This window comes from Notechis scutatus, chromosome 1 (genome assembly GCF_049901735.1).
Source record: "Notechis scutatus isolate UNSWTSFEM ecotype Mainland chromosome 1, rNotScu1.2, whole genome shotgun sequence".
Taxonomy (NCBI): Eukaryota; Metazoa; Chordata; class Lepidosauria; order Squamata; family Elapidae; genus Notechis; species Notechis scutatus.
Genome location: NC_142009.1, coordinates 288,748,818 through 288,820,906, shown reverse-complemented (window position 1 = coordinate 288,820,906; position 72,089 = coordinate 288,748,818). Strand labels below are relative to the sequence as shown.

General features: G+C 37.5%; 1 protein-coding gene and 1 non-coding gene across 3 annotated transcripts; both read left to right on the top strand.

Moving 5' to 3' along the window:
* Positions 1 to 14,311: 14,311 nt before the first annotated feature.
* LOC113410172 (U5 spliceosomal RNA) lies at positions 14,312 to 14,422 on the top strand. Its single transcript, XR_003370637.2, has one exon. It is a non-coding gene; the product is annotated as a U5 spliceosomal RNA (small nuclear RNA).
* A 12,022-nt stretch (positions 14,423 to 26,444) lies between these two features.
* MBIP (MAP3K12 binding inhibitory protein 1) lies at positions 26,445 to 51,087 on the top strand. 2 transcript variants are annotated; one of them, XM_026664483.2, is made up of 10 exons: positions 26,445 to 26,610; positions 33,991 to 34,110; positions 35,935 to 36,156; positions 36,247 to 36,343; positions 42,197 to 42,262; positions 44,301 to 44,453; positions 45,650 to 45,747; positions 46,525 to 46,563; positions 47,976 to 48,062; positions 49,060 to 51,087. In XM_026664483.2, exons 1-10 carry the CDS (start codon positions 26,479 to 26,481, stop codon positions 49,111 to 49,113), a joined length of 1,068 nt encoding a protein of 355 aa, XP_026520268.1. In that variant the 5' UTR covers positions 26,445 to 26,478; the 3' UTR covers positions 49,114 to 51,087. The 2 variants fall into 2 exon arrangements, with proteins under 2 accessions (XP_026520268.1, XP_087807968.1); XM_087951842.1 differs by lacking the exon at positions 33,991 to 34,110.
* Positions 51,088 to 72,089: the final 21,002 nt, after the last annotated feature.

Sequence of the window (72,089 nt, the reverse complement as noted above, 5' to 3'; positions counted from 1 at the left end):
AGTCACCTAATTAGTTAATTGGAAAAGGACCTTTCTGCTTGCCTTTTGCTCAAGGTTTGTGACCAGGGCTGATTAATGAATAAATACAGATGAATACAATTATGGAAAGAGAACAGTCCAGAGTTTTTAAGGAGCTGGCAGAGGTCATATTAGAACCACTGCACCATATCTTTCAAAAATCCTGGAGCACCGGGGAACTACCAGAGGACTGGAAAAGAGCTGATGTGGTTCCCATCTTCAAAAAAGGAAGAAAAAAAAACAGACCCAGGAAACTATAGACCAATCAGCCTAGCATCAATACCCGGGAAGATACTGGAATAGATAATTAAAAAACAGATCTGCCAACATCTAGAAACGAGTAAAGTAATAACTAGCAGTCAGCACGGGTTTGTTAAAAACAGATCATGCCAAACCAATCTTATTTCATTCTTCAACATCGTGACTAAATTAGTAGACCAGCAAAATACTATGGACATAATATATTTAGATTTCAGCAAGGCATTTGACAAAGTAGACCACAACCTACTTCTTAGTAAGCTAGAAAAAAGTGGAATAGATAGCACCACCACAAGATGGATTTGCAACTGGCTGGCAAACTGTACTCAACAAGTAGTCCTTAATGGGTCTAAGTTTACATGGAGGGAAGTAAGCAGTGGGGTGCCACAAGGTTCCGTCTTAGGCCCAGTACTCTTCAACATCTTCATTAATGACTTAGATGAGGGAATAGAAGGGGAACTTACCAAATATGCAGATGATACTAAGCTGGCAGGAATAGCTAACACCCAAGAAGATAGGTTCAAGATCCAGATGGATCTTGACAGACTAGAACACTGGGCCATATCTAACAAAATGAAATTCAATGTAGAGAAAAGTAAAGTCCTACACTTAGGCAAGAAAAACCAGAGGTACACATATAGACTGGGTGAAACCAGGCTCAATAGCAGTAACTGTGAGAGGGATCTTGGAGTCTTAGTGGACAACCAGCTAAATATGAGCCAGCAGTGTGCAGCAGCAGCCAAAAAAGCTAATGCAATCCTAAATTGTATTAACAGAGGGATACAATCAAGATCAAGGGAAGTACTAATACCACTCTATAAAGCCTTAGTAAGACCACAGTTAGAGTACTGCATCCAGTTTTGGTCACCACATTATAAAAAAGATGTTGAGACTCTAGAAAAAGTACAGAGAAGAGCAACCAGGATGATTAGGAGACTGGAGGCTAAAACATTCAATGAATGGTTGCAGGAACTGGGCTTGGCTAGTCTAGTAAAGAGAAGGACCAGGGGAGACATGATAAAGGTCTTCCAATACTTGAGGGGCTGCCACAGGGAGGAAGGGGTCAAGCTATTTTCTAAAGCGCCTGTAGGCCAGACAAGGAATAATGGATGGAAACTGAACAAGGAGAGATTTAACCTGGAAATAAGGAGAAACTTTCTGACAGTGAGAACAATCAACCAATGGAACAGCTTGCCCTTGGAAGTTGTGGGAGCGCCATCAGTTGAGACTTTCAAGAAGAGATTGGACTGCCATTTGTCAGAAATGGTGTAGGGTCTCCCACTTGGGTGGGGGGTTGGACTAAATGACCTACAAGGTCCCTTCCAACTCTGATTATCTGTTTTCTGTTATCTGCTATTCTGTATGTTCAGTGGGTTTGCCAAATAGCCTTAAAATGTCCAGGCAGGCAATGTTTTATACTTGGAGAAAGCTGGCATAGAAACAAGGAAGCAATGTGGTGCTTTATTCTAACTTTCACCACTGTTCCCAAACTGTATAACTTCAGTGATAGAATTTTATCTTCCAGTCCATCAGAATCTATTACTTGTAATACTGTGTCTCAAAGGATTACGTTACGACATTCTATCCTCACCTATGGATTTTTGAAACTTGAGAATAAGATAAACCTATTACATAGCACGTTCTATGTAATATAATTCTAAGAAGAGCATTTTTATGACAAAGGAAACCTCAATTCTTGTATACAATCTGGAGTATTATACATTTTCAAAAAGAAACAATGTTTTTATTTTTATTTCTATACTGCCCATCACACTTGTATGCCTTTGGGTGGTTTACAGATAAAACAATAAAATGATATGTAAGTTGAAATAAGTTTAAAAACCAGATTAAAACAAAACTAAAGGGGACAATTGCAAAATTAAAAGGCAGAGGAAGTGCTTCAACCACCAATCATCTCAGGGTTTGCCTTTGGACCCTAAAGCAAGTTGATGTAACCAAATCTTAATGCTTTTCCAGAAGGTCAGGCGCATGTTGGCCTGCCTTGCCTCTAGGGGCAAGATGTTCCATTGGGCAGGAGTGACAGTAGAAGAGGCTCTCTTCCTAAAATTCTTCAGCTGATGGGGTCTGCCTGCCCAGGTGAGAGGGATTGATGAAATCAAGATGAGATAATCTGGTTCCATAACATTAAGGGCTTTAAAGGTAATATCCAACACCTTATATTGGACCCAGAAACAAAGTGGCATCCAATGAAACTCACGTAGCAGATTCTAATTCTAATTCATTTGAACTTTTTTCTTCAATTATATATACATAATAAATTTATCAGAAACCCAATGGAGCACACCTTGCCATAACTCTTTATTTTTCCTTTTGTTATTTGTTTCATTAATTTTTGATCATTACTTATATGATCAACTTTATTCTTCTAAGATAGATATTTTAGGTGAACCCTAAATGGAAAGGAACAGCAGTATCATGAACAAAAGTTAACATTCTATTCATTGCATATAATTTCCATCTGTAATATAGACACTTTCATTTGATGCCTAATCAATGTATAGTGTAGGCATGAAAATAAGATTTTTGCTGTCACAATACACTTGCCTTAGCTAACTTGCATATAGATGCATAAACATCTATATGTTGTGGTGGAAAAAATTAAATAAGGTGAATAATTGGAGAGGATCCCAAATAATCCTTTCTTTCCAAGCTAACATATTGAGATATCGAGAACCACTTTAGTCTAGTCGTTAAGGCACCAGGCTATAAATCAAGAAAACTTGAGTTCAAGTCCAGTTTTAGCCATGAAAGCCATCTTGGTGACCAGTCGTTCTCTTTCAGCCCAACCCACCTCATAGGGTTGTTTTTGTGGGAAAATAGGAAGAGGAAGCTATGTGGGATATGTTCGCCACTTTAAATTATTTGTAAAGATAATAAAGGTGGGAAAGAAATAAATAGCACCAGACATGTCACTGGAAGGGGGGGGAAAATCACTAAACTGCAACTCACTTATTTTGGCCATGTCATGCAGGAGAATTCACTGGAGAAAGCTATTATGTTTGGAAGAGTTAACAGTAAAAGGAAACCAGGTCACCAAAGAACATGATGGTTGGACTCATAAAAACTGACACCAGTCAGAGCATGGAAGAACTCAAAGAAGTAGTGCAAGATCAGCTTGTTCATATTTGTATTAGTTTATCAAAATATAATACAGAAATATAAAGAAAAATGAAAATAATGGGAAAATAGGGAGGAAAAGGGGAAGAGGAAAAAATGTAGGGTAAAGAGAAGAAGAAAAAGAAAAGCAGTGGTTTACGACTCCTTTTGGCCCAGTGGAAAGAAGGTAAATAACATACAACCTCATTTTTTTACTTTTACATAATAACATATACTAGCCATTTCTATAACAACCAACATATCTAAACAGCAAAACTTCAAATCAAAGTTTCATTTTCCCCCACCTCAACCACAAAGTCTGAAAGCAGTTTCCAAGAATCAAAATTAATGGTGTTCTTTTGAGCTTTAATCAAAGTGAACTCAATGTAGCCATCTCGTTAAAGGCTAACTCAATCAACTTTTTTCAGAAAAGTAGTGCAAGACTGCAAGGTTTGTGATTGGTGTATTTATGTAGAGATGGCTTTCCAAAGCTGGTGATCCTCATTTATGTTTGATTCCCACAGCCAAGGTCATGGAATGCTGATTTCAACAACCAACACCAACATCTCCACAATTATTTTCCCCTGCAACTTGTATTTATAAGCATCTTCTCTCTCAGCCCAACTCTCCTCACAGGGTTGTTGTTATGGGGAAAATAGGGAAGAAAGGAGTAGGAGGTGTATTAACTGCCTTGAATTAATAATTAAAATAATGAAGACAAGAAATGAATTACATGTATTATAAATTATATAATATTATATATTAACTCATTTATTCATTCGTTCATTTGTGTTGCATAACTGGGACAGGAGACTGAAATGGATGTTTGAACAAAGCAGGACACTTTAAAATAAAATCTATTTTTAGAAAACTCAAAGCATAAATCTTAACATATGGGAATGCTGGCTGAACAGAAACAGAAGACCACATAAAAAGGCCATAACAATTTAATTTCTCCCTCCCTTCCTCTCTCTCTTTTTTCCTCCTTCCTTCTCCCCCGTCCCTCCCTCCCACTCTCTTTCTCCCTCCCTCTCTCCCTGTCTCCCTGTCTCTCTCTCCGAGAGGCCTGGGCTTTGATGATGATCTTGCTGATGATTATTCACTCATATTTCCATTTGGAATAATTGTGCTGTAAATATAATGCATACAAAGCTGTATATGCTTTATATTAAACTTCATTATAAAAATAGATGCATGAACTGAAATGATTGGAAAACCTGTATGGAATAAAGAACAGTTACTGTTTTCCTACTAATAGTTCATGGTCATGCAATGATCTTGAAGTAGGAAAACATGCAATTCCCACTACTATAACAATTAGTTATTATCTTATCCCATTAAAGCAGAGGCAAACTTTATTTATCATACAATAATCTTCCTAATTGGGATCCCTAAGATGACCATGCTCATCTTCCGGGTGAAAAGACTTCCTACTGTGCTGCCCCATTCTATCTTAATAATGTCTGATAGGAGCAGATTGTGACTAAAAGAAATCCCAACAAGATAATTAATGTACAGAGTTCAACAATCAGTACAAGGGAGTCAATAATGTTCATTTATTATCAGAATGAGTCACCTAATTAGTTAATTGGAAAAGGACCTTTCTGCTTGCCTTTTGCTCAAGGTTTGTGACCAGGGCTGATTAATGAATAAATACAGATGAATACAATTATGGAAAGAGAACAGTCCAGAGTTTTTAAGGAGCTGGCAGAGGTCATATTAGAACCACTGCACCATATCTTTCAAAAATCCTGGAGCACCGGGAACTACCAGAGGACTGGAAAAGAGCTGATGTGGTTCCCATCTTCAAAAAAAGGAAGAAAAAAAACAGACCCAGGAAACTATAGACCAATCAGCCTAGCATCAATACCCGGGAAGATACTGGAATAGATAATTAAAAAACAGATCTGCCAACATCTAGAAACGAGTAAAGTAATAACTAGCAGTCAGCACGGGTTTGTTAAAAACAGATCATGCCAAACCAATCTTATTTCATTCTTCAACATCGTGACTAAATTAGTAGACCAGCAAAATACTATGGACATAATATATTTAGATTTCAGCAAGGCATTTGACAAAGTAGACCACAACCTACTTCTTAGTAAGCTAGAAAAAGTGGAATAGATAGCACCACCACAAGATGGATTTGCAACTGGCTGGCAAACTGTACTCAACAAGTAGTCCTTAATGGGTCTAAGTTTACATGGAGGGAAGTAAGCAGTGGGGTGCCACAAGGTTCCGTCTTAGGCCCAGTACTCTTCAACATCTTCATTAATGACTTAGATGAGGGAATAGAAGGGAACTTACCAAATATGCAGATGATACTAAGCTGGCAGGAATAGCTAACACCCAAGAAGATAGGTTCAAGATCCAGATGGATCTTGACAGACTAGAACACTGGGCCATATCTAACAAAATGAAATTCAATGTAGAGAAAAGTAAAGTCCTACACTTAGGCAAGAAAAACCAGAGGTACACATATAGACTGGGTGAAACCAGGCTCAATAGCAGTAACTGTGAGAGGGATCTTGGAGTCTTAGTGGACAACCAGCTAAATATGAGCCAGCAGTGTGCAGCAGCAGCCAAAAAGCTAATGCAATCCTAAATTGTATTAACAGAGGGATACAATCAAGATCAAGGGAAGTACTAATACCACTCTATAAAGCCTTAGTAAGACCACAGTTAGAGTACTGCATCCAGTTTTGGTCACCACATTATAAAAAAGATGTTGAGACTCTAGAAAAAGTACAGAGAAGAGCAACCAGGATGATTAGGAGACTGGAGGCTAAAACATTCAATGAATGGTTGCAGGAACTGGGCTTGGCTAGTCTAGTAAAGAGAAGGACCAGGGGAGACATGATAAAGGTCTTCCAATACTTGAGGGGCTGCCACAGGGAGGAAGGGGTCAAGCTATTTTCTAAAGCGCCTGTAGGCCAGACAAGGAATAATGGATGGAAACTGAACAAGGAGAGATTTAACCTGGAAATAAGGAGAAACTTTCTGACAGTGAGAACAATCAACCAATGGAACAGCTTGCCCTTGGAAGTTGTGGGAGCGCCATCAGTTGAGACTTTCAAGAAGAGATTGGACTGCCATTTGTCAGAAATGGTGTAGGGTCTCCCACTTGGGTGGGGGGTTGGACTAAATGACCTACAAGGTCCCTTCCAACTCTGATTATCTGTTTTCTGTTATCTGCTATTCTGTATGTTCAGTGGGTTTGCCAAATAGCCTTAAAATGTCCAGGCAGGCAATGTTTTATACTTGGAGAAAGCTGGCATAGAAACAAGGAAGCAATGTGGTGCTTTATTCTAACTTTCACCACTGTTCCCAAACTGTATAACTTCAGTGATAGAATTTTATCTTCCAGTCCATCAGAATCTATTACTTGTAATACTGTGTCTCAAAGGATTACGTTACGACATTCTATCCTCACCTATGGATTTTTGAAACTTGAGAATAAGATAAACCTATTACATAGCACGTTCTATGTAATATAATTCTAAGAAGAGCATTTTTATGACAAAGGAAACCTCAATTCTTGTATACAATCTGGAGTATTATACATTTTCAAAAAGAAACAATGTTTTTATTTTTATTTCTATACTGCCCATCACACTTGTATGCCTTTGGGTGGTTTACAGATAAAACAATAAAATGATATGTAAGTTGAAATAAGTTTAAAAACCAGATTAAAACAAAACTAAAGGGGACAATTGCAAAATTAAAAGGCAGAGGAAGTGCTTCAACCACCAATCATCTCAGGGTTTGCCTTTGGACCCTAAAGCAAGTTGATGTAACCAAATCTTAATGCTTTTCCAGAAGGTCAGGCGCATGTTGGCCTGCCTTGCCTCTAGGGGCAAGATGTTCCATTGGGCAGGAGTGACAGTAGAAGAGGCTCTCTTCCTAAAATTCTTCAGCTGATGGGGTCTGCCTGCCCAGGTGAGAGGGATTGATGAAATCAAGATGAGATAATCTGGTTCCATAACATTAAGGGCTTTAAAGGTAATATCCAACACCTTATATTGGACCCAGAAACAAAGTGGCATCCAATGAAACTCACGTAGCAGATTCTAATTCTAATTCATTTGAACTTTTTTCTTCAATTATATATACATAATAAATTTATCAGAAACCCAATGGAGCACACCTTGCCATAACTCTTTATTTTTCCTTTTGTTATTTGTTTCATTAATTTTTGATCATTACTTATATGATCAACTTTATTCTTCTACGATAGATATTTTAGGTGAACCCTAAATGGAAAGGAACAGCAGTATCATGAACAAAAGTTAACATTCTATTCATTGCATATAATTTCCATCTGTAATATAGACACTTTCATTTGATGCCTAATCAATGTATAGTGTAGGCATGAAAATAAGATTTTTGCTGTCACAATACACTTGCCTTAGTTAACTTGCATATAGATGCATAAACATCTATATGTTGTGGTGGAAAAAATTAAATAAGGTGAATAATTGGAGAGGATCCCAAATAATCCTTTCTTTCCAAGCTAACATATTGAGATATCGAGAACCACTTTAGTCTAGTCGTTAAGGCACCAGGCTATAAATCAAGAAAACTTGAGTTCAAGTCCAGTTTTAGCCATGAAAGCCATCTTGGTGACCAGTCGTTCTCTTTCAGCCCAACCCACCTCATAGGGTTGTTTTTGTGGGAAAATAGGAAGAGGAAGCTATGTGGGATATGTTCGCCACTTTAAATTATTTGTAAAGATAATAAAGGTGGGAAAGAAATAAATAGCACCAGACATGTCACTGGAAGGGGGGGGAAAATCACTAAACTGCAACTCACTTATTTTGGCCATGTCATGCAGGAGAATTCACTGGAGAAAGCTATTATGTTTGGAAGAGTTAACAGTAAAAGGAAACCAGGTCACCAAAGAACATGATGGTTGGACTCATAAAAACTGACACCAGTCAGAGCATGGAAGAACTCAAAGAAGTAGTGCAAGATCAGCTTGTTCATATTTGTATTAGTTTATCAAAATATAATACAGAAATATAAAGAAAAATGAAAATAATGGGAAAATAGGGAGGAAAAGGGGAAGAGGAAAAAATGTAGGGTAAAGAGAAGAAGAAAAAGAAAAGCAGTGGTTTACGACTCCTTTTGGCCCAGTGGAAGAAGGTAAATAACATACAACCTCATTCTTTTACTTTTACATAATAACATATACTAGCCATTTCTATAACAACCAACATATCTAAACAGCAAAACTTCAAATCAAAGTTTCATTTTCCCCCCCACCTCAACCACAAAGTCTGAAAGCAGTTTCCAAGAATCAAAATTAATGGTGTTCTTTTCTTTAATCAAAGTGGTCAATGTAGCCATCTCGGCTAACTCAATCAACTTTTGCAGAAAAGTAGTGCAAGACTGCAAGATGTAGACAACCTGGCCCATAAAATTGACAAGAGTCAGACACGACTAAATGGATAAAATCATCATCATCTAAAAATAAATACAAATGAATTACTGTGAGTCACTCATTTATTGCAGCCAGGATTGCTGGTAAGAAAAGGTGACAGTCTTATATCAACCTTATGTATAATGTTGATCTAAAACAGTTTGACATGCATATACATCAGCAGTCCTCAAAAACTGATAAAGGTATGCAGACTTCCGGTTTGAGCTCCTTCGGCAATGGACCGAAATCCGTGATTGTGCACAGTTTCGATCCATGCTCGCCACCGGAGCACCCTGAGCCGGCTGGTTTCAGGGCTAAGCCACCCTGTAGAGGTGGTGAAGAGAGGGTAGACTGCCAGCAGGGTCGAGGAGAGCTACATCTCTCCTCCCCAGCTGGCCATTACTCCCTTTCCCGAAGGCGGTTGTAGCGGTGGTCAGAAATGGCCACCTCAAAGAAGAACTCAACCAGAAAAGAATGTGCAGGAGGAAGAGAAAGTTTTGATCGACCGGAATAAACTGAAAAAGCAACAACGTAAGGTACTCTGGAATTTAAACTATAAAAAATAACATTGCTCCCAAAGAAGATTTTGAAGCAGCAAAGGAGAGAGGGAAGGGAAAGGATTTGTTTTTTTTTATCTTCCCTTCCTTATACTGACAGCTAAGAGACTTAAGCAAGAAATTGAAAAAAAATCCACTTTGACAGTAATAGGCATTTAAGCTGAAAATAAAATGTCAAAGGGATAATAAAGATTTCTGGATACTTAAAAGCTTTTAAAAGCAGGAAAGGAGAGAAAAAGAATAAAAGGGCAGGATCTGGAAAAATGGAGGAGACTGCCTGGAACTAAAAGGAATTTACAGTGAACCTTAACAAGATTCCTAAAAGATACATTTTAACTGAAACTTAGCAACAAAATAATAGAACCCCAGGAAGAGTAAGTGGAAAAAAGAAGCAAGAAGAAACAGCTTTGGATTATTTGGATTACTTGGTGATTTTTGGATTTTTGGCTATTGCATTTAAATGACTAAAATCAATTGGGTGGTTGTTTAAAGGTGTTTAAAATGTTATCACTCTTAGAAGAACTGAAAATGGAACTTAAAAAACAGAAAGAAGATGCACAAGAAGGGAGAGGTTCTTTTGGCTTCGTATTTCAACTTTTAGAAATGGAGATCTGGAAATATGAGAAACAACAAGAAACGCTTGCAGAACAAGAAGATCGGGACAAAGAAGAAGTCATCTTTAATGATCAAGTAATTTTATGTGGGGGGGAAAAGGAAAGGGGGGAAAGAGAGTGAAAAGTATAAGATTTGAAAAAACAACCAAAAAAAAGAATAGTTTGAAAAATAAGTATAATACTAGAAAGCAACAGAAGAGGGGATTACAGAAGACAGAATCAGAAGTAGAGAGACAAGGGGGTAAAAGGGGGAGGGAGAAGAAGAGGGGGAAGAAGGAAAGGAAAAGAAGTTATAAAAGACAGAAACAAGATATAGAGAAACAGGGAAAAGGTATAAGGAGTGAAAGTATAAACCTGTTTAGAGATAATGGGTGAAAATTTAATTGAAAAAGGGATTCTGCAAAGGTACATAAGATAGTATTGTTATATTACAAATAGAAATAACTTCAGAAAATATGACTAAAATGATGGATAAAATATTTATTGTAATGTAGTGGAATGTTTGTTAATAAATAAATGAAATAAAGTGAATGAGAGAATTAAATTAGGAAAGAATGGGAACATTTTAATTATTATTAATGATTTATGAAAATATAAGTGAAGAGAAATAAGGGGAAAAAAGAATTAATTATGGAAAGTTTATAAGTGTTTATAAGGAAGTATGATATTCAATTAAAAAGAAATGTTAAAGATGTTAAGATTTCAATGAATATTAATGATAGAATTGAATTGGAATGGAATGAGTGCTTTATCTATATCTATATCTATATATCTATATATCTATCTATATATCTATCTATATATCTATCTATATATCTATATCTATATCTATATCTATATCTATATCTATCTATCTATCTATCTATCTATCTATCTATCTATCTATATATATATATATATATAATTTTTTTAAAAAGAATATAGTGTGTATTTTAAGAATGTACCAAGCAGAATTCGATTGGAAGTTATGTATTATATTGAATGTTATAATCTTAAAAGTATAAATTGAAGCTTAAATAAGAGTTGAATGGATAAAATTAAAAGATATAAAGGTGTCATACTCCAATTAGTAACTACAGGGGAAAAATTGTTTAATGAGAAAAGATAATACGAAATTGAAACAGGACAGACAAAAGTACAAATACAACGATTTGAATTGAAATATGAGATAATTAAAAATAAAGTTGAGAAAATCAAAGGAGGGGAAAACTATGTAGAAAATGTTAAACAGTAATAAGATATGGAATAGAACACAAAGATGAATATGAAATTGAGTTTGTGTCTGTATGAAGAAGTGATAACCCAGGATCATGCTATTTTCAAAAAAAGATGTCTTATTTGTATTATGTTTTTTGTGAAAACCCAAATAAAATTTTTATTTAAAAAACAACTGATAAAGGAACAAGGTAGCAGAAAAGGAGATACAGGTATATTTCATATGGGAGAACATTTCCAACACTTTCCTTCAAAGAAGCACAGTTGCTTTAGTTATAGAAGTTATGTCAAGGATCTAATTGTTATGCTAACAGGCACAGATTGGCACGATAATAAAAATCCCGTTTTCAAAGTTTTGTAATGGATGTTACGTATCATGGATGCAGAAATTGAATTATATGGAGGTTGAAAGAAAAGTAGCACCTCTACCTCGGTAACTTTGTTTTAAACAAGGATATTTTAATAAATGAAACGAAAAAATTGTTGCTGTTACAGAATGTCTATTTATTGGCCACAAAAAACAGCTCTTCCCAGTTCATATCTGTAAATTTTAGGGCCCATAAACACATATTTCTCATGTCAGCACAGTCATCACCAGACAATCTGTAACTGATAGTGGATTCCAATTGGAGGGACTTCTTCAGAAAGTCAAAATTTCAGTCATAAATTGTTGGCTAGAGCAGACTGATAAGTATTCAGTGCAAATAGTCCTCAACTTACAACAATTCCTCTAGTGACCATTCAAAGTTACAATGCCACTGAAAAAAGTGACTTATGACTGTTTTACACAGCTCATGACCTTTGTGTGATCAAAATTCAGAAGCTTGGCAAGTGACTCATACTTATAACCATTGCTCTGTCCCAAGGTCATGTGATCCCCTTTTGCAACCTTTTGAGAGGAAAAGTCAATGGGAAAGCCAGATTCACTTAACAACTGTTTTACTAACTTATCAATTGCAGTGATTCACTTAACAACTATGGCAAGAAAGGTCATAAAATGGGCCCAACCTCACTTAACAAATATCTCACTTAACAACATAAATTTTGGGCTGAATTGTGGTCATAAGTCAAGGACTACTGTACAGCCTTCCATTTCACAAACACTATTAATATAACATTTTATCACATCAACTATCCATCAGTTAAAATGAAAGAACAAATACCAATGAACATGTCAGAGTTTCAAGCAGTTTGGTACTACCATCTGTTGGTAGCGATAACCTTGGTAGAATTACTTTTCACCCAATATTTTATGGTAGTATAAGCAGGAATATGATTTCTTTATTGGTTCACAAAATTAATTCAACTGAATTCTTATTCCAACACTCCACGCATAACTACCGTAAGTCCATAAATCACAATTATATTTTAGATGATATCATGTGAAAGTTAAAATAATAGGAATTTTATATTTATCTACAATATAATAGGAAAAATGCTTTAAAATCATGTTTAGATTTTATAAAACAATATCCAGATGGAATTTTGAAACTTTTGGAGGAACACTGAAAGGAATTGCTAGAGTGACTATAAAGGTGCTTATTTTTTTTTAAAAAAACTTAATTTCATGAACTTCATTCATATGCTGCAAAATTGTTGAAGCTATTGGTAGAAAAATAAAATTGGAATTAAAAAATATAAGAATATTTCATTAAAGAACACAGCAGAGTTAAGAGGGGGCATTCCATGGAATACATGTTGTCAATCAATCTTCATCTAGAATGTAAGAGACAGTGGGGTAGAGTTTATCCAAGATTCAGCAGAGGTTTTACAAAGTCACTGCATTCAGGAACAACCTGACGGCTGGAAAGTGGCCAACCTAATGTCATTATTTAAGATAGGATCTGGGAACACTTCAGGAAATTACAGACCATTTAGTTTTGATTCCTTTGTGGCAGGGGGGAGAGGTCTTAAAAAGCATTTTATGAGATTAAATGGAGACGTTTAGAAAAGCACAGCTTGATTAAGGATAGCCAGTGCAGCCTCAGGAATGAAGGGTCATGCTTCACTAACTTCTGGATTCTTTAAGGGTAAGAATAACAAGGAAAATGAAGTAGATGCCACAGACATTTAAAACACAAGTTTAGGGGAACATAAAAAAAAACAACCCAGAAATTTGTACATGTGAAAGTTATGTATATTGAATAGAGACATGTGAAGAGAATTTTTTTTAAAGAATAATGTAGATATTTTCACCCAGGCCCCTAAAACCACATTAATATATTTTAAAGTGGCAGGATAATAAAAAGAAGGTGAAGTAATAGAAAGTGATTTTGAGCAATAATAATTGCACTTTATATTAATGTTGAGATTAAAGATGTAAAGCATTTTATATTAAGTCCATATCTTGCTCAATCTTGCAATGGTTTTCTAAGTATATCACTGCTATATTATTTATCCAAGGCCACCAAACAGTCCTAGCTAAGATTTGAACTGATGTATAGTTTCATTCAATATAACAGACAACCCCTTCTGAAAGAATTAGGCCACATATGAGCCAACTAAATAAATTTTACAGCATTTTATATACATTTCAGAATCACTTTTCTAAAACTGTATTGGCTTCCTAAAACATTTCCCTGTCTTTCTGCACTCCTCATCAATATCTCTTGGCTTCAGGGCAATAATACACCAAGAAATAATAGTTTGGTCCTGTTTAAGGTCACTGGCATCTACTGCTGAGATGGCCTCCCCATGCTGGGTTCCTCAAAAGTCCCACATCTAGAAGCTGCATGAGGTACATATTATGAAAATTATACCTTTAGGAGCTGAGATAACATAATGGTAGTAGAAGAAGGAAGGAAGGAAGGAAGGAAGGAAGGAAGGAAGGAAGGAAGGAAGGAAGGGCAAAATAATGGTATAGATTGTGCTTGAGAGGGTCACTGTCATGGCCCTATTTCTTTTCTGAAATGTTGGCAACTGACAATTCTGGAAACACACATGGACACATGTTGTTTTAATGTTTGACTTTTAAACATAAGTTGCATGGATTAAAATATTTCTGGGTTATATTTTTCCTTATTTCACATGTAAATTTCAGCAATATTTACTCCTCTAAAAACAAAAGCTTCATTTTGGTTTCTCTCTGGTTTCTGGTTTCACGTTCTGTTTTCATCTGGTTGCTCTTTAAAGATTTATAAATCTTTTGCTTTTTACTAAAGATTTCCATGGAGAAGAACATTTATAAAGATGTGGTTTTGTCAGTGGGCCTGGGGACTACAAATGGAGATGGAGGCGATCAAGTGGTTGGTTTGATTAGGTTGCTGTTGCCATAAGGTAGGATAGATATTTTATATTATGGATTTTTAATGTGGTAAGCCACCCAAAGTCACCCATGTGTGAGTTGGATACTATATTAATTTGTTGAAAAATAAATAAACAAATGAATAAATGAATAAATAAATATTTTTACCTTTTGCTCATTACTAAGAAATTGTTGGGATTCCCTCTGAATCAGATTTATTAGTCTTTGAAAAATATATCCCTCGATGTGGTGAAAACCAAAATATTCATTCAAAAGCAATATATTAACCAACCACATCAAGGAGCTCCAAGTAGACCACATATTTTCACCTGCTGAAAGTAAAACTAAATGGAAATCAAAAAAGAAAAGAAACTAATGTCTGAAAATATACTGTAACTGAGCTTATTGTATATATGAGCTTTTAAAATGATCATAAGTCTGTACATGATTGTGCTCTTGATCAAAGCAAGTCTGAGTTTGTACTTTTACACTGCTCATTTAATGAAAATTATTATGTATTAGGCAGGCAGATATAATTTGTTCAGCAATATGTTCTGACTGATTCTTAAACATCCCTTCACCTAACACATGGAGGCAGTTTCAATATGAGTCGAATGAAGGAGAAAATACAAATACTTCCATGTTATCATAGAAACAGCCTTAAAATTATGGTTCAGTCAAGAATCATTTTGATATACATATATTATTATAAAATATTACAGTTATTGATTTTTAAGACCTTAATATGTAACATTATTTCAGTCTAAAAGTTATTCCCTGTCCTTAACTGGTGCTCATGTAGCACTGCCAGCAAAGTCTACATTTCTAAGACTTTAAGTTCTTTCCAAGGACTTAAAGTACCACAGCAAATACATGGAGAAACTATTGTGTTCTATATTAAGCATACAACATACCTAGAGACGTACATATCAGTATAATTATGCATATTATTATGCATAGGTAACTACACAGTAACTACATCTTGGAATTAAATATGAAGATTTTAATGATAACGGAGGAGAGGGAAATATATTTTAGGCTGGTATTTCAAGGCATCTGATAATATTAGAGATAGAAATTTTGCAGGCTTCCCATAGGTATGTTTAAAAATGGCTGTCATGGTGGTATGCATGCACATAACATTTATTTACTAAAGATAAATCGCTGGTGTCTTTCAATTCCTCCCCATCCCCCAATTCCAGGATTTGCCATATCACTTCAGCACGCCATTGACTTAACTTTTTTTTTTTTGACAAATAATCTTTTTTCTAGACAATATTTGGGGCTACAGCCATCTACTATATTTCTAAAGAATGCCAATTAAACCTTTATAGTGCCCCATAGAGTATTTTTTAATTTTGAAAATAAAAGATTATGTAGGGTATGCTTACTATTTAGCAGCATGCCACCTTCCCATTAAAAAAAGGTATTTTGTTTATTAGAGTTTTCAGTTTATAAGTAATTCAAACTGGCAAACATACCTAATATGTCATCCTCCTCCCATTTTCCCCACAACAACAATCCTGTGAGGCGAGTTGTACTGAGAAAGAGTGACTGGCCCAGTGTTATCCAGCTGACTTTTATGTCTATGGTAGGACTAGAATTCAACGGTTCCCTGGTTTCTAGGCCAGCAACTTAACCACTACACCAAACTGGGTCTCAATTACAGTAAAAATTAAATAACTTACCATCTTTTAAATTGTTCAGTGAGACAAGAAACCTATTGGGCATTAAGGGATGGGGCTCTCATGCACCGGGTTGCCTATCCTGGCCTGTTCTATGCAATGAGAACAGTTCTTTGCCTCCAGCTTAGAGATTTTATTCAAACTGCCTGACTGGTAGCTGGATGACTGGCTCATTCATATTGGTGGTATAGAAGAGAGAGAATCTGAGAACTGTAAAGGCCATGAAATTGCTCACTTTCATCAGGAAGTCACATATCCAGCAAATACATTTTCTTACAGGTCTGAAAGCCTATTGCTGCTGACTTTAATACCAGGAAAGTAGCAAATAGAAAGAAAGAGGCAGCATTCAGTAGTCCTGTCATTTGAGGGATGATGGATTGAATTGGGTGCAAAACCTTCAAACAGCAACAATCTAGGTAATTGAAGAACCTAATAGACTGCTTACAAAATACAACACTGCCTTGTAGACAGTTTGCCCTGGAATTGAACCTAAAATTGGTCTAGGAATGGCTGTATGCTCAATTTATTTTGGCTGTAGGTAGAAATGGCACAACAGAGTGGGAGATAGTATGACTCCCTTTCTTCTATGTCTTACTACATATACTTCTAGATAGTCCAGATTAAAAAAAAAACATTACAAAAGTGTATCACAGGGTATGCCCAAGTGCTTCCAATTCAGTTCCACATTTTAATCACACATTTTTTAAATGTCATCTGTTTAGGGCGAAAGAAATTCAACTTAAAAAAATACATCAAACTGTTATTCTAAGGCTAACATTTGTCTATATTATTTCTATAATCCTGAATAATTCTAATCATTAAATTCCAAAATCAATATTTCATTTCTTTCAATTTCTCTCAAAAAATCCAAAAGTGGTTTCCTAGTAGAAGTAAAATTATTAAAAGTCTGTTCTTTAATGAAAGTTGTCAATTTTGCCATCTCTTACAGTAAATACTGATGCATTTAGTCCAAATGCTCAAAATATTTTCTCAAACCTAAGGAATAGTTAGTTCTCTTTTTGTTTACAGAAACATACACTCACAATATCAAGATCTATATCTATCTCTATATTCAGAGAAAGAATATTACATTCACTTTTAATCTAACAAGACCAAATGGAGAAGGAACTACGATTATTATGTGCGCAATTGCTATATATCAAAACTTGTAAGGGGTATATAATGGGCATGTAATAGGTTGCACTTGGAAAAGGAAATGTGATCAAGACAAAAGTTAAATTTGATTTAATTTAGTTTAAACTCTTCTTCCCAGGTGTCTGAGAACAGGCTGAGAGGGTAAGCAGAGCAAATGTATTTAGTATTGCCCTAGATTGGAGACAACTGGAAATATGGAGGGTATTGGCTAGACTGGTAAGTTGAAAACCACCCGGAAAGAATGTAGTTGCAGATTAGAGGGATTCTGAATAGCATCAAATTACCAAGAATTAATAAATTTGACTTGAAAATGCTACTTTTTGATTTAAATATACTTCACTTTAATTTATATATATACGAACACAATACAGAAGCCTGATGATGGCAGATGAGATTCTGCCGAAACGTTGCTACAACTTTAAAAGCAGAACTATAATGACGTGGGAAAATACCTGAACAAAGCTGAATACCATATATATAAATATATATATGAATTTTATTAACATTATTCAATATTATGTATCAACTTTGGGGGGATAGGAAAGGGTGCATGAACTCATAGAGCTTCTCTATAGCAATACAGAGTAGAAGGCATATTTTTTAATACTCTGTAAAATGTAAATACATTTTCTCATTTTCTTTACTTTGATAGGAAATTCCTAGATCACTTCAAGATCTTCACTTGTATCCTGTTCAACACGTTTAAAGCTATTAGGTTAAGATTATGCTGCTGATATTTATAAGTATCTCCTCTCTTTCTCATTAAAACTTTAATGCATGGTTTGTATCTGACTAAAATCAAGAATAATTAGATGTTGATGATTAAAGCTGAAGTTTTTGGTTCATCTAAGATGTGCTGCTGCTTGACAGATCTTGGTAGTCAATGGTATGGCAGTGATTGGCAACCATCACGGACAGTTATCTTAATGTTCTCATTCACAATTTGAAATCTTGTTTAATGCATATAATTTGCACTCAAGCTACAGTTCCATCTCACTGGGTATTGAGACATTGATATTATTCTTTTTCTTTCTTTCACAAACAAAGACACATTTCTACCAGGGAAATGGTGCAGAAGAAGGGTTTTTAAAACTATTTTCTCACCAACATATTAGCTTCCTACAGCTGTTTTAAATAAAAGGATATTGGATGTTTTAAACTTATTTTTCCTACATCAGCTTTAACATGTCTCTTAAAACACTGCTTGGTTTGCTTTTTAATAATATTTTCTGCCAAAATACCTCATGCTAATTAAGAAAACTGACAACATTTCCCACATGGACCACTACCATTAACACCATAGCATCTTCACCAAGCCAGTTTTGAGTGAGACCAGTGCTTCCTTCCCCTCACTGACCTTCTAGGAAAATATATGAGTAAGTGCATTTTGGGGTATGTGGGCAGAGAGTAATATTTTCACATCAAAAATTTTTGTCATGCCAATGGATGAGTAAAGAAAACAAGGAGACTCAAGCCAGATATGATGCTGAAACCTAGGCAGTAGGTGCAATAGAGAGGTAGCATCAGGTCAGATGTCTCTATTTTATGTCATCATGGAGATTTGGTCCATGAGAATCTTGTTCACTTGATCTTTGTGTGGAAAGTCAAAGAGCAGTGAGATAGAAAAATGCTTGATTATGGATTGAAACAATACGATGGGATAGAAACTTTCAGTACAAAATATAATAACGATGGAATAGGATTACAAATTATAAGCCAAAGTTCCAAAAAGGGGTTTGGCTCATTGTTCTTTCTTGTATAGCATATGGCAGCATTGGGTTAGGCTTGACAGAGAGCTAAAATTCCCTGGGTGATATTTAGTTAAATTTATTTTATTAATTAAATTTATATATCAGCAGAGTCCTGGCAATGAAGTTGTAGTTGCAATTACTTACCCTGAATTAACTCTCAATGTGAGGAAAAATGATTAGGGAGAAGAACATGTCAATGAATGAATATATAATTTCTGGAGTCACTTTGGAAACAGTAGTTCTTAAGTTCAAATATGTGAAGATAGAAAAGAAAATGCTCTTTCCATAGACAATGAAATTATTTTATTTATTCAACTTTTTATCATGCCTTTATTATTTGATAAATAACTCAAGGTAGTAAATGTACATAATACTCCTTTCTCTGCTTATTTTCCTCACAACAACAAACCTAAGTTGGGATGAATAACAGACAGAATTGTGCTACCTAGATAGGGCTAAGCATCCAAGTTAAGATTCAAAGTCAATCCGCCAATTTACACTGTTTTTAGACCCTTTATCTTTTGCATAATCCTCTATCTCCAAACCCCTGTAAAACAAATTAAGTGAAAGTATGATAAGTCATAGCTTTGCATCTGAGCCAAACATATTTGCCAAGATGTTCTTTAGAGAGGCTGCCCCAAGACAGCTGCAATTGCAAAGCATAGCCAGCTGCTGTGCTTGCTTCTGCCAAGTGACAGCTAATATAGAAATCAGAAGATGTGCCCTAAGTTGTATAACAAGTATTTGCCAAGTCTCTCACAGTGCTCCTCAACATTTGCCCCAGCAGTGTGGAAGGTCTTCTGTAAATAGAGAAAAATATGAAGCAAATGAAGATCTTCTCTTTAGATTTTTTTTAATGAGCTGAAACAGCACTTGGATTTCTCTAAACCTGTCCATCATCTAAAAGTATTTATATAAGACTCTCTGCATTTTATTGTAACCTCTGCAATGCTGGCATTAACTACTGACATCTGCCAAGTCTGACTAGCAAGTGCTTTATAGCATTGATTCATCCTCCAGCAAAATGCATTTCTGAGTGCTGTAAAGTCCTTGTTATTGCTAAGGGGAAGTATCACTGCTCATATGACACCTAGCAGAAATTAGTATCCACATTTGAAGAAAAGCTTTTGTCATTTTCTTTCTTCCCTGAGGATTATGTAGACTTTATTGAGATGACTGCATCTGACACCTGCTGTAATATAAATGCGGCTATAATTAGCCAACTGATGCTCACTGCAGTTTAGGTCGAATCCCTTCTGTGGGAATTATGCTTTAAAATATTCAGAACTCCAAGTGGCTCTCATTACATTTAATTTTTACTTAGAATGAGGTGGTCCAGGAAAAAAAATAGCATTGTAATAGCCCCCTGCTGAATGCCACACAGCAAAGTGAAAACCCATAGATTCCTCCCCCCCAACACACACACACAGACACACAAATAAAAAAAATAAGAACAGCAGACTACACTACAGCCTTCCATTGAAGTCTGGTTTGGCTTAATTGTACTTTTTGCACTCATCAGTCTCTCCTCTTCAGAACAAGCTACAAAAATTGCCTGAATAGCCAAAGAAAAGTTTCCCACAGTCACTGGTCACAGAAAAACACCATTGTCCTTCCTCACAGTTTGATGGACAACATTTCTATAAATGGGTCGTCAGTCCATCAATGGCACCCTTGCTGAAAAGGCAAAAGAAGAGAACAGATTCTGCCAATATCTGACAAAGCATGTTAACACATAATCAGGCATTCAGTAGCCAGGCAGCTGCCCCTGAGACCTTCATAACACAGGTGCCTTTAAGCCATTTCCTATTCACTGATAAAAGAAACAAGCAGGCAATACCTGGGAAAGGAGCAGTCTATAATAGCCTGTCAGATGTCCATCTTTTTGCCTGCATGCATAAAACTTGAAAGGACATAAAAGAAACTTCAGATTGAACAGTGAAACTATAAAAGGAGGGTAGCATTCACAACTCCACCATACCTTCAACTTATTCTTCTTACAACACTAGGTTCTTATTGAGGGGTTAATTCACACACTTCTTAAATGTGAAGTGATAATATGATATCTGAAGATAATTCAGTGACTGAATTTGCATGACATGCTTACTCATGAGTACTTTTACTCAATCAATTTTCCTGGTCATACTGGATTGTGAACAAATCATACCAGGTGGATTCAGCATCATAGTGGATTATTAGTGTTTTTGACCAGCTAGTCAATTACATCCAATCACAACTTTTTCAGTCCTGCTCACTTTTCCTTCAACTGATTGTTTACAGGTGGTCCTCAACTTATGGCCACAACTGGCTCCTGAATTTCAATTGCTAAACAATTGGGTGAATTGTGAATTGTACAACTTTTTTTTGCCACAATTGTTAAATGAATCACATGATTGTCAAGCAAATCCAGACTCCCCGTTGACTTTGCTCCTCAAAAGCCAGCTGGGAAGGTTGCAATTGCCAATCACACATCCCTTAGATGCTACAACTGTTGTAAATACATGCCAGTTGCCAAGCACTCAGATTTTAATCATGTGACTTCAGGGACGTTGTGATGGGCATAAGTACAAGGATTAACTGTAAGCCATTTTTTTCAGTGCCATTGTAATTTCAAACTCACTAGATCTATGATTATAAATTGAGGATTACATGTATGTGCAATCAAGTTAATATCAATTTTTAGTGACTATATATACCTTCTCTCGGATGATTTCCCCCAATCCTTTCATGTCTTTCAATAGGGACTCATCACAACTGTAATCAAGTCCATCTACCTTGCTACTGGTCACTCTCTTTTTCTCTATTCTTCCACCTTTCCTAGTGTTATGAATTTCTCAAGAGAACAGGATCTTTGCATACTGTATCCAGAATATGATAATTTGTGGTTGGTCATTTATGCCTAGAGTGAAAACTTTGAATTGATGTTTTATTTTTGTTTGTTTTCTTGGCTTTCCATAGTATTCTCAGGAGTCTTCTTCAACACCAAAGTTCAAAAACACCAATAGTCTTTTCTCTCTTTCTCTTCTTGCACTATTTTGATCAGAATGTGCAAAATACAAACTACAGCTTTTGTGTTTCTTTTTCTAATCTTTGTCAAGTCCCACAGAGCTGGCCAAGATCAAGAAAGCAAGAAATATGCAGACTTCTATAAGATATTTTTAAAGTCAGTTTAGGGGTAAATGCAAAATAGTGAGATTATAATAAGGATTTCCATCTCTCATTTAGAGAGCCATTATTGATACAGAGTCTATGAATTATTTAAAATGCTTCTTCCCAGCTTCCTTACCACCAGGCTGACAATTGCTATATGTACAAGAACTTTCAATAGACTTGTTCTATCTCTTGACTGCTTACGTTCCATTCTTCTATTATCTTCCCACAATCTTACATCTTTGTTAAGTCAAAAAAAATAACAGTGTTCACACATACATTACATTCACATATACATTACATAACTGTACATTAACATGTCTACAATTTATACCATCTACACCTGCAGTCTTACTGATTTTTAATATTTCCCCATTTATAGCATTGATTTAAGTTCCACTCTTCAGCACTATAAATCTTTTAAGTACTCCTTGGTTCAGTTTTATCCCAATAATTTAATCATTTATTACATTCACTTTGATAGAAGCTTCTTATTCAGCCTGCTTCACCCCCCTTCTATAACAGTTTTTTTTTTAAATTTCCATCAAAATTGTCTGTGTTTTCTAGGTTTAATTTTAATTCTTGCTGAATTTTTGCAGATGTCTTTTTTCTCTTTAGATGGATATTGCATATTTCTGTCATTTTCATTTCTTGTTGCAATCATTTTCTTATATGCATTTTCCCCTCCCTCTTTCAGATTGTTATTCCAAGTGCTATATTGTTTTTCATACTTATTGTTTTTCATACTTATTATTTTTCATACCACAACTCCACATACTTCTGTCATTAAGTAAAAAAGAGTCATGTCCAAGCCACTTCCACATCCTCTTTCTTTATATCATTTTGCACTCCCACAATTTTGAAATACACCTGCTAATTAATTTTTCATATAGGTGAAATTGATTTCTCATAATGTAATTATTTTTATTTGTTTTCAATCCTTCCTTTCTTCTATAGCTTTTCCCCCCAAGATTTTTACTTTATCAAAAAGTAAAATTTAGAGTATTCATCATATTTAGAGTAATCATCACTCTTGTAGCCTTCACAATGTCTTCTATCATCAGACAAAAAAAAAATTAAACACTATTTTTAGATTTCTATTCATTCCTTTGCCATGTGTATATAAAAAAGAGCTATGTATTCAAAACAATCATTTTTCTAAGCAATCTCTTACCAGTCACCACTCTCCTTCACTGTTGATTCTCCAAATTCTTTTTTTAATAAATCTTGTTTCTATGCATTCATCTATTTTTAACCTAGCATAATATTTTTCCCCACTGAATCACATCATTCAAAACATTACAACTTTTCTCCAAAACTCATCTTTGGTTCTTTCCCTATACCATCTAGTAGAGTGCAAATGCAGCTATTGCAAACCTTTCATATGTATCCATGGCTTAGATTATAACAGTTTATAACTTTCTGATGTATATTTTTGGCCCTTTCATTTATAATTTACAATTAAATCTTTACTCCTCTGCATGCATTAGCTCCACTCAAATTAGTGTTTTTCTTTTCTTTTGGTTTCATAGACACACAACATACCATTATTTAATTCATGTTTTGTACCATTTAACTCTTTTTACATTGAATGCACCATCCCTCATATGCTATAGCTGTCCCTAGATAGACCCAAAGATGTTCTATTCAATATGCTACTCATGATGATTTTGGTTAATTAACACTACTTAAGAGAGAAAGAATGAGATTTCCAACCTTGGTAGTTCCTGTGTCATATGCATCATTTTTAAAGGATAAAAGCAGTACCAATCAGTTTTGCAGGCATGGCACTGTGAGAGAGCAGGTTGCCCAGAAAATTGCCACCATCTGTGCTGCTTTCATCCCTTCTCTTTAAGCCCTATCCCTAAAATATGGTTTACATCACTTTATCCAAGTACCATAGAAAGTAGTTATGCAGTGTACTAAAACTAGAATACCAGATTACTGTTGGAAGAAATTTTCCTGAGTTTGTTCCCAGCTGGGAAAAATCATGGACGCTGAAAAGAACTGAATTCCAAAGCAGCTGGCAGAAAGTGGGATTCAATAATGAAAGAAGGCAAAAAGCAGGTATGACACAGCTCAAATATTCCTGGGTTGCAAGCAGATTGGAAGTGTAAATCTGAGTCTTTTATGCTTGATTCCCCTTTGAGGCTCCTGCGGCTTGATGAGTTTATTTGTGTGCCTCTAGTTAAAGTGATTGCCTTGGATCCTGTCTTCCTGCCTTAATGGGTTAATCCTGTCCCAGGACCTTTGTCTTTCCTATCCTGGGGGGGTTAATCTTGTCAGGGGGCAGGAAAAAGGGAGTTTCGGTTTACCTTAGAGAGTTCGTTTTTTAGTCAATTCCCCTTATCTTAATGGCCCTACTTAAGTATTTCTGTGGTCAGCTTTTGTTACTTTTGTAATAGCCGTTAGCAGGCTGCTCTGAGTTTTTTCTTTCAGCTGGCGATTCTTGGTTTTCTTAAAGGGGGAAGGGCTGGCTTGAGTTCCTTGGCACTGTTTTCTGAAGTTTCTGGTGCTGTGAGGTTTCTGGCACTGTCCTTTTGGGATGTACTTCCCACATTACTAAAGATAGTTTTTGTTAATTGTTAAGAATGAAAATGTGCCAAAAAAAGAAGCTGTAGTCCCAGATTTTGAAAATAATTTTATTCATTTACTTAAAATACATATTACAATACAGAGTATTAAGAAAAAGGTAATGTAGGGACAAAAGTTCCCCTCTTTATTGATAAGGAGGACTTACTTGCAAGGGTACATCAGCCTGGGGACCTTGAAATAAATCCACAGTAGTCTCATGCTGAACAACTTTGGTGGATTGTTTCCATTACCAGCAGTTAACATTAAATCAAGGTGTTTCAGATTTGGCTTTTGACTTATTTCTGCAGAATTTATCCTTGTGTGTGCAATATACAATGCACCAGTGATCTAATAATGTATATAAGGTTCTTTCTGGACAGGAAGACTAAACATGAATATTTTTAAAAATATATTTCCCCTGGGTTTCCCAATGTTAAGCTTTTGAGCCCCTGCCCCAATAGCCACAGCATAGAGTTGGAAGGAAAATCCATCTGGTTCAGTTCCAAGCTGGGAGAAAGGCACTGGAAACAAAATGGAGACTGGAGGCTGATTGGAAAGAAAGGTTCTCTTTTTTGATGAAGCAGAACCACCAACCACATGTGATTCTGGGCAGCTGACAAAATGGAATTGAGAATTGGTGGGTTTTATACCTTTTTGGGCTTTGTATTTGAGCTTCTTGTTCCTGTGCAAGAACATGTCCTTTAATATTCTGTTGGCTGTTGTCAGATTCCTATGGGGTCATGGCTGGCTCTACAGGTAAAAGGGGAAATGCAAATCCTATGTGTTTATCTGAGCTAATTTTGTCAATCTTTAGTTTGTTGCTTATCTGAAGTTTCTATCTGACCCAGTCTTTCTGAATGGATTACCAAATCTGCATTTCTAAAAGCTGGCCTCCTCAGTTTTCTCCTTGGGGCAAGGAAACTGGGGCTGGTTTCTGCCTCCCTCAAGCTTATTATTTCTCCTTTAGAAGAAATATTTTATCCAGCCTTTTTAATATTTCCCAAAGTATTTCATTCTTCTAGGGGGGGGGGGGGCTTCCTAAGATAGCTTTTGATTTCACACTTGCTTAGCCCCATTAGGACAGGATATTCTCAACTCACGCATCACTTTTCAAGGCTCACATGCCCTCCATCGGCGTTGAAACCCTATTTTCCTCCCATCGCCTTCCTCCGTGGGCTTTTCTACAGCGAACTGAGATTTTAATTCCTAGGGACAAAGCAGGATGACTAAACTACCAAGCGCCATGCGCAGAGGAGTGACGCCGAACAACCATCAAATACTGTAGCCCAGCTGCAGGATTTGATCATTCGGTTCAAAATGCCATTTTCCAGAACAGCAGGACATTATTCGCATTCTTCGAATGCAATTTCCAGATCGCTGTTCCAACAAATCTGTTTTCCTACGCACACGGCTCGCAACATCGCAAAAGGCTAAGCGCCCGCTTCTCCAAAAAGAGAGGACGAGAATAGAGCAACGCCTGGGGGAGAAAGAGGCAGCATCGCAGAAGCGTCACAGCCCGGCCTTTTCCCTCCCTGGCAGATCGGCCGCGTCTCGCTCTCAGGCTGATTTAGGACTCCTAAAGTGGGAGCGTGGGGAGAGGGGGTGGGGTGGGTGAAAAGGAAGCCCATGCCGTCATCTCTGTGCGACACGAGGCAGGCGAAGAGTGGGAGACGCGCCATCCCCTACGCGACCAATAGCGTTTGTTTTCATGGGCTGTCATGGCCTCCGCGGAAGGAGAGGTACGCTTGAATCCGCCCCAGGATCCCGCTCCGCCGAGGGATTCCTTCGAAGAACCGGCCGGAGAGGTCTTGAGAGGTTCCCTGCGTTCGCTGCTTCGGTTGATTGGGCAGGTTAGTAAGGAGGGAGGAATGAAGCCATACCTCCAACTCGGCAAAGGGACGGGTATCTAGATGGCGGGTGTCTTCCCAATGCTCGGGCGGGTGGAAGACTCCGGGATAGCGAGGTTGAGACGAGGCTTGCTTGAACGGACGAGGCAAGAAAGGTTGTCCCGGGTTGCTATAGGAATCATCCGAGGCGAGCAAAGGATGACCTAGCAGAGCCTCTGATTTCGGCTTGGCTTCGAGGAGGAACCGCGCTAAACGTAGCGAGCGCGCTTCTTCCCACGTGTTTTCTCCGACACGCCTTGAGATGCTTGTAAGAGCCTTCTCTGTGCATCGCCAGGTTATTGCGACTACTCTGAATAGGCTACAAGGAAGGAATTCGCGTCGTCTTCTTTGGGGGGGAATTCATTGATTGAGATACAATTGGCAAGCATTCAAGATTTGGAGTATTTCCTAGAGGTTTCTTTCGTGTTTGATTTAGTTTTGAAATGATCTCTCTCTTTGATGTGGTGTCTGTTGCCTTGTTCGCTTTCACTGTGACAGAATTACCAATGGATAACGGAGGCTTTCGGAATGGTAAATATAGTCTTATCCCAAAGGTGCTTTTTTCAAGAGGCAACTGGACTTTCTAGTTTTTCTTTGAAGACCTTTCATTTCTCATCCAAGAAGCTTCTTCAACTCCTTTCTTTCCATTCCCCATCATCCAGTCAGAGCTGAAGAAGCTTCTTGGATGAGAAGTGAAAGGTCTTCAAAGAAAAAACAGAAAGTCCAGTTGCCTCTTGAAAAAAGCACTTTTGGAAACCTGGATGACTGAGAATCTCCATAGACATTTAAATATAGTCTACCTTCCACAGCAGAGAAAAACAGTTGTGTCTCCATGTATGAGGGGTTACATGACTTTCACATATATACACATATATACACATCCTTGGGGGTGGATTGTCTGTTTTATCTTTTCATTTGTTTGTTCTATTTTTAAACAATTTCCTTGCTTGCTGATTGTGTAGCTAATATAGTCTGTCAGCCATGAATAACCAACAGTTCTGATCTAAAATCGATCTAAAGAAGAGTAGGGGTAGGAAAGCACATGGATTTCAAAAAGTTTTCAATATGTTTACATATGGTTTTAACTAAATGAGTATCTATGCACATCTATCTGTAAGTTTGAAATATTACAGCCGTAAGACTTAGGGGGAAAAAAAGTCTGGTTTTAAACTTTAATTTGTGTTCTCAAAGAACATGTACTCTTGAGTTAGGTGAAGTGTAATAAATGCAGTCCCATTCTCAAAATCTTCTTTTGCATCCTTGAAGGCTTTTTGCCTATTTCAGTTAAAAATAAGCACCTATTTATTTAGATACCATAATTCTAGTTATATTGCTACCTTAGTAAATGATGTAGCATATTATTTTGATCATAAACTTTAAAAAGTATACTGAAAAGTTAAAGACTGTGAAGAGAGAAGCCATAAGAATCTATACTATAAGAATGCTAGAAGCATTTGGTATAATGAGGAAGAAGCAAGAGAACTGTCAGCTATAATTTCAAGACTTGTAATATGTCTTTGCCATAATCCATTTAGTGCAGGGGTGTCAAACTCACGTCACAATGGCGTCACATGATGTATTGGGACTTTTTCCCTCTTTGCTAAACTGGGTGTGAGCATGGCCAGCACATGATGCATCTAGCCCGCGGCCCTGAGAGTTTGACAGCCCTGTTCTTAGTGGATGGAAATGAGGAGAGTGGGAATTAGTTGACTCCCTACTTAAAATGACACTGGATTTTAATCTGGAAAACAAAAAATCTATTTTGTGGCCTTGGCTATATTTCAGACACTATTATACTTCCATGATCTGTTAACATTATTACAAATGTACTTCACTTGTAATGGTTGAAAACAGTTTTTACAACTGAATACCACAATGCTCTGAGTACTCAAAAATAAGCCACTGAACTAAATTTGAATTTCTTCATACAGAATTGCAACCCAAAAATTACATGAAATTTAAAACAAATAGAAATATTTTAGATTTCTTTTTCTAATTAAAAACCGATCTCTTGCATTCTGTATAACATATTAATTTTACAACTAAGTGAACTGGAAGTCAAAATCATTGGAGTATGAAATACAGAATTAATTATACCAAAATATAGGATTGAGACCATATGTATTTGTAATATCCAACAACATCATATATCTTTACTTTTCTTTTACTACAATTATGATTAAATGAAGATATATCCTAAAAGACTTAAAATGTATGTTTTGTAAACTGCACAAGAAAAAAAAATATCCTATGGACTCAGGAATACCTAAAATATTCTTGCTTCATAGGAACTTCTCATTCTGTGTTGCAGTTGCTGATGACATGAATAGGGGAAAGGCATTGGTAGCAACCAGAAATAGTATGATGATGATTGAGTTAAGCCAGAATATGTTATCATCTAGCTATATGTCCTCTATTTATTTAAACATTAGAAAATAGGAACTGTCCAAATCCTGTTGAGAAAGATGGACATATTTGCAAATCTATATATTTTGTCTGTGCCTAGCATCCCTGTCCTATTTCTTTTTTTCTTACTCGTATCCATTTCATGTATTTATAACCATGTTTCTACTTATACCTGTTATCTAATAATTGTTTGACAAAATAAAATAAATAAATTTTAACTGTCATGTTTAGAATGATGACATTTTGTTATGTCTAACTATCAGTCTGCCAACAGCATAAACATTAAAATGTTTTTATTATATTTTTAAATTGCTTGTTAGATTTATAATCTGTTGCTCTTTTAGAACAGGCATATCCTATGGGCCACAAGCAACCCTGGACAGTTAGCAATGCAGCTGCACAAGATGATAAACTTTTAATATTTTGTGATGTTTTCTTATAGTTACCATCATATATATTATATTAGTAAAAAGGCTTTATTTAAATCAACTTGATGTCAGGATTCTGGCAGTTACCCCAATTAAATCATGAGTCTCGAGCCAAACTCCCAAATTATGATTTAAATCATAATTTTAAAGAGCAACTGTCATCTCTCTTGCAGTGGGTCCTCCTCTGACCCGCTGTTGACTCATCAATAGTCCCATTCACTTTAATGGGACAGCTGGTGATGCGGCAGTGACACAACAAGGTGAGGGATGTGGCGGGCAGCAGGTGAATAGATGCCCGCTAACAAGCGCTGCCATGATGGATCTGAAATGACAAGTGCTCTTTAAATGTAAGGACTCATTCTTGCTGCTAGTTAGAATCTTTAATATTATTATTTGTAAACAAAATGAAGGTTTCCTATTTAGAATGCATGTTATCTCAGTTTGCAGAGCTTGAATTTATCAAAAATGTAAATATTGCAGAATATACAGCCTCATGCTACATAACTAAGCTCCATTTCATGCTGAATAAACTAAATTATTAATGTATCTTAAATAGAAAACTATCTTTAGATAGATTTTTACTCCAAAAGCATTTTATTAAAATAAATTTGATAAAAATAAAAAAATCTAATTTAATTTTTTTAAAAATCCAATTTAGATTTTTTAAAAATCCAGTTTTTTATTATTATTTTTAAAAAGATCAGTTTTTATTCACCTGTGCTTACTTAATATAACACACACATCACTTTCTTCAATTCAACAGTTCTAAACCTGTGAAGTAGATTGGGCTGAGGGTTGTAAGTGGCCTTAAATTTCCTATCAGTTTCCATGGTTAAATCTGGACTTCAATTTGTGTGGAAGTAAATCACTATACCACAATTTCCCCAAATATGTTGGGGATCATTTGAAGCAATTTTAGATGAATATAGACAGAAGAGATGAAAACATATTACATATTTTCACATCCTCTGCTTTTTACTCATACAGAAATCTGTTTATCGTAGATTAGGTATATTAATTTATTTCATTTGTATCTCATCACATTCCCATAAAATTCTCAGCAGTTTTACAAGAATGCAAACATTAAAACATTTTTAGTCCAGTAAAATCCAAAAGCTTAAGGCATAAACCAGAAAAACCTGAGTCCCAAAACAGGGAAACTTAGAAAATAATCTAGGGAAGACAGGTTTTTTAAGCCCAAAACATTGAGAGCAAGGCATATCTTTATATGTCCTGAAGCTTGTGATTATAAATATAAGTTCTAATCATTATGAATACCTCAATTTACCAACAAGCTGAAATTTGACAGCCACAGAATTCAGTGAGCCATGATTTCTGGAAAATGAGAAGAGTAATTTATTTTCAATAATCAAAACAAAGTTAATTGGTCTCCATTAAGATGTTGCTAACACCAAACCTGGCAAAGCTGAAATGAACTGTAATAGGATGTCTCCCCCCTCCCCCCCATTCACTCTACTGAATTACGTTTTGAGTGACAACTACAGGGTTTTCAGAAATACTAGTTTATAGAAATTCTCAGTCATCCAGGTCAGGGGTCGCCAACCTTTTGGACCTCAGGGACCACCAAGCTCATACTTTTAAATCCCGAGGACCAGTAATACGGTTTTTTTAAAAAAAGATAATATATTTAATATAATTTTTATATTAAATATAAATTTAATATTTTAAAAAATTGTTAATGTAAGAAATATATAAAATATTTTTTAAAAAAATATAAAAATGCATATTTAATTATAACAAAATCATAAATGCTTAATCATAACTGTGGGGCAGAGCGAAGGGAAAGGAGGGGCCTCTCTCATCCTTTGGGGGGGAAAGAGGATTTAACACTGCTGGGATTCAAAAGAAGCCACATGGTGCTTGGAGACTGGGAAGATCTGAATGGAGAGGAACCGGCTCTTCCTCAAATGGAAGAAAAGCTGAGCCCCCAAATCTAGTCTCCTGTTATCTCATATCTCCTCCAAGCCAGCTGAGCCCCCAAATCTAGTCTCCTGTTATCTCATATCTCCTCCAAGCTAGCTGAGCCCCCAAATCTAGTCTCCTGTTATCTCATATCTCCTCCAAGCCAGCTGAGCCCCCAAATCTAGTCTCCTGTTATCTCATATCTCCTCCAAGCCAGCTGAGCCCCCAAATCTAGTCTCCTGTTATCTCATATCTCCTCCAAGCCAGCTGAGCCCCCAAATCTAGTCTCCTGTTATCTCATATCTCCTCCAAGCCAGCTGAGCCCCCAAATCTAGTCTCCTGTTATCTCATATCTCCTCCAAGCCAGGTGTGGCTGCTTGGAGTTGGGAGAGGGAAGGAGGGCTGGGCTGGAAGGGCCGAGGAAGACAGGCGCCTAATAACCAGGCAACACCCCCCTTCAGTCTTCACATAGGAGAACACCCCTAGGCTAAGCTCTAGGTTTCTCCCGCCGCTTCCAAGCAGAGAATGGTCCCACCCTGTCTGGAGGCCGAAGGAGGGGGTGTCGAGCCCAGAAAAGCTGGAGCTCTCGCCTGCACAAAAGGCTGGTTATTAGGAGCCTATGTTCCTTGGCGCTCTTTTGGTCTGGGCATTTGGTCTTCCTCCCCCCACCCCATGCTAAAGGAAAGCCAGCCGGGCTTCTCCTTCCCTCCTACCCTTCCCCCTGCTCTCTTCCCCCCACTCAATCCTACTTCGGGATAGAGGAGAGTGCGATGGAAATGCCAACACACCTTTCTCTGACGCTCGCCCGCAATTCTTCGCATTCCTCCAGGCCTGGCTTGCTGAGGGGGGAGAGCAGCCCTGACGTCTCTGCTGCCCCCCCATCGGAAAAGAAAGCAAGCAGAAACATAGCTCTTGGTGGGGCCAAAGAGCAGAGATCGGAAGGCACCGGCAACAGAAAGCAGCGCTTTTCCAAGGCAGCGGCTTCCATCTTTTCTTGCCTGTACCTTCCTCGACCTCAGCTCTTTTGCCCCAGAGAAGGCTATGTTTCTGCTCACTTTTGCTGTGCTTTCCCCAGGAAGCTATGGCTGGGGCTGTGGGGAGGGACAGCTGAGCAGAGCGCCGAGAGGGACGAGAAAACTGACGCCATCCCTGCCACCCCATTCCGGACCTCTGAACTGGATGGTGAGCGCAGACTTGCCTACTCCGCCCCCTCCCCCCCACACCACCTGGTACTTTTCCTGCCCTGGGCCATCCCTACAGCTCGCAGCCATTGAGGAAGAATCCAGGCCAGAAGAGGCAAGCTGGAAGGGAAGGGAGTGCCGCACAAATGCAAGTGGCGTTGCGCTCCGGCACCTTCCGCCCATCTCCATCGCCGCTTCAGCCTGCCTGTGCTGCCAGTCCCCTCTTGCTGCAACAGCACTATTACCTCATCCTGGCCGGCGAGGGCTGTGCTGCTTTTTGCAGGTTTGCACTCGGCCGAAGGGTGGAGGCCAACGGGTGGGCAGGCCATGTGGGCAGCCCAGCCTTGTGTTCCTGCACAGCCTGGATTAATTGCTTTGGGGGGTGCTTTGGGGGGAATATTTCTCTGCGGCCCACCAAAATTTTCTCATGGACCATCAGTGGCCTGTGGCCCACCGGTTGGCTACCACTGATACAGGTCATGGTTGTCCCAAAGGTGGTTTTTAAAGAGGCAACTGAACTTTCTGGTATCTTCTTTGAAGATATTTTGTTTCTCATCCAAGAAGCAAAACGTCTTCAAAGAAAAATGAGAAAGTCCAGTTGCTTCTTGAAGAAGCACCTTAGGGACTAGGAAGATAGATAATAAAGCACAGATTTTTATCCATAAATAAATTGGAGCTTGAACAATATAAAATATATTAATCTGCAACTGCATGCAACATATTGCAATAAAAATCCAATGTTTACAATAAGTATATTATATAACAAGACACCTCCAAGTTTAATAATATTTTGCTTGATCAAGGTACAGATAGCTATCATCTATCTATATCTATCTCTTCTCTCTCTCTCTCTCTCTCTCTCTCTCTTTATCTTTATTTCATTTCAGCTTTTATCAATTTGTAATTTTTAAGGAAACTTCAAAAGGTTTTTTTCCCAATAACATGTTTTTACATCTTCCCTTATTTATTTTGTAAGCTGTTTTCTCTAAGACAATACATTTCAAACACACTTTTTAAAAACAAGACATATTTGCAAATTTTTACAAGTTTATTTGAAATAAACTTGTGGAGACATCCAGGAGAACTTTTCAAATCACTACTGCAAGCCTACCTGTTAAAAAAGTAAAATAGCTTTAATAGTTGGAAAGGAAGGGCTTTGTATTTAGTCAGATGGATTCTGAATATTTAATTTCAAAGAATTTGTGCAGCAATAATTATTGTCTTTAAAGTTTGTGATTGGGTCTTCTGATTGCCTGTATGGAAAGCAAGCGGCCAGACGAGGTGGGCCATTGATCTAATCTTGCATGGCAGTTCTTAGCTCACATTTTATTCAGATCTTACCTTCTAGTATAATTGCTAATGTTTTACATCATAACTTTTTGATGTTATGTGTTTGAATTTTAAAGTTTAACCTTGAGGAAGATGTGGTGAAAATTAACATAAACTGGGAGAAATTTCAAGGCATGTCACCACCCCAGCCTAAATTGCTCTTTACTGCTCTTCAGCAGCATATTTCCTCTTTACAGGTAAATGTTTCTTATTAAGCACTTTTCCAAAACCTAATTGCACAATTCAAACCTTAAATCCTGCACACTACTGTTAAAACTGATGTATTTGCAATAGTTGCAGCTAACTATGTGGAACACCAGAAATTCTTCACTTCCTAAAGGTCCTAACTGTTTTAAGATAACAGGTTTATTGGAAGTATTGTGGAAATAATATTGCAAGCTGTTCCGGTTAAGTAGATTGGGAAAATGCATTCCTGTTGATTTCTGCACTTCCACTGTAAATGCAGTACATTTGTATCTGGGGTGGTTATAATTAAGCAATAACACGGCAGGTGTAAGTCACGCTAGGATAATGATTCCATGCGTTGGGTGAGTTCTGCAGTTTGTGGAGTGCTTTCAGTGGATCAAGAAGGGGCATTATCCCAGCATGATGCATCCTGGTGTATGTGCGTATCAGCAATTAACCTTAGTGCCAGCACAGATCTTTTTAAAGTAACTTTTTTTTCCCTGTGCCTAATGTTTCAACTTATCAAGTAAATAGTTTCAGTGTTACATCATTTTCATTTGATGCCTTTTAAATCTTTATTAAAGTTAAGTTGCATTGTTTGAATCTTGGCTCAATTACTAGTGCAAATTTTACGGCCTCTGCCTCGTACTCAGTGAGAAAATATCCATAATTGGTTTACTTTCCTGTCAAATTAGAATGTAATCTGTCGGCAGCATCGCCTATGAATACTCCATTTGGGAAAAAATTACCACATTATTGGCACCATTTCAGTCAGTTCATGTGGCACCATAATAGTGGAAATTTTCAGCTGAATATTTCATCACTTTAAATGTACACATTAAAAGTAAATAAAATTGATTGATTGGAGATTGAGCAAAAACTAGTTCTTGTGAGTTTTTAGTTCACAAGAACTAAAAAAAATATGTTTACTTCTATAGAATCATCAATTTTATTATTTTCAAAATAAATAATGCTTACTAAAACTTATGTAGATTGGCATAGCGTAAAATCCTGTTTTCAGAATTTCCTGTCAATGGGAGCAGGAGAAATAATAATTGTTGTCAGTCAGAGCAGGAGAAATAATAATTGTTGCACAGCTCTTCCTTGTTTGTATTATTTGAAAGTACTCTTCAGGATTGTGCCATTATTCAGTCTTTTTAAAACACAGAGGCATTAAAGAATTGTGGAGCTTTCATTTTTCCTGTATTTTATGACATAGTTGTAAAAAAAAAATTAAAAAACAAATATGGTTTTTAAATTAAAGCAAGAGGAAATATAGAAATAAAGAGCATTTGTTTTTCAAATATTGGCTGCACTGGGATAGGTATGAGTCTGGAACAGGATATTTACTTTTTCTCCTGTGTTTTCGGTGGCTGCCCTTTCAAGTGGAGACGCTGTCAGTGATGTAATGCTAAAGCAAAACCTTTAACAGAATGAGAGTCTTGGCTCTCATATTAAGGAGGAAAATACTTAAGCCTTAATGTTCTGAGTAAGCATTTGAATGACATGTAAATTAAGTGGTATTGGTGCCAAAAGCTGCTGCTTTGATTTGGTACAAAATAGATGAGTAACAGACAGATTTGCTCTGATAGTCTGAGCTCTCTAGAGGTTTTTTTTTTTAATAATACACAGATTAGTAAAAGGCAGCGATCAAAAGGGCAGTGACACTTTGAGATGCGATAATATTTCAATCCTTATTTGATTAGATTATGTACACAATAATGAGAACATATGGTCTCTGAAATTATTTTAAGGAGTTTTAGAAATCTCAGCTTTTTTTTAAAAAAAAATGTTCTGTTGCTTTAAATCAATTCTTTTTCTCTCCTATTACCTAGCTTTTTGTGGAGAAACTCCAGCCTTTGATTAAAGAAGAAAATACTACGCCCATTTATAATTCTAGTAAGACAGAATATGGACATTTTGAAAGTAGTTCAGGTGTAATAGATAAAGATCTACAGAAGGAAATGAAACATACAGCCAGTGGCTCTGCATATCTGAAAGAAGGTCCTTTTGGTTTTGACCCAGAAATAGTTCAAATAAAAGCTGGGAAAGCTGAAGTAAGTGAATGTCGGACCATTTCTTCCTATCAAGTCAAAATCCTTTCAATCTGAATAATGAACACTAAATAAGTTGTTTCTTACCTACAGATTGAAAGACGAATATCCGCCTTCATTGAAAGGAAACAAGCTGAGATCAATGAAAACAATGTCAGAGAATTTTGCAACGTTATGGATTGTAATCAAGGTAGCTATGCAGCCAAATGTTTTCTTGCAACATCACCCTTTTTCTTCCCCTCTTCCTCAATAAAGACTCCTAAAAAGGGAACTAGATTGCCTGTTAACAATGAGAAAAATATTGATTGAACAAAAAATTAGATGTTTTTATTTCTCAGACATTTACCCTTATAATAGATCTGTACCATTTATAATAACATTCCACTGACCCCCAAATTATTTCTTTCCAAGTATATCTACGGAAAAAGCACCTTTGGGTTTTCCAAATATATATAGTCTTTTAGCCAGTTTCCTAGAATACAATGTAGCTGATATGTATTTTTATATAGGACTTGGATTGTAATTTATATGGGAGCAAACCCCACTCAGTTTAGAACCAAACCATGGAATAAAACAGAAAATAACGATCTATTCACATTTCAACAAATGTATTAATGCAGTGAATAGGAGTAAAATATTTCCAAATTGAAATTTTGTTTAAAATAGAAAAGCTTGTTAAAAATAAGAGAATTCCATTTAGCCTGTTTCTTAATAGCATTCCAAATTACTTTTGGTTAAATGTGGAATTTGCTAATTTGACCTTTTTTAATGACTACCATTTATTTAGACCAAATTTCTAGCAAGATGGTAGCTGTGGTCCTCTTGATGAATTTCCTAACCAAACATTGATATGATGGGTTGTCATTACACAAAAGTCTGTTTTTAGAATTACATTTCATTCATGCTACACCAGTGAGCTCAAATCATGTTACTAACCTGCCATCTTTCCAGATTAAGAGTCTTATTTGCTCGATATTAAAAGTTGGCTTGTTAAATAAAAGATAGAAATTTGATATCCACATTATGACTATTAAAATGGATTAAATAAAATCCAGTTATCAAGCACAATTTTCTAGTTATAAGTAAAACCAAAAACAAATCGTGACTCATGTATGATACAAGACATTTTCTTCTTAGAAGCAAAAAAGACTCTAGCTTTCACGAGATCATATATACCTGTTCCTATCATAAGTGATTTTCATTTCAGACAGTAAATATAGGGAACACAAAAATAAGACATCCTAGATCTGAATGAATGAAATATTCTTATTAAATACTTTGTTTATTACCTAGTTGAATGTGCTGACAACAAAATCACACAAAAATTATCAATGGAAATCAAATTTAGCAACCCATGGAGGTCTGGATTTGGAGGTACCCTCAAAATTAAAGTGGAAAAAAACACTACAGGTTGATCCAACTTTGATGTAATGTCCTTAAAACAAGTCAAAATGAGGCTCAGTAGTGTGTGTGGCCTCCACGTGCCTGTATGACCTCCCTACAATGCCTGGGCATGCTCCTGATGAGGTGGCGGATGGTCTCCTGAGGGATCTCCTCCCACCCCTGGACTAAAGCATCCCCAATTCCTGGACAGTCTGTGGTGCAACGTGGTGTTGGTGGATGGAGCGAGACATGTCCCAGATGTGCTGAATTGGATTCAGGTCTGGGGAACGGGTGAGCCAGTCCATAGCATCAATGCCTTCATCTTGCAGGAACTGCTGACACACTCCAGCCACATGAGGTCTAGCATTGTCTTGCATTAGGAGGAACCCAGGGCCAACCGCACCAGCATATGGTCTCACAAGGGGTCTGAGGATCTCATCTCGGTACCTAATGGCAGTCAGGCTACCTCTGGTGAGCACATGGAGGGTTGTGCGGCCCCCTAAAGAAATGCCACCCCACACCATTACTGACCCACTGCCAAACCGGTCATGCTGGAGGATGTTGCAGGCTGCAGAATATTCTCCATGGCGTCTCCAGACCCTGTCATGTCTGTCACATGTGCTCAGTGTGAACCTGCTTTCATCTGAAGAGCACAGGGCTCCAGTGGCGAATTTGCCAATCTTGGTGTTCTCTGGCAAATGCCAAACGTCCTGCACGGTGTTGGGCTGTAAGCACAACCCCCACCTGTGGACGTCGGGCCCTCATACCACCCACATGGAGTCTGTTTCTGGCCGTTTGAGCAGACATGCACGTTTGTGGCCCGCTGGAGGTCATTTTGCAGGGCTCTGGCAGTGCTCCTGTCCCTCCTTGCACAAAGGCGGAGGTAGCGGTCCTGATGCTGGGTTGTTGCCCTCCTACGGCCTCCTCCACGTCTCCTGATGTACTGGCCTGTCTCCTGGTAGTGCCTCCATGCTCTGGACACTACACTGACAGACACAGCAAACCTTGCCACAGCTCGCATTGATGTGCCATCCTGGATGAGCTGCACTACCTGAGCCACTTGTGTGGGTTGTAGACTCCGTCTCATGCTACCAGAGTGAAAGCACCGCCAGCATTCAAAAGTGACCAAACCATCAGCCAGAAAGCATAGGAACTGAGAAGTGGTCTGTGGTCACCACCTGAAGAACCACTCCTTTATTGGGGATGTCTTGCTAACTGCCTGTGCTTTCCACCTGTCGTCTGTTCCATTTGCACAACAGCATGTGAAATTGATTGTCAATCAGTGTTGCTACCTAAGTGGACAGTTTGATTTCACAGAAGTGTGATTGACTTGGAGTTACATTGTGTTGTTTAAGTGTTCCCTTTATTTTTTTTGAGCAGTGTATTTGTTTCCAAATGAAATAATTTATTTATTATACAAAGTATTTTATGTAATATATGATATAACTTAACAGAAATGAGCACTATGTTTCTTGCTAAAACCTTTATTTCTTTACTTAGAGAAAAATGGCTTGCTTCAAAATAAAATTTTGATCCAAATTATTGTGATAGTGATTTTCAGTTATGAAAATTATCAAAAAAATATCTCCATGTATTGTATATAAAATATATTTGTTTCAATTGAATTGATTTAATAATGCATATTTTATTGTATATTCTAATGTGTATTTTGTAATATTACATCTTAGAAATATGCACTTTTTATAAATATAAAAAAGTTTAAAAGTATAGGTTTTTTAAAATATATTTTCACTTTTTATAAAAGGTGAGGGAAAGGGTTTGACTGTTCTTCTGTCTTAACTGAAATTAGTATATATATATATATATATATATATATATAAAACAAGTTTTATTAATTTTTAAAAACAAACAAATCATCATTAACCATTACATACTTAAACCTTTTTCCATTATAAATTTAACAAGTCAAATAAAACCTTATTTTATACAATATGATTCTATTTTAAACCATTTCCATATGAGCATACAAATACCTCTTATCCAGTTTCTCTTCTCTTTACTCTTATTCAATTTCATTATTATTATTTCATCTATTTCTTTCTGACTTGGTTACCATTATTCTCATTCTATATTTCTGCAAGGTTTTATTAATTGTCCCGGAAACATAAACACACAACACACAAAACATAAAAAAAAATCTTTTAGGAAAGTAACTTGGCCCCAGCTATCTCTCTCTTCATGGTCTTCAATTATATTCATGCTCATCTTACATGTCATTACTTATTTTATTTACCATTCTAAATCTTATTAGCTTCTCCACACATTTCACTCTTAATTCTATCTTAATTAATCCATCTTAATTTGAGTCATTATATTTGTATCTTTTGTCCATTCTTTATTATCCCTTTGTCTCGTTCCTTATAATAAAAAAAAAGAATTTCTCCTGAAATCACTAATCAGAGTATGATGCCTTTCTATCTTCCCCTAAATTAATCAAATTAACATTTAAAATAACACCTAATACCCAATCTGATTCTGCTTGGTACATTCTATCTACTAATTATTTTTTTAAATAAACAAAAATAATAAATCCAAAATGATTAAATACATAGTTAAGCAGTAGATCTAAATATTGAATCTTATAACATTCCCATTGCCTTTTCCAAAAACAAATGCTACAATAAAAATTTTATAATAACATCAATACCATAATCTTATTAAACTCTTTAATTAAAACTCAATATTCTAAACCTTCCCTTTAATATTTTATTAAATTTTAAAATCAATCATTACTAAACATTTCAACATTTTAATCTCTTATTAACTCTTAAACCATTTTAATTTTCTATTTCTAATACAATGCTACAATACCATCTTATGTACCTTGCAAAATCTTTTTAAAGAAATTATACTTTACCCTTTGTCCCTAAAAAGATTCCTTTTTCCCATCTAATTTCAAAACTTTGTGGCTTTTCTCCACCTTTTTCCTTCCTTTCTTCCCCCACCAGACCTTTCTACCCCCTTCTTCTAGCCTCTGCCTTACTGGCTTCCCTTCTCTGTTGTGTTCCTTTTTCCTTTTGTTTACTATCATTATATTGATTTTGCACCTTATTTTTCCCTTTCTTAAGTGTTTTTTTAAATCTTAAGTCCTTCATTTTCCTTCCTTTCCCTCTTCCTTCTTTCTTAGTTAAATTCTGAAATTCATTAAAGATGGCTTCTTCTTCTCCTTCTTCTTCTTCTGCTGTATCCATCTGTTGTAATGTTTGTTGATAGTTAGCAGCGCCATTTCTAAAAAAGGAAGGCTTCTTTCACACCATCTTTACCATTTTTTTTGTTTGCTCATATTCTTTTCTCAGTTCCTCAGTAGGAAAAGCCATTATAAATCTTTTCTTTTCTTTTTTTTCCCCCTTCTTTCTTCTTGCAACAACCAAGATATTTCAAAAAAAATAGAACAGTCCCAAAGTCATCAATCAATCCAAGCCAAGGCAAAGTTCTCACTTTCTCTTCCTGGGGTAGTATCAATCAAAAAAAAAAAAAAAGTCCAAATCTGTATCTTAAAGCCTTATTGCAATATATTTCAGTCTTCAAATCCTTAAGGCATCTCCTCCAACAAAATCTTAACATATAAATATTTTTTAGTCCTCTCCCTTCCCACTTATCACTTAAAGCCAGTTTTTACCTGAAAAAGACAGGTTTCTTAATATCCACTTGTTAATTCCGTAGGGAAGGAGAGTAAACTTTCCTTTCAGCACCTCCAAATTGCCGCTTATTTTCTCTTCTGGAAGGTATCATTCAAAAAGCCATAATTTCCAGGAATTTTGTTAAATATGTCTTAGAGTCCTGGGAACCAAGAAAAACTTTCTCTTTTCAAAGGCTTTCTCCTCTTCCTCCTGCGCATTCTTACCCGGCTGCCAGCTTCTTTATGGCGGCCATTGCAGACCGCCGCTGCACCGTCTTGGGAAAAGGGGGTTCTGCCGGCCGGGAAGGGGGTCTGCAACACCCCAAACCCCTCTCCGGATCCCCCTATCTTCAGCCACCCCTGCAGGGCAGCCTTAGCTCCAAACCCATCCGAATCGGAGCACCAAAAACGGCTAGCGCAGCAGGGATCACGCAGTATCGCGAATCCCTGCCGCTTGCGAAGCCGACAAACCGGAAGTCCCTGGGCTGCCTCCTCGCGCTCGATGTCCAACCTCTTTCCGCAGAAAGTGCCGACAGTGAAATTAGTATATTTTTAAGATTGTTTACATTTTCACCAGTATACAATCCTGTGCCTATATATTTGGGCTAAACCTTACAGACTTCAGTATGATTTTCTTTGGGCAAATATATATTACAAGGCTCTGCAAAATTATTTCAATCCTGTGTATAAATGAAAAGTAGTAAAAAATATTTTTCAGATTAGAATCCTAGTAAAAACATAACTGTAGACATGCCAGAATTATTCTTGTTATCCTCTGTGTCTGACAAACTAAGAATGTAGTTAAAGTAAGGTAAGCTTGATCAGACAACATATCAAGCCATAATGATTTATATCCTTATAATTTTAGCAAATTTACTGAATTAAGCCATGATGTCTTGTAGTTTAGGCATAATTTCTGAATTCAATATTTTTTACTTTGTTGAACATTTGGAATGAATTCTGAGCTCCCTAAGTGGTTGAAATGATGATTTTTTTTTTTTTTGTTCAAAACATCTTTAGAAAACAGCTGTGCTAGAACTGACGCAGTGTTTACACCTTATCCAGGTTTCAAAAGTCATGTGAAGGGTAAGTACTATTATATCTTTCTCTGCCCACTTCTCTAAGAGCTAATTAATAAACGAAAGAGAAGCCTCTTCAGTTTCATTAAATATATTTTTGAACTATTTCACTGTATTCTGTAAATGTTCATGTTCCTTTCTTTATATATTTCAAAACAAATCACTGTTGCTAAGTGTTTATCTTAGATTCTGGTAATTTGATAAGCCAACAGCAAGCCATTTTTCAGCTTCAATAGACTTATATCTTTATATTAAATGTGTGCAGAAAGAAATACTGGAAAACCTCATGGAGGGAAGTGTTGAATAATCGAAGAGATTCTAAAACTGCAGATTTAAGTACACCAATTAACTTTTGCTGAATTTAAGTTCTTGCTTGGAACAAATTTTACAAATAAATCAAGTTGTGAGCATTTTAGTTAATGATCATGGGTCATTGTTTGGGAAAGAGTCAAAACTCTCTTCCATCTCTATTGGTTAGTTCAAATTTTCCATTTTGAGTATATATATATATATATGTATGTGTGTGTGTGTGTGTGTGTGTGTATGTATGTGTGTATGTATGTATGTATGTATATATATATATATATATATATATATATATATATATATATATATATATATATATATATATATAAAAAACGTTGCTACAACTTTAAAAGCACAACTACAATGACGTGGGAAAATACCCGAACAAAGCTGAATGCCATACATGTAAGTACCCGCGAAAACTTAAGAAAACAAAACTTAAGAAAACACACACACACACACACACACACACACATATATTTGTTTTAAAAAAATATTTTTCTCCCTCTGTATTATAACTGTTCTATTGTATTTGAGTTTTATTGTATATTGTGGTCATGATATTTGACTAGCTCATTTAATTACTATTAATGAACAATGACATTACATCAACCATCTTAGGCTCACAGAGGAAAAATGAGATAGAAAGTTTTAAGTAAAAGATTTAGTGGCTTGCAGCTTTAAATAAAGGACATGAAAAGTTCAGACAGTAATGTTTTTATTATTATTTTATCATGAAGAAATTGTCTAGACAGTGTCAAGTAAACTTGCCCTTTAATTTTTGTGAGCTATCTGCTGTAGCATTTGCTATTTATGTCCCAAAGGTGCTTTTTCAAAAGGCAACTGGACTTTCTTTGTTTTTCCTTGAAGACATTTTGCTTCTCATCCAAGAAGCTTCTTCAGTTCTGAAGCTTCTTGTTTGAGAAGTGAAATGTCTTCCAGGAAAAACAAAGTCCAGTTGCCTTTTGAAAAAGGACCTTTGGGACAACCATGACCTGAACAACCGAGAATCTCCATAGACATTTGTTATTCAGGTTAGAGATGGTATTCTTAGATATGAGAAACAGTTGAGTAACAATTATTAAATGGAATTCTGAAGTTTCTTTGATAGTTGACATGTAATTCAAAACACTTAGGTTGGATTCACATTGTGCTAAGCCATGGTGTATATCTATTTTATTTTGGTTTAGCATCTTGGTGAACCTAACTCCTGTCATGTATAAATGATAGCTTATTATTTAGCATGTTGAATATTGCTATTCAACTTGCTAAATGACGGCTTATTTTGTAAACTATGATAAAACAAAGCTTTCATTAGTTTTAGTCCTAAATAGTTGTGACTTTTATCATATTGAAAATATATTTCTACATACTGTCTATTATTGGCATATAGAAAAATGTATAGTATAACTGATATTTTGACAAACTCATTTTGATTTTGAAATGTAGCAATATTTTTGAGCCTGAATTATACAAGAAACAGGAATGTTTAGTTTTTTACAAAAGAAAATAAACAATCTAGATAAAATACCTCTCACTGGCCATTGTAAAAAAATAGTCACATATATTTTAAGCAGGAGATAGCTATGTCTGAGGTTGATAGCTTCTGTCAGGATATAGTATTGGAAATAAGTTCCATTTAATCCAGTGGGTCTTTCAGCTAAAAGGCTGTGAACAGATGGACTTACTCAGTCCTGTTATTTGGAATAATAGTAACCTTGTACATTTAAAAATCCCAGTTTCTCGAGTTATAAATACTTATGGACCTCAGACTAGAAATGAAGATGCCCAGGTTTCCAACCATAATGCCAACACTCATTCTCATGATTGTGGAAATCAAGCAATAGAAGAGAGACTACAGAACATCGAAGCACATTTAAGGTTACAAACAGGTGAGTAGAATGAGTTTATAGCTGAATTCTAAACTGTGATGTCTTTCAGCAACAGCCAGCAAAAGTGAAATTTCATCCTGTGTCTCTTACTTTTGTGCCATAGAATTTTTACTGAGACAAAGGTTGAAATGGATTAGAGTGGTAAAATCTGGATAGTAAATGTATTGATGTACAGCATCGTATGATACATTTCTTCTCTATTTTGATCCATTTTTTCCCACCATGAGTTTCAGGAATTATTTAGAGTTTTCATAGTAAACATATCATCCAATCCTTCACATTGCTTTCTGCTGGTGGCCTGATAGTGCACTGTAAATAGGTCAGTGGCTATTGAACTAAGTGACCTTTAAATTATTAAATATAAGAACTATCGTCTTGTTTTTTCTCCCCTATTTTAGATTATTTTCGGCTAGTTATTTGGAGTAATTATTCACTGTATGGAAACAAAGATTTGTGAGCCCTTGGGTTTTCCCCCCCCTTGTTTGACCTCCCATTATATTCTTCACTACTTTGCCAAGGGACAGCCTGGTCTAGTTATAATGCATGCAACTCTTGTGTTGTTGTTGTTGTTGTTGTTTTGGCTGAATGGATAACATTGTTATTAAGCTGTTTTCATGAAATATGAACATATTTAATTCATAAACTTATTACATAACTCTACACTGGATCTTGGTGATAATCTATAAAATTTAATTGATGCATTTTGGCAAATTATGACTATCAATACAGCATTTGTATAAAATATTAAGGTACTGTTGATATGCAAATACACAGTATAGCAATAAATATGTCATAAAGAAGATCATAATCAAAATAAAATAAAACTCCTGCATTTAGAGTCATTGTGCAAGAACCCCCAGTGATCTAGCCACTTTAATATTCCTGCTTTGTTGAACAGAAAGTGGAAAATAACATGAAGAAATTTGACCTTTTTAAATTTTCAGATTGGGTTCACAGCTATATTTGGAACCTCTAACCCATGTATATAAAGAATTGACAAGCAAGCTTTATGATATCCCAGCAATTTATTGCATTAAAATATAGTTTTGGGCCATGTCTTTCTCCTTTATTTACTCTTTTATCCTCACATCTTGGCTGAAATGTTAATCCTCCTCTGAAACTTTCCGATTTATTTTTAAAATTGTCCTAGTCATGATATATTTTTGATGCTTTTCCTTTTTAACACTTCACTGTAGGTGGACCGGTGCCCAAAGATATTTATCAGAGGATAAAAAAGCTTGAAGATAAAATTCTTGAATTGGAAGGGATGTCTCCTGAATATTTTCAGTCTGTGGTAAGTAGTGTTATTAAGTCTTTGGTACCATATTCTAAATGTCTTGAATGGGAATGTCTAAATGTCTTGAATGGGGATGTGTATATTTGGATCCAGAGTCTTCGAAACAGCCTTGTTCAGTTCATCTGAAGTGATAGCTCTGCATGGTGATTTCCATCAAGGTCAATTGAGCTATTAACAGACACAGGAATTCTGTGTACACACTGGGAAATTCATGGGGTGTTGTTTCAATAAGATTGATTAGCTTTTTTAAAGTGTCCAGAGTGTTTTCCACTTATATAACTGTGAAGATTTTGTCCTAAGAGCTGATCTATTAAACAGCTACACGTACCACACATGTACCACACAGTTCCTATTTGGGTCCTCTTTCTAGTTAAAAACCAACACTCCAGTTCAGTGAAAGGGAGGTAACAGTTAAAAAATTAACACATTATAAATAAAAATCTTTTTTCTCTAATTTGCTTTTTTTTTTACAGAGAAGTAGGGAAGGGGGGAGAGAAAGAAAGAGAGAGAAGACTGAGCAACATGCATTGAATCCTTTCAGAAAGATTAGAATAACAAAGATAATTTGTATAATAGCGCACTTTGTTCCTTATCTGATGGGAGATGAACATGCACTCCAGAAAAACTTAGAGAGGTTACATGAGAAAAAAAAATAACTGCTCAGTAATTCTCATTCATAAAAATATAGGTCTTCTAGAGGAAGAGAATAGTTACTTTTTATTAAAACTATAGTACCATTGCTAATGACATATTGCATATTTGAATTTTTAACAGAATTTGTCTATGAAAAAAAGAAAAATTCAACAAAATCAAGTGAGTCTATTTATTACATTAATATGTGCTTACAGTTACAAATTTAGAGATGCTTTCCTAATTCATGAAATGGGGAGGGGTGTATGTTTAATTTACTTAGAATGTTCTTTCTGTCTATCACCCAAAGGGTTACATGCATATTCTAGTTCATCTTCCTTCAATATTAATGTCAGAGTAAAATTTGCTTGACAGGCGTAGCAATTCTAAGCTTTGCACAGCAATGTAGCCAGAGTTAAAAACTTTCTTGTCAGGGATGTTTAAATTTGGTTCTTAGATTGCTGATTTAATTAAACAGCAGTTGTACCACAATTTTCAAGGTGTGAATAGTGCTGATAGGGACAGTTCTCATGCCAACTCACTTATGTAGCCAACTCACATAAAAAGCATCAGTTTGCAATTGCCTGTTTGTGCGAAAAACTTACCAGAAGGATTTGGTGCTTCAGGTTCAGTGAAGCTGAAAAGGTGCTTTAGATCATGCAGCATTACAAGAAAGGTGAAACTGCCCATATATCCTGAAGATTTTTTCCCCATGTTATTTCTGAAGCATTAATTAGCAGTTTCATGGATTCCACACAAATCTGAATCTGACTGAAGCAGTTTTTATTGAAATAATAATCTTCAATATTTTTCTAAGATTGGCTTTCAATGTATAAGGTCAGCATTTTGTTTAACAGTTCATAAATAATTTGAAAAAAATCAATGGACAAAGTCTTTTTTTCTGTGTGTTCTAATACTAAACATTTTAAATTGTCATAGAGATTTTCCTGCTATAGACATTGGTGTTTAAGTCAGGAATTAACTTTGTGTTCATAAGAGCTACACAATATTTCGAAAACAATTTGGAAAATTATTGAAACATGAGGAAGCATGGATGTAGTACCTGCACCTTTTAAAGTTGCTTCCCTGCCTCAGGATTTGTAGCTGCTTTCTTTAACTGCCATGTAATACTGACAAAAATGTGGCTGCTTTAAAAAGTTGCAGGTAGGTGCTACATTTCTATTCAGATGCACCTTTTTGTAATTGAATCCAAAGTTTTGACAGATTTGGTATCCATGTGACTCTCACACATATATCTAATGGTAGCTTTAGTGCTATTGTTACTTTGAATTGCAGCTCACTTTTTAAAAATTAGATTAAACGTTAGCCGAAGATCACTACATAAAATCAGGATTCATATCATGGTTTGAAATCTAAGTTTAAATTACTGTTGCCACCAAGTAATCTTGGATTCCAGACCATGATATTCTTTAAATTAAGGAAGCTTTGGAACTGGTGTGGAAGATTGTAAATATGTTGTTGTTCATCCTTTCTCCAGAATATTAACTCCATGCTTGCTCTCAAATTATTTCTTAATTTAAATGTTTTTGCTACTAATTCATGATACTAAGCTCCTATCTTTTTCTTAACGGCAGAACTATACTCTGACTGAACTTGATGAGAAGATCAATGCGCTCAAGCAAACACTGCTGAGAAAAACCAATGAAGGGAGGCCCAAAGTGGTAAATCAGTTTCTTTGATTTTGGCAATGAGACTTCATTGTACTTTCATGCATATTTAACCTTTTTAAACTGAGTATTCTTTATCTAGATTTTATGCTGGAAACTAAATATGCACATGAATTTATCTAATTCTTATTGGAAACTTGGATTAAGTAAACTATTGACTGAAAAAAAAATGAAGATTGTTTTGGAAGTAGAATTATAAATATCTCTTTTCCATTAATGGGAAGGTGGCTCTGTGGAATTTTTAGTAGAACAAAATATATATTGTTTTTATGATTCATGTGCTATGCTGATGGAACAAACAAATTTCTATTGAAATATAATTCTGGCAAGGAATGTTACTGAAAATATGACTGTGTAGTTCACATGGTACCTTTAAAGAGGTAAAGATTCTCCTGGTGGAGAGGAAGAGACCATCTGTAAGAAATTTCTTCATTTCTTCATTCACTAATAGCCTGTTCTGTATGAAATTCATACATCATGTTAAGAGAAGCAGTACTCACCAAGGCATACTCATCCTTGTCCAATCAAATGATGGCAATAGTCATCCCAGCCAATGATTGCTCACACTGACTGGTTTTTTGAAATCTTAAGACTGAGTGTTCTTAGTTTGTTCTGAGTAGGGTTTCTACAGGTAAGATTTCTACACGGGTGTGGGGGGAGGGGAGGCAGCATTGAAAGAAAGAAAAAGGGCAGTTACATTCTGAGGTCTTCATAAAGAGCCAGAGTATACATGTTGAAATTACCTACTTCATCCCTTACTTTCCTGCCAGTAGAATTTGTGTTCAATCTCTGGCCTATTTTCGTATCACATTTCTCAATAGATAATGGAACAATATTCCTTTCCCTCTCTCCAAAATGCTTTGATTGGTATAATACTAAACTTAGAGTAAGTAAATAAAAAAACGTTGAGTGCTTTTATTTAAAAAAAAATCATTTATCCCAAAGCGCTGGAGGATTTTGAGTAAATATTTTTTCCCTGTCTTTCCTGAAGGTGGACCTGATTGAGGGAAATGAGTTTGATCCTAAAACATCTTTGAAGGACTAATGTTGCAGTTACCACATTCAAACGTCTATGAAAACTACCGTACTTTCATTAGGATCTGCCATGTAAAATGTGTTCTTTTCTTCAACAATTGATTTACAGTGAGGGGCACCGACACATCTCGCCATCTCCAAAATGTGCCTTTTATTCTTCTTGCAGATTTCAGTAAAATGAAGCAGGCCATATATCAGTGGCCTGTAACTAATACGTTCAGGTATGTCACAATTTGTAAGTGTAAAAAATGGTTGTAAGTCACTTTTCAGTGCCATTGTAACTTTGAATGGTAACTAAATGAACTGTTGTAAGTTGAGGACTAGCTGTATATGGTTGTAGTTGAAGAGAATTTTAAAATTCCAATTAATTTGAAATACAAGCAAATGGTTTAAATAAGCCTGGGTTTTAGGATAATGTTAAATCTCTGTTTTTCAAGCATACTGATGCATGTTATCAGTTAGTATCAAAATATCAAAAGGAATACTGAATTCTGCTTATCTGGCCAGTAAACTAAAATCTGTAAAACAGCTGCTACTTTGGGTACTATAACCTTTGGAGGAATAGTCCATTTTTGTAAAGGAGCTAATTTACACATAGGGCTACCCCAGTCATGGAATGTTGTCCCGAAGGAGCTATGAAAGCTTCCATTGGCTTGTATTCTCTCTCAATTAAATAATGCTACTGTTTCTTTGGAAGTTTTGATATTGTCTAATGCAGTTCAGTGTAACTGAAATACATTATAAAGCACTAAATAAAAATATTGAAGAACAAAACTGAAGAGAAAAAAAAAAGAGAAAGCAAAATATTACACAGATGTGACAGGTTTTAATGGAATTCAGAGAAAGCACACAGTGATAGTGATTAATCATAGTTGACTCTGAGCCAATCAGCTAATGTATTTCAAATTTTAAGTGCTAATTTGGATAATAAATTTGGAAGAAAGAAGAAAGTGAAATGTGCAGTCTGCGAGGGGATGGGAGTGAAAGATGTCTCAACTCATCAGATTTTTTTTAATGTCTTTTGCTTGACCTTCTAGGTGGTCATGAGTGACTAACATATTTGTGGCTCCGTTAATATATAGAAAATATGTCGAATTTTATATTTGGATCAAAAACTCCCATATCATCCATGCTCGTTTCCTGAAGATGATGGATATATATGAAAATTACATTTCTCAAAACGTAATTGAATTCTCAGTAGTAGATCCACCTATATACATTGCCATTAAAGCTTTTGTCTAGTAGCAAGAGATCCTACAAAGAGCCATCTAAAAGGTTTAGCATTACTCTTTTTATTCTTCTGTGTAAATTCAAGCAATTGTAACATATATTGAGCAATAATTTTTTAACACAAAGGGATTCTGCCTGGCATGATTTAAGAAATACACCTCCTCCACACTTCATATTTCAAACCATAGAACTGCAGTTTTGTCTATGTCATAATCTCACGGGCCTGTGAATTAGATCCTGTGAATTATAACTGGAGTGTATTAGAATGTTCTTCATTTTACACACAATAGTAGCACCCTTTATTTGAATCTATACAAGTGATTCAATGCTTGTAAAATCAGTATCCAAGGGAAGAGGATAATTATTCTTGCCCCTCTTCAAGTGTGTGTGCTTTGATGCCTGAGAATGGAAGGGGTGATTCTCATCTATATTAACAGAATAGGAAGAACACTAGAATTTCACAGCCTGAACTACAGGATAGAACATTTTACAAAGGAGTAAAGTCTGCTTTCTTCCATGTATTTCAGTTATCTGTGTGTACAGCTTCAAAGAGCCACTAGTACTGGTTTGGTTATTATTATGTCTATTTTTATAATGTCTTTCATTCCGAATAGAATAACTGTCAATAACCCTATATAAAGCTGTCTGGTTTGTATTCTTGTTCTTTATTTTGTAAATTGCCCACAGTAATGGTAGATCGGGATTTCATATGCAAATAAATAAATGACCACATTGTCTCATTTTGTAAAAGCCATTTGAAATCATAACAATTTGTGCTGTTTAAAAATAGTATTTTTTAAAATCCTATTTGAATACTGAAGTATTCCCAATGGGTAATCTAACATATTGATTGGTCTTAGTGTTGTTGTCTAATTCTGGAATATCTGCTTTGCAGTCAGTTCTTCAGGGAAAGGAGTGGTTCATCTCTAGGAGACTAATTTTCTATAGCTGAGTGCAGGATTTTAATAAATAAACCCAAAAGTGAAGTGCCTATTTGAACAGCCCTCATATCAGCAGGAAATATGAGTGGCTTGGGAAATTTGAACCATTCAGTATTCTGTCTAACATTGTTAAGAACAGTAATAGATTTTTTTTCCTCAATAAACATAAGTGATCTCTTTGTTTGATTTTAATTAAGGAACTGTACTACCACTGAGTAGTTTTCACTCCTAAATGCTAAGCAAATAATTTAGAATAAAAACCTAAGAGGTAAGCAGATTTTTAAATGAATAAATAAAATTATGCTTGTCAAAGAGAGAACACACAGACACAAAGCTCCCACTGAACCAACCCTACCATTAGTCAGAGGGAGCCAATTCTTAAGCAGCACATGCAGCACGAAGGGGTCATATAATAAAAAGCTTTTTATTGGGTAGAATTAGGGTTGCTAGATGTGGGCTGCAAAAATCTAGACAACCAGTAGATGGCAGCAAACACCTCTGCTCCCATCTAGAGATCATGTGGAATATTAGAGTCCAGGTGTAGTTAGGCCTAAAGAATGGTAAGTGTGACTGAGCCTGACCTAAACAATTCTAAGTATATGCATCTTCAAGTATGGGACAAGTTGATTTTTCTCTTTTGTTGATTTTAATTAAAATGACGTTTCTGAATAAGGGAGATTTCAAATTGTTATACATCATCACTATGGGTATAAACATGTCAGTTTTGAGGGAAGATGCAGTCAACACATTTCTAAAAAATGATGTGTTCATATAGCAGATGATAATATAAAACAAAAGAAACAAGAGTTTGTTATTTTTAGTGCTGTATAGAAAGTTGGGAGGGGTATGGTGGCCTAGTGGCAAATATACTCGCCTCTCACTCAGAAGCTTGAGAGTTCAATCCTAGGTAGCAGTAGATGTTTTTCTCCTAGGGTGGAAAGAAAAAAAAAATCATCTGTGAATTCTGCATGGTGTCAGGAAGGGCATCCAGCTAGTAAATGCTCAGCTCCATCCAATCATCCCAACTTTACCCCAAACTAAGGGATTAAAGGGTTGTAAAAAAAAGGGGGGGGGGTTTAAAAGTTAGGAGAGGATATAAACTGACACGTAGAATGTGCTTTGTTGAACTGATACTGTGATCATATCAGTTGGGTCATTAGCCCAGCCCAGAATTCAGACATTACTTGAGTGGGGGGGGAGTTTCTCATAATTTCCCAGCCAAATGTATACATATACAGAGTTTACACACATATAGTATATCACATTAAGTGCATAATAGGTGAAGATCTTAGAAAATCTCCTTTGGTGGTAGGATGAACAGTAAGTGAAAAAGAAACTATTGATTTGCATACGTATCTGGGCAGGTGCTGAGAATGGTGTGCCAATGGCTTTAGCAAGAATCAAGTCGCTCAGAGTCAGTATTGACAAACTCACCATCAGTCAATTGCAAAAGGCAGCTTTACCCAGAACAGCTTATATCCTGCCACAATATATTTAACATTTCATCATTGGCCTATCCTAGTGCTTGGGAAGACTCGATAAATGGACAAAATGCTAAATCCAGCCTGAACATCTGGCTGACTGCGCGATGAACAATTATAAATGACACGAGGGACCAATGTGTTTTTATTTGATTTATTACGTGCACAACACCATACTTCAGAAATTCCAGATTCTATTGGTACAAGTTCTGTATAATAACATATACTGTGAGCTGCCTACTAAGCAGTATTTTGGGACATGTAGATGAAAATGTTATAAAATGGTGGCAGGTACTAATGGAAATGAATACATACACCAACAAATGATTAATTGTAATATTTTGCAGAATTGCAAAATTAAATCTTGAATTAGACTCGTGCACATCTATGTTAATACTGTGGAGTTCTTGGTGCTCTCTGAGGTTGGTGGTTTATTTGCAGATATTTCATTATCCACCCAGGTAACATTAGCTAATGCTATTAATGCTATTAGAAGCTATTAAGTTAAAACTTGTAACCTGATTACATTTACTTGTGAACGGTGGTTTCAAGTGATCCTGGAAAAATGGAACCATAACTAACTGATACATGTCTCTGGCTTGCACTGCATCACCTAATCCAATTGGCTATCTTCAGACATGACAAACATTTGGGAGGATCATTCAGCTGTGGGTTTTGAGCTTCTGAGGGATGTCTACAAGGTATGGTCAAAAGATCAAGAAGGTATCTGTAACAGTGCTATGGAAACTTCTGTTCTTTACGCATATCATGTCTGCAGCACACATAAGCAGGTGGGTTTTAATTGCACTGTTTTGGTTGCCATCTAGATTTGTTTTTTCTTTTTGGCTATATTTCGTAGACCATGGGTGTCAAACTTACCGCGTCACATTGCCATCACGTGATGTTTTGTGACATTTCACCATTTGTGGAGCTGGGGTGGGCGTGGCCTGCATGTGACGCATCCAGCCCGCCACCAGTTTGATACCCCTGGTGTAGACAATTCTGTCAGCCTTCAAACCTTGGCTTGGAGATCTTATTCTTCACTTCAGTAGCAAAACCTTTAGCCAGACCTGGGTGTCCATTACTGTACAGACCTACAAATTGCAAACTTCATAGTTCTGAGTTTTTAGAATATTTTTAATATTTACAAGTTGATTCTTGAATTCTTCAAAGCCACAAAAACAGTGCTATGCATTGTCATATGATTTGGGGAAATTATATGATTTATAATACTAATATATAACACTTGTACTTATAATTAATTACTTAGGGCTGAACAAGGCTCAAAGACAGGCTTTGCTTCAACCAAAGCTTTGATCGAAATGCCATTTGCAATTGTTTCATAAAATGGCATCCGATACTTAGAGAAACGACATAGGCATGATAGGTATGAACTTGCTCTAAAGAGAATCCCATCTTAACACTTGACTGCAGGCATTGAGGCAGAATGCTGTGGGTTCACAAGCTCAGCCGCTGCCTTGCGCTGAATCTCTCCTTAGTCTAAGTGGAAATAGAGAAATACCATGTTATACAAGGATGATCTGCTTAAACACATTACAAATTGAGATATGTTCAATGCACAGCCATTACACACAAAAAGCTTTGACAACAAAGCTTCCATTTTATAAGGCTTTCAGTTTGGAATTGTTGCAATAGTTCACCTCTGTGCTTCCTAAGAGCAACCTACTACCCTCTGCCAGTAAGATTGGTATATTCCAACAGTGGGAAAATAGCATTGCCTGCATACAGAAAATACTCTATTGTTCCCAGTATAAGAATAGTTTATTTGAACCCTACTGTTCTGTCTCACCTTTCTTCTTTCCAAAAGATGAAAGAGTACAAACACACAAACACAGGCAGGCAAGCTGGCTCGGACTTCACAGAGTTAATTCTTTGGAACTGATAACGTCCTTGGCATTCCAACACGCTCTGCCTGCCAAGTCCGAACTGATAACAAGTAAAAAGCTCCTTACAGAAAATTACAAGGCAGACCACAAAAATCATTCACAAAGAAAACCTGAAGTAAGATTAAACTTTGTCCTGTACAAAGTTCCAGCCGACAACACACCCTCTTTTATCCCCTGTGGGGTGTGGCTCAATGACTCAGCTCACTCTCTGACCCTCCCACACCTACGTTGCTGCTCACGTTTCTCCCTACGACGCTGCCTGGGATCAAGCCAACATTCTTCCTCTTGACTCCCTGTCAGGGGCTGCTCCGATATGCCTTCCTCCTGATTAATCTCAGGCTGTTCCTCTCAGTTGTCTGATGAAAACTGAGGCATTATCAGGGAGGAAGGCATTGCCAGAGAGGAAGGTCCTGGGGAGGAAGGCATTCCCAGTTCCTCCTCATCTTCCAAGTCCTCTTCCTCTGACAGCACAGGCTTGGGAATCGGAGCCACAACACTAACCCTCACCGCAGGGACCTTCCCCCGAATCTGACGGTCAGGATGTGGTCTGAAGGGGAAATGGTCATGGAGCATCTGCATAAGGTCCGGGGTGTGGACCGTGGAAGCATCCACCCAGGAAAGGGCCTCTGGCCCATCCCCCTGCCTCTCGATCAAATACTGGAACCGCCCTTTCAGCCAGCGGGAATCCCTAATGCTGGCTACGTTGCCGTCTACTGCGTCATCTTCACCGGGCACAGGCGGTGGATTATCAGCTGTGGGATGTCAGAGATCACACGAAGAGGCGTCAGGGACCAAAAGGGAATGGTGGAAGGCTGGATGAATTCGCATGGAGCGCGGTAGAGTCAGTCGATAGGCTACGGGGTTGATGACTGCCTCGATGGGAAATGGGCCGATGAACCGATGGTCCAGCTTCTTTATTGGGCGTTTGACCTGAAGATGTTTTGTGGACAACCACACACGGTCTCCTACAGCCAGTGGAGGCATTGCCCGTCGAGAGCGATCTGCGAACCACTTGTAATCTTCCTTAGCCCGTATCAGTTGCTACCAAACTAACTGTTGAACTGAGTGTAGTTCCGAAAGGAATTTCTGAGTCTCGGTAACAGGGGAATCTAATAGTGTCAATGGAAAGAACCGCGGATGGTACCCCACATTAGCATAAAATGGTGTCATTTGGGTGGAGGTGTGCTGGGAGTTGTTGAATGCAAACTCCGCCAGAGGGAGATAATCAACCCAGTTCTGCCGTTGGTTTACAAAACAACGCAAATATTGCTCGAGAATGCCAATGACCTACTCCGTCCCCCCATCAGTCTCTGGATGCTGCGCCGACGACAAACACACCTGCACCTGTAATGTGGTCATCAGGCTTTTCCAAAATTGGGCTGTAAATTGTACACCGCGTCAGAAACTACCCTGTCTGGCAGACCATGGAGACGAAAAACATGCTGCAAGAACAAACGGGCAGTTGTACGGGCCGATGGCAATTTACAACACGGAATGAAGTGGGCCATTTTTGTCAACATGTCGACCACTACAAGCACAGTCGTAAATCCCGAGAATGATGGTAAATTAGTCAAGAAGTCCATGGAAATCGCTCTCCATGGTCTTTCTGGAGTCGGCAGAGGTTGGAGGAGACCAGGAGGCGCACCCGTTGCGGCTTTCACTTGCCTGCACGGTATACAGGACGTGACATAGGCGTGGACATCATGCCGTACTCAAGGCCATCAAAAAGTCCGCGTTACAAGATGGAGGGTCTTAAAAAACCCAAAATGGCCGGCTGCAGGGTTGTTGTGACACTGAGTCATAATAAGGGCTCGAAGTGGCCCCATGGGTACATACAACCGGCCCCGATGCTTGAGTAAGCCCTCCTCCAAAGTCCATGGGGATTTGGGTCCAATCTCCTCCATCCTCTGCTGCGACCAAGCGTCTAGGCGCTGCGCCTCTCGCACCTGAGTCCGCAAGTCCACCGGTTCCTGGACTGCGGCCAAGAATTCTGCTGGCAGCACTATCCGAGGAGGAAGGGGGTCCTCGGGGCAAAGGTACTCAGGTTTGCGGGACGGGGCATCTGCCCTCCGATTGTGACCACTGGGGATATAGGTCACAGAAAAATTGAACCGGGCAAAAAACAACGACCACCAGATCTGCCGCTGGTTCAACTTTCTCGCCGTTGACAAATGTTCTAAATTCCGATGGTCCGTCCGGACCTCCACCTTGTGTCGGGCCCCCTCGAGATGATGTCGTCAAGCCTCAAACGCAGCCTTGATAGCCAGCAACTCTTTTTCCCAGATGGTGTAATTGCGTTCAGAAGGAGTGAGTTTCCGGGAATAATAAGCACAGGGAAAAAGAGTGACGCTATCCACCGGGGCTTGCAACAGCACCACCCCAATAGCCACGTTGGACGCATCCGTCTCCACCACAAAAGGACGATGTGGATCATGGTGCCTCAGGACTGGTTCTGCGATAAAGACATTCTTGAGGGCCTTAAAAACCCGTTGCTGCAGGGGGCCTCACTGGAACGGGACCTTCTTTCGAAGGAACTGGTTTATTGGACCTGTCAGCTTGGCAAAACCAGGGATGAAGGTCCAGTAATAGTTAGCGAACCCCAATAGGCATTGAATGTCCTTCATGCCACGAGGGGGTTCCCAACTACATAAGGCCTCCACCTTACGCAGGTCCATGGCGATACCTTTGGGAGAGATAATGTGCCCAAGGAACTCAATGGAAGTCTGGAAGAAGAAACATTTCTCCAGCTTCGCATAGTTGGTGCTCCTGAAAGCGTTGCAAGACCAGACGAACGTGTTGAAGGTGGCAGTCCCTGGACCCGGAATAGATCAGAATATCATCTAGGTACACCACCACGAACTGATCTAACATATCCCGAAACACGTCATTCATCAGGTTCTGGAAGACTGCGGGGGCATTGGTCAACCCACACGGCATCACAGTGTACTCAAAATGGCCGTATCGGGTGCCAAATGCTGTCTTCCATTCATCCCCCTTCCGCATCCACACCAGGTAATAGGCACCTCGAAGATCGAGCTTGGTGAAGATAGTGGCCTCCCTCAACCTCTCCAACAACTCCGGAATGAGCGGCAAAGGGTAGCTATTCTGCACCGTGATGGCGTTTAGTCGACGGTAATCACAGCACAAACGTAAGTCTCCCATTTTTTTCTTGACAAAGAGGACTGGGGCTGAAAGAGGGGACGACGAAGGCCGGATGAACCCTCGAGCCACGTTTTTGTCCAAAAAGTCCCGTATGTGGCCAGCTCGGGCTCAGACATGGAGTACAAACGTCCCTTTGGCAGGGGTACATTGGGCAGAAGGTCCACTGGGCAATCATAGGGCCGATGCGGGGGTAACTGGTCCGCCTCCTTCTCACTGAACACATCCGTGAAGTCCGTCAGTTCAGGAGGTGTGGAGACGGCAGAGGTGGTGATGTCCTGGCCAGCACAGTTATGGCGGAAGTGGTCCACGCATTGCAGACTCGGAAAAGAAATGGCGTTCCGCGACCATGCCACCTGAGGATCATGAATCCTAAGCCAAGCCATGCCGAGGACTAATGGGAAATGGAGGTCCGCGGTGACATAAAAGCAGATCGCCTCCTCATGTTCTCCAATGACTAGGTGCAAAGGCTGGGTGGCGAATTTAATGGGTCCTGCAATAAGTTCCCGCCCATCAATAGTCTCGACCCTCATCGGAGGTTCTACCGGAACCAAGGGGACATCAAAATGGTCTGCAAAGGCCTGGTCCATAAAGTTAGTCGTGGCCCCTGAGTCCACCAGCGCATTCGCTGGAATCCCTTCCGACTGGTTAGCCAAGAAAACCCGAGTGTCCAAAATCAGATGCCGAGGGGGTCCAGAGTCAACCTCTGCTAATTCAGGCGGGTGTTTGATATGTGCCCGGCCTAGGGTTTCCCCTAGGTCAGGCCTGCCCCATTTCCTGACTGATCACGCCGAGATTCAGGCACAGGCTTGAGCGACCCACCTCGCTTTCGAGGAAAAAAATTAGCGAAATGTCCTGCCCCCCCCCCCCCCAAATACAAGCACAAAACCCCCTGGCGTCTCCGCGTTCGCTCCTGGGCTGTCAGAGGAGGTCTGACCGCTCCTAACTCCATTGGCTCCTCAGCCATTGCCACGACACGTTGGGTGACCCGGGGCGCTTTTAGCACAGGGCGCTGCGGTATAGATGCAGACGGCTACTCCTGGACGATATGATGGTTCTTTCACTGTTGAAGATGTGCATCGATGCGCAAGCATTGCATGACCAGAGCGTCGAGGGTCAGGGCCGGTTCTGCTCGAACTAACTTGTCCTGCAGCTCATCTGACAGGCCATCCTGGAAGGCATCCATTAACGCTGCATCATTCCAGTTGGAGTCCAGGCATAAAAGCCGAAATTCAGAAATAAATTCTTGCAGGGGGCGCTTCCCTTGTCGAAGATCCTTAAGACGCCTGGCTGCCTTCTGCACTCGTATGGGGTCTTCATACATGTGGCACATGTGTTGCCAAAAACCCTGGTAATTAGTTAATAACGGGCTGTTCTTGAGCAACAAAGGTGTGGCCCATCTGGCGGCCGAGCCAGAAAGGAGGCTTATCACAAACCCCACCCGAGCCTGGTCATCTGGGAAATCCTCTGGCCTCATAGCCATAAATAACTGGCACTGTCCCATGAAAGCCGGGTACATCTCAGGCTGCCCAGAAAACTTATTTAGCACAGCCACCGGGCATTTCCGATGGGGAGGGGGAGGAGGAGCTGCATGAGCCTGCAGCAAAGCAAGTTGGGCTGTTAATTGAGCCACTTGCTGTTGTAGAGTTTGATTTTCATCTTGCAGCTGTTGTTGAAACTGCTGCTGGTGGTCCATCTTAGGTAAAAGATGGTTTAAGTCTGGTACGGGACAAAAATGTTCTGTCTCACCTTTCTTCTTTCCAAAAAATGAAAGAGTACAAACTCACACAAACACAGGCAGGCAAGCTGGCTCGGACTTCACAGAGTTAATTCTTTGGAACTGATAAGGTCCTTGGCATTCCAACACGCTCTGCCTGCCAAGTCCAAACTGATAACAAGTAAAAAGCTACTTACAGAAAATTACAAGGTAGACCACAAAAATCATTCACAAAGAAAACCTGAAGTAAGATTAAACTTTCTCCCATACAAAGTTCCAGCTGACAACACACCCACTTTTATCCCCTGTGGGGTGTGGCTCAATGACTCAGCTCACTCTCTGACCCTCCCACGCCTCCTACGTTGCTGCTCACGTTTCTCCCTATGACGCTGCCTAGAATCAAGCCAAAATTCTTCCTCTTGACTCCCTGTCAGGGGCTGCTCCGATATGCCTTCCTCCTGATTAATCTCAGGCTGTTCCTCTTGGTTGTCTGATGAAACCTGAGGCATTATCAGGGAAGAAGGCGTTGCCAGAGAGGAAGGTCCTGGGGAGGAAGGCATTCCCAGTTCCTCCTCCCCATCTTCCAAGTCCTCTTCCTCTTGACAGCACAGGCTCAGGAATCGGAGCCACAACACCTACCTCTTTATGATTATTTCTAGATTTGTCCTTCCCAGACAGGTGAGTGTAAATATAGTATAAAATAATTGGCAAAGGAACAGAGCAAGAGTTGGGTAATCACCTTTATGAATCTTGAAATGAAAAACTGCTTTGTCATGAACAAAACACTTAGAGCAGAAATGAAAAGAATGGGCATTGTTTGAAACCTATTATTTAGAAATATCTAATTTTTAAAGGTTAATTAGTGTAATTTACCCATCTTGAGTTATTGAAAAGGTCCGTACATGAACCGCAAACATCAGTGTTCAGGCTGTATCACTTTTTTCCCCTGCTGATTCATCCACATCTGTTTTTTTCTTTTTATGACTACCTAATTGAGGCGCAGTTTTCTGTCCAATACAGATGGTCTACTATTGATAACTATTTGCATGCTGCTTATACTATTATTGTACTGAGGTTTATTCAGTGGCAAATAAAGGGGAACATAATAATGGCATGCACGATTAAAATAAATTTGTGAAGAAAATCCACAATAAAGGGAAGTAAATTATTTATCAATATAGGTGACTGATAATTGTCATTTATAGCTTCATTCCAAAATAAAATTTCATTATTATGGAATCTTACACTACAACAAGTTTAAATCAGCTATTATAAACTAATCTTTCCTATAAAATTAGTTTATAACAGTAAAATAACTCTTACCTGGCATCAAGTGGTCATCCAGATTTTTGCAGCTCTCCTTTTATTCCTGTTTTAGATTTGGGTTTACTTAAGGGCCCCTCATCTACTGTTTCCCACCATCATCTTCTGAATCTGCGATAATTATCCTGCGATAATTCATCTGAGGAGCCCCTTACAACTTACATTGCTGCTTTATCCCAAAACATCTTTTAGAGTTTCAAGAATGTATTATACCCCAAGTACAGGAACTGGCTATGTCTAGTCTAATGAAAAGAAGGACTAGGGGAGACATAGCAGTGTTCCAATATCTCAGGGGCTGCCACAAAGAAGAGGGAGTCAAGCTATTCTCCAAAGCACTTGAAGGCAGGACAAGAAGCAGTGGATGGAAACTAATCAAGGAGATAAGCAATTTTGAATTAAGGAGAAATTTCCTGACAGTGAGAACAATTAATCAGTGAAACAACTTGCCTCCAGAAATTGTGAATGTTCCAACACTGGAAGTTTTTAAGAAGATGTTGAATAATCATTTGTCTGAAGTGGTGTAGGGTTTCCTGCCTAGGCAGAGGGTTGGACTAGAAGACTTCCAAGGTTCCTTCCAATTCTGTTATTCTATTCTATGTTGTGTTTTTTTAATTTTATTTGGATACCTATTGAAAGATATAATTTCTCTTGAGCCTTAGAAGACTAAAAAAATTGACTACATTTTAAATATATTTAATCATTGTTTGCATTCTATGGCAAAATATATCTGATTGTCTAAATGTGGTTATACTAAATACAGGGGTTTGATTTCACAGGGAAGAAATACAAGCAATTGTTCTATTAGAGCATGGGTGTCAAACTCACGGCACCACATTGCCACCACCTGATGTTTCGTGATATTTTCCTCATTTGCTGAGCTGGGATGGGCATGGCCTATGCATGATGCATCCAGCTCAGGAGCCGCCAGTTTGACACCTATTGAGGTAATTTCCCGTTAGGAAAATGAGTGCACACAGGGAAACATAGTGAGAGTGATGTTGAATAACACACAACCAGCACGCAGATACACTGAATAGTAAAATGTAGGTTTTACTTCCAGTAAACGGTTAAGCAAAGTCCAACAAACAGTCCAAGTCATACACAGTTAAAGCAGTCAGTATTTCAGTCCAGGGATAATCCAAATAACAAAGTCCAGTATCATAAACAGTTCAGTAAATAGACTCACAGTAATCCAAGAAGAACGACAATCAGCAAAAGTCAATAGGGAAAATGCAGGAACCAAAAACATCAAACAACTGAACATCTAGCAACTAGCAACTAACAACAGAACTAACAACCCGGGTTTCTGGCTCCATCTTATGGCCATTTGAGGAACCACACCCAATTACAATTTTAGCATTCCCTTAAAGAGACAGTATTAAATGCCTATCCTGGTTTATATATTTCCAACCCAACTGTTAAGTGATTATCAATTCCTAACATTCTCCCCTTTGGGTAGGACAATATATAACACCTTACAGTTTAAGTCCATATCCTTCACAGCAAGCCTTATGCTTTACAGAGCCTTGGGCTTTTGTAAAATGATCCACAATGTTATTCTCTGACATGCAGTACTCCAGTTTAATCATTTTACTTTGTACACATTGTCTCACATTTAAATATCTTAAATCTGTGTGTTTTGATCTTGTCTTTATAGCAAGTTTTGAAGCCATCTGTATTGCTGATTGGTTGTCTTCATAAACAACAATAGAATCTGTTACATCAATTCCCATATCAATCAATAGTTGCTTATAACAAACTATTTTAGTACATAATAAACAAACAGATTTAGTACATAATAAAGACAAACATGAGAATTCAGCCTCCATTGTTGATAGACTTAGATGTTTCTGTCGAATAGACCTCCATCCAATCAACACCTTTCCCAATAATACTACAATACCTGACATAGATTTACGTGTATTTACGTCTGTAGCGAAGCTTGCATCAGCATATGCAGTTAAACTTAGTTCATCCTTAGGCTCCAAATATAACGCATAATGCATTGTTTGTTTCAGATATCTTAACACATGCTTAGCAGCTCGCCAGTGCCTTTCAGTTGGCTCAGTATTAAACCTGGCTAATTGGTTAACAGAGTATGCTATATCTGGCCTCGACCAATTACTGAGATAAGATAAGTTACCAATCAAGGACTGATAAATATCTTTATCAAAAACAGGACTTTGTACATCACTGTGGCTAAACTCCTGGCTCATCAGTGTTTTAGCCAGTTTACAAAGTTCCATTTTAAAATTCTTTAGTAACTGGTTAATTTTATCTGCCTGTGAGATTTTGTATCCTCCCCTAGTTTTATCTATCTTTAAACCAAGATGTTGTTTTATTTCACCTGTTTTATTTTAAATTTCTTTTCTAATAGTGAAATTATTTCAGTAGTTTCTTGCTCAGTTTTGGTGATTAATGCTATGTCATCAGTAAACAATAGCAACAATGAAATTACACCATCATTTTCCCTTTTGAACAAACATGGATCAGCTATGCCAGCTACAAAACCTATCTTATTTAATCCCTTAACTATACACTGGTTCCACTCATATCCTGATTGCTTTAAGCCATAAAGACTCTTTTTCAATCTCCAGCAATCAGTTGTATTATCAGTTTTTATACCTAAAGGTTTCCTTAAATAAATAGTGTGTTGCAACGGTGCATGCAGATATGCTGTCTCTACATCTAGATGATTTATAATGTATTTCTCCTTAGCTGCCCACACTAATGCTGCTCGTAATGTAGTAGCCTTCAGACTAGGTGCAAACACCTCATCGTAGTCATTTGCTGTCTGATTGAACCCTTGTGCTACTAACCTGGCTTTATGGGTAACAGTCCCATCCACACCTACCTTAAGTTTATAAATCCATTTACACCCTATGGCATGTTTCCCTGGTGGTAACCTGACATTTTCATATACCTCCAGTCTTTTTAAGGATTTCAGTTCCTTATCCATTGCTTCCTGCCAAGCAGCCTGATCCTTAGCAGGATACAGTTTCAGTTCATTATAGTTACCAGGAACTGTATTCACTTGGCATATAACACTAGCCTGATATCTATCAGGTGGTCATGTTACTCAGGTTGAACGTCTTGGTAATACAGGGCTTACTGGTGGATTCTCCTGTTCCACCTGCTCCTGTTCTTCTCCTTCTTCCTGTGCCTGTTCTTCTATCTCCTCCTGTGCCTGTTCTTCCTCTTTAATGGCTATAGATGGTTTAATTATTTCATCTTTAGGGACTACTTGGGTGTCAGTAATAACATCATTGTTGGATTTCTGTTCCAGTTTATTCCACCTAACATGCTCAAGAAATTTAGCACTAGTGGTACAGTAAATATTAGCTGTGCCTTGATCCCAAAATCTAAACGATCTATGGTTGGCTTTGTAACCTACAAAAAATAATTTCTTAGCTCTATGTTTCCCTTTCAGTCTTACTTGTGAGGGAATATGCACCCACGCTGGAGCTCCAAATGTATGTAGATAGCTTAAATTTGGTTTTCTGCCATGCCAACGAGTGAATGGCAATTCACCAGTTGTTGTGTTAACCACATTGTTTAACACATGGTTACTACACATTATGGCTTCACCCCACAGTGTTTCCGGCAAAGCTGAATCAGATAACATAGTGCTAGCCATGGCTTGTAACGTTTGCCCTCTTCATTCTACAAACGAGTCATGTTGTGGCCTGTAAGGTGCAGAACATTTATGCTCAACACCAGCCAATTTTAACATAGTTTGGAATCTTTTGTTAACAAATTCAGTCCCGTTATCAGTAACTAAAGTAATTACCCTATGTTTCATTTTTCTCTCTGCAAACCTTAGCCAAGTAAAGAAATGTTGGAATGTTTCTGTTTTGTTTTTCATTAGATAGCAGAAACCATACCGTGGTTTGAGTATAATGGTCCATTATACTCAAAACATAGCAGGCACCTCCCAAACTGGGTTTTTTAGGACCAATTACGTCAGCAAAAATAACCTCTAAAGGTTGTTTGGTCTTAAAACCGTTAAGTCTGTTTGCTGGAGTAACCTTGCTCTTCTCTTGATTATAGGCATTACAGTTTAAATACTTGCTACAGGGTTTTAATTTTACTCCCTCTGACAATTTAACAGTTTGTTTCAACATTTTGAAATTAATTTCCCCCAGACGTCTATGCAGTAAATGTATACATTCGTCATGTGGCTTAACATTGTTATAAACCAAGTTAGCCATCTTCAACTGGTCATCATGTATCACATACAAATCATTCTCTAAAGTAGCAGTAACACTTTTACCCTCTTTCTCTATTATACAGTTATCTCCCCTAAAGGTTACTACATAACCAATATTAACTAAAGCCCTTACTGATAACAAATTAAATTTCAGTTTAGGTACATATAACATAGATAAATGCTCATTTACACATGAACAATATGCAATACCTTCACCAGATCTTTCATCTTCCATCCATTTGCCAATGATACATGTTGCTTACTCGTGGACATCGTTACAAACCTCTCTCTATTTCTAGTAATGCATTGCGATGCTCCACTATCAACTACCCACAAATCATGGTTTACAGTTGAATTGCTAGACATAGCTAAACTAACATTCTTCTTAGCCTTCTGGTGATTTCCAGTATTCTGTCATTTTCCCTTCTTACAGAATCTAGCTATATGTCCCCTAGCCCCACAAGAAAAACATTTCCTAACAGTATAGGCAGTTGAACACAAATCCTGGTTCTTTCTCAGTTAGTCCCTATCCAGCCATCTTCTTGCCTCTTCTAACAACCTTCTGGTTATGTCAGTCAATGTCAGTTTATCTCTGGTCAGGACTTCCAGTGAAGATACGTAATCATCATAACTTTCATCCAATGAGGAAAGAATGATATAAACTTGATGCAGCTCTGAAAATATCAGTTCCTGTTCATGTAAGTCATGAAAAGTTCTTTTCATGAAGTTCAAATGAGCTAACATATCTCCACCTTTCAGAAGACATGCTCTGAACAGTTTACGTGTAAGATGCATGTGTGCACCTACACTGTCACAATCATAAATCCTCTTCAAATTCTCCCAACACTTAGCAGCAGATTCTTTTCCATGAATATGGACTATCTGCTGGTCACTCAGCGTTAGTCCAATTATACAAAGAGCTAGTTCATTGTTCTGTTTAAAGTCAGCTAACTTCTTGGCATTGTCCTCATCATCTGGATCCCAAGTATTTAATCCGGTGGATCTTGAACTGTATTCCATAACCCTTCTCTATGCAGAGGTAGACTGCACTTCATAGACCAGGAAACATAGTTTGTTCCATCCAACCAGATTATCAGTGATAGACTTGTTGACGGATCTTGAACCATCTTTACTTAACCCACAATTAAACAGTAAACAGCTGTCTGTTTATGGTACTGTGTATTCACACTAACTCTCAGTTATCTGAGCCTGGTATGGCCTGGGCCCATAACCAGTGTTGAGGTAAATCCCCAGTAGGACAATGAGTGCACACAGGGAAACGTAGTGAGAGTGATGTTGAATAACACACGACCAGCACACAGATACACTGAATAGTAAAATGTAGGTTTTACTTCCAGTAAACGGTTAAGCGAAGTCCAACACAGTCATACATGGTTAAAGCAGTCAGTATTTCAGTCCAGGGATAATCCAAATAACAAAGTCCAGTATCATAAACAGTTCAGTAAATAGACTCACAGTAATCCAAGAAGAATGACGATCAGCAACAGTCAAAAGGGAAAATGTAGGAACCAAAAACATAAAACAACAGAACATCTAGCAACTAGCAATTAACAACAACAGAACTAACAACCCAGGTTTCTGGCTCCATCTTATGGCCGTTTGAGGAACCACACCCAATTACAATTTTAGCATTCCCTTAAAGAGACAGTATTAAATGCCTATCCTGGTTTATATATTTCCTAACAATACCCCTGTAGTAGAGCCTAGTTGTGGAGTGATTCATGGTTAGTGCAAGCAGTGTTCCAAGTTATCTTTGCTACTCAGTCATGAGTAGACACTTTTAGTAGTGTCTTTGAAGCTTTAGAACAGCGCTAGCTAGTTCTCTGAATTAATTCTCTTACACACAGTTGAACCTTGTCAACTGTATGTGTTTTGCCAAATTTCTGAAATTGCTTTATTCAAGCAGTAAGCTAAATATTGCTGTATTTGTCACTCACACCGCTGCCTGCCTCATGAAATTGTCTATTTGAAGGGAAGGCTGTTCTTTTTTAATAAAATGGGCAAATGATTTGCCCAATTCAAAAAACAGAAGCATACTCTCCATATGAATTGAATAAAGTCTCTGCCTAATTCATGAAATCAGTGATGTCTTTGCATAATTCATGAAATAAGGAAAGCTTTTCATAAATCTGGCAAAGGCTTTTCCCTTCATTTCCTGACATAGGCAACAACATTTCCAATTTCATTAGGCAAAAAAAAGTGGTTTTGAAAGGAATATTTTTTGCTTTCTTTTTAATCATCTCTTTCTTTACAATTAATACAATTATAATAACTTTTTTTTCCATTAGAGAAAGGTAAGTTTAATTAATGGTTTGGGAAGTTTACCATAAATGATATTTCATATCAATTATTGCATGATTAATGCAATATTGTATACTATATACAGTACTATCCTAGTATATTCTACAAGGGATATTTTCCAGACACGCCAATAATTTATTGTTGTATACCTACTAATAAATCTACAAGCTCTTCTTTCCAAGATGCCTTTAAGTATTCCCATTAGCTGAAAACCTCGCCTCCTACTCTTTTTCTCTTCAGAGACTGTTTACAGCCTTATGCTTACTTGGCAGAAATTTCAGATAGCTCCATTTAGCATTTGATACCCTCAGGCTATCGCAATGGGGTTTCTATGACCTGAAGAAAAATATTGATCTTAAGATCTGCCCTAGAACCATCACCATCCAGTCAAATGGGGCTGCAACATTCTTTTTTAAATTCCCTAGAATTGCTCCATTCCACTGTGAGAATTTAAGGGAAGATGCTTTTTAAATTTTTCCATAGTGTAAATTTAACTGGTAGCTAACTACAATGACTGTCAGGTGCTCAATAGGTTCAGAAGAAGTCGTTCAGCCAAGTGGGAGTTGGTTCTGCACTTGATGGTGCAGGATAAAGACAGATTAGCGAAGGAGTAGCACCACTATCTTAATAGAATTATTAATGGGAAGGATCTTTTAAGTTATCCAGCCCAATTCCCTGCCCTGCCTTTAGGAATCCACTAAGCCAGGGGTGTCAAACTCAAGATCCGGTCTGCGGGGTGTTTAGATCTGGCCTGCCCTGGAAACAGTGTAGGTGTGGCCAGCGATATCTCTGCCAACAAAAACAGAGCTCACAGGAGCCATATGCAGCTCTCCTGCATTCCATTTTCACCGGCAGAGGGTTGTAGAAAGCTATCATGGCCAGTAACAGACCTTGGGAACCTGTTTTCTGTCGGGCCCCCACAAGGCAAGAGTGACATCGAGCTGGCCACACCCACCCCAGCCACACCCACCTGGCCTCCTGAGGTCAAACTAAACCCTGATGTGGCCCTCAATGAAATTGAGTTTCACACCCCTGCACTAAGCGGTCCCATCTAGTGCCCATCTGGTAACTGCCAATAAAAGGAAGAAGGATCTACATACCCTAATGGTCTACCACCTGAACATCAGCAAACAATATGGTGTAGCAACTAAAAAAGTAAATATAATGCTTAACTGCATTACTGAGGTACTAAGATAAGGTTTAATCAGCACCCATTCTTGCTTGTTTTAATGGCAGGGTATGGCAGGAACCAGGTCAGCATGCCTGATCTGGGGTTCCAATGCTGGAGGAAAGCGATTATGGCATCATTTTAGTTTGAACATGCGTAGCTTTGCTCTGAAAAAGTGGACGCTGGAAGTGGAAGGGTTGAAGCTGACAGTGAACACCCAGATGTCCAATGGCTGCATTAATTAATAGTAAAGGAAATATTACAGACAGATATTCCAAAAGCTCTGTAATAGAAAGAAACATACTGGAAGTAATAATCTAAAATTTTGGGTAGTAAAAGATGGTATGGATCAATAAGAAAATTGGAGACTCTGCTGTGCTAAGATCACAAATGGATCTGTCAGGATTGAGTTTGTAATTAGATAATAGATCTCAGAGTTGATACAGCAGGCCTAAATACACAGAAATGAAAACAAAAAACAAAAAAACACCACTTTAGCACAATGCTAACTAGGCATTTACCTTTGTCTACTGAGGTAAAAGTTGCTGTCCAAACCACCTTTCAGATTCAGTTTTACCGGTATTTACTTTTGGTTTTCTGGAAATTCCCCACTTTAATCTGAGACTGAAAGGATAATAGTGTTTACTTTTCTCTTCTCGTGACTACAGCTCACAGGACAATTTATTTTTTTTCTTCTCCCAGTCCTAACAGGACAAAGGCTTTTTAAAAATCTATACATAAATGAATTGAGTACAATCTTGTTTTTCTTTGTGAACAGAAACATTGTAAAAGAAAATATTGATTCTTTGCCTGGGAAGTCTGATTGAAAGAGGCTGGAAGAATGTTTTCCTCACAATAACCACATTGTTCTGGTTATTGTTAGGTTAGGTTATTTCCCTAAAATGATAAATGAATTTGTGTGAACACGCCCCCAGTGAATGTAACTAATCATTCCTAGTTATCTTCTATATTCCCAGAAATGTTGGAGTTGACATCCAGCGATCTGGAAGGCTGGCTTAAAAAATGATCTTGGGTCTTGAAAAATGGCTACAATCTGGCCAAGCTAAAGCCACAATAACGCCATAAGTCTCTTTGATATTTTTTTCCTGCAACATATTGACATGGCTACCCTTCTGGAGATTCATTTTTATGGCTGTACTATAAAAAATCTTTGGCTCTGTGCCTAGGAAGTTTTAGAACACAATGTATATAATTGGAGATTATATTCTTTTGACAAGTCTGCTGAATGGGGTACACAAACACGCACATCACAAGTGTGCATGAATGTGTGTGTGTGTATGTATGTATGTGTGTATATATGTGTGTGTGTGTGTGTGTGTGTGTATGTGTATGTGTATATGTATATGCATATGCATATATATATATATATATATATATATATATATATATATATATGATATACATATATATCAATTGCACTGAAAGCATCAGTGAATATTTTCCTATATTGTCATAATAAATCATGTGCTGCGACTATGTCAATAAAATGTTATTATTAAATTCATTTGTATTTTTAACACATTTGATAGATAGTGCATTTCTTTGCATGTTTTTCCTGTTTTGCTGTATAATTGGATGTAATGCTATGGAAGACTGATATAGAAAAACTAAATTAAAAAATAAATCATTGATGGATTTGAGGTAGAATGATTGGGTGAAAATTGTCCCTTAGACCTTGAAGAATTTTTATTAAGCTCACTGGGTTAAGCTCATTATCTTCTCATTATCTCAGTACACTATGCTTGCTATTTTTCAGGGTAGCTGTTCCATTAAAGAATGCTCCATTTGATTTCCTACTTATTTGAATAAATTTAATTTTGTTGAAGGATTTATAGTGCTGGACCACTAGCTTAATGCTGCTGCTACTATTACAATCCTGCACATATTTACCTGGAATTGAACGGACAGGTAAATATACGAACTTGGTGATTCTTAGTTCTAAAGAAGAGCTACTTAAAATTGCACTGTGTGATCACAATAATTAGGTACTTTTTCCACTACCAAAAACATTTAACAGACAAGGATCAGATCCTTCCCTTTCCCTCCCTGCTTGGTGAAGAAGTTCATAATTGCTCTTCGAATAATGGACCTTCCCAAAGGAGGTGATTTGAATGGCCTGAGCCACAATGCCCAAGTATTTTTTTAAGACCTTCAAGAACTGCCAATGACACCAAATTGTCTTTGCAACTTCATTAAGCCAGATAGAAATTCTTAGATTAGGAGGGTGGGAGGGGGGAGGGGATAGCAAAAGGGGAAACTTCATCCTTTGTCAAATATACTTTTGTGATCGTAGACTTTGCTAGGTTTACTGCATATCAAAACTGGTGCTTTCCATTGGCCATTAAGAACCAAGAGTGCCTCCACATTGTTAAATGGCTCATTTCCGCTACCCTGTGACAAAACAGCTAGCTGGCTAGTCAGCCTTAGTCAGTATCTATTTAAGGCAAAATGTCAAAAAAGAATGTCCTGCATTTGTGGCTCAACAATAACGAACATGGCTAAATCTGAAAATTCACAAAAGGAAGTGAACGGCTTTTTAAATTCTGAAGAACATTAGATTCTGGTGTCCTTTTTGTTCCAATTGTTGTAGCTCAATACTATGAAAAGACCACCTGTTGGGCTGCCATTTTGTGATTGTATTAAATGCAGCAACTGCATAAAAGAACACTTTCCAAAATAACCTAGTATTATTATTCACTTATTTCACAGTAAATGTGCATTCAAGATCTGCCTTAAAGTAGATGTCTTTTTCTTTTCCCTTCAGTGAAGTTTTAAGATGTATGTGCTCAGCAAAAGCGCACTTATTACAGATGTATGATGTAAGAGTTCCAAGCATGACACTTTGAAATGAGCTCATATAAACAGATGAGATATAATTAAGTTAACTAACGTAATGCTGAACTTAAAGTAAATGAGAACATAAAGCAGTGATTGTACTAATGCACCCATGAGGATAAAAAAAGACGACAGTGATATGACAATATATGCCTTTACATAAGGAAGATGAATGCCATTTTTGTAAAGTCGAATAATAATATCAACATCCTGCAAATTATGAAATCTGCAACTATAAAAAGCAATGGGAGCTATTATTGATTTCTGAAAGGCTGCAGCCTAAATACCCCAGTCTTGAAATCTGAAAATATAAACACATTGCTATCTAAACAACATTCCCAAATAGTCATCATGAAAGAAATGTGCACCATGCAAAACCACTTGAGTGAATAGTTTGCTTTTTATTCTCTTTAAAAAGGAAAATCTAATGATGGTTTCTGCCAAATTGCTGCTGGGGAATGGAGATTCAAACTTGGAAGTTGTTAAGGTGTTAGCCTAACGTATTTAACTTCCCAATGTAGTTCTTAAGGACATGTACTAGACAAATACTTATTATTCAGTATTAATAAATACTTTCTCAACAGCAACCTACAATGTTTAGATGTCCATATTAATGTTTTTACAACAATATGGAAGTCCTTTACCTTTGCCTTATTCAAGGTTACTTTTTGA

Bases quoted from the DNA above. Each gene is read 5' to 3' on its own strand.
- MBIP (XM_026664483.2), top strand. From the start codon at position 26,479: ATGGCCTCCGCGGAAGGAGAGGTACGCTTGAATCCGCCCCAGGATCCC. The intron at 42,263-44,300 runs GTAAGTACTATT...TAAAAATCCCAG, and splicing joins TTTCAAAAGTCATGTGAAGG to TTTCTCGAGTTATAAATACT. The intron at 45,748-46,524 runs GTAAGTAGTGTT...AATTTTTAACAG, and splicing joins CTGAATATTTTCAGTCTGTG to AATTTGTCTATGAAAAAAAG.